Consider the following 64,072-nt stretch of genomic DNA (forward strand, 5'->3'; position numbering starts at 1 on the left):
TTTTACTTTGAGTACTATTTAATTGAGCTACTTTTTTATGTATGACTTACTTGTACTTGAGTACAATTTCAATCAAGTAACTGTACTTCTACTTGAGTAGATATATTAGTACTATACACCTCTGCTGACCACTAATCCCTGTGCATATTTTTTTGTGTATTGTTTCTCTGTATTTGCAGAGTTTTGTCATAAAATATTTGAATTTCAATCTTTCTGCTTGTTTTGAAATAAAAGTTATATTTAAAACAGTTAACACTTATAGAGTATAATAAGTCCAAAGCTGTAGAATCATCAGACGGTTCCTCCTCATCATCATCATCATCATCTGCTAGTGTTCTTCCACAGAAATCAAACATGTCTTCATGCTGACTCAGATGTTGTTGTCGTTTTTCTCTTTGAGATTCTTCAGGAGAAACACCACTAATTCACTGAGAAACAGCTGCACGGTATGTGTGGTGTACTGCTTCTACTGGTGCCTGAGTCAAGTGATGACCCACTTCCTGTCCGGTTACTAAAAACGGTAAAATTAGCATTAAAAAAGGAAACTTGTCGTCCTGAATATAATTTAAGTGACTATTAGACAAATAGTGTGACAATAATTTTCTGAGACATATTTAGTCAATTCTATGTACCCTTTTATTTGCGAAAAGTACACTTAACCTCAAAAACTAGAATAAATCGGAAGTTTCAGCTATTACAACATTTTTTAAATTTCCTTGTTCCCCCAAAACACAAAGTAGTCCACTTCAAAATTCTAAATAACATTTATCCATCAAAGGATTTGATTATTACAATATTTAAACTGGATGTGGACAATTGCTACTTATGCAAAACACATTTAAGAAACAACAAAACATTTATTTTAGTGTGAAATAGTTAAATCTATATTAAAATCTCCATATATTTTGCTGTTTCATAATCATATAAAGATTGATTTCTGGTCATTTCAAAATATTATATTTCTTAAAAATAAAAAACATCAATTTTTGATTGATAATTTAATTATAATAAAACATTATATACACAAATGCAGATTTGTCATGGTCTGCTTTAAAACCGGAGATGTTATTGTTTCAAAGATTCTTATATAAAATTTAAAATGTCCATGCAAGAAAATTATATAATTTGATGCTTAGGTTAAATATATTTTAAAAACAACAACAACATTGTACAATGTTCTTATTTCCTTTTGTGTGCTTTTTCTCATGTTTCGGTTGCTGAAATGTATTTGGTGGTGTATTTAGTTCATGTTTGTAAATGCTGTCCATTGATGTATAACTGAAGAATATTGTTGCATGTTATCTTGCTTGTTAATTAATAATAATAATAATAATAATAATAATAATAATAATAATAATAATAATAATAATAATAATAAATACTTTATGTTTTGTGTTCCGGTTCATCGGGCGTTACTTGTGACAAACTTCCGGTTTGGTGTTGTCGCTCTCAACACGTCATAAAACGGCGCCCCTTGCGATCACCAAATGTGAAGGGTTACACACTTTGACGCTACACCGACGTGTGTTTGAGTTCCAGTTTTGTGAACTTTAAATTCCATGGATTTGTCCTGATGCATTTCTCATTATTTTTCTTTAGCAATGACTTCTCCAACAGGAGTTGGATAAAAACGACTTAAACCATCAACTAAACCAACCATTCCGAGTTAAAAACAAGGACTTCTTCAAGCTGCGGCCTCGTGAGGAACACACCGACACAGAAGGTGTGTTTTTAATGTTTTCTTCGTTCTTCTGAGGAATTAAAGACATAAGTTGTCGGGGTTTTTTGTGCTCTAGAGATGTCGAGACTGGATACTTTGATCCACCTGTTAAAGGAACAGATCGATTCTTCAGCTGAAGACTCGTTTTTAACAAAAACTAAAGAAGAAAAGAAGGAAAAGTGTGAGTTCGAAGCTTCCAAACACAGACTGCGACTCCTCGATGCTGCGTTCAGCCCGAAAGTTCGTCTTCACAGGCTCGGTTTGTGCACTTTACTCCTTTTTACACTGTGATTATGTTTTTTAGAGGGTTAATAATAACCAGTGGCGTGTACAAATCCGTTTTACTGGGGTGGCCACGGACCAGTAAGGAAAATGCAAAACATAGATATAGTTTTTTCTCAAAGCAAACAATGTATAACAGAAGCAGACATTGTGAAAGAAAGAAAAAAAATACAAACAAAACAACAAAAATACTCAAATAATCTCCAAAATACACATGAAAATACAAAAAGGCCCAAGAAACAAAAAATGACAAGAAAAATACACAAAATGACAAAAAAAAAAAGGAAGCTGGATTACCTCTTATCGTGCTAACTTCCTGGATTTAATCAGTGTGTGCTGTCCATCGAAGCTCGCTAATGTCTTACTGAGCTAAATCACCATGGCAACTTAGGCTGAACGACTAACCTGGTAGGGAACAGGTTTTGATCTGAGCGAGTGTTGAAGCCCCGCCTCCTGACCAATCAGTTCTCTTATAAAACGACCTGCCCATCGTTAGAAGATACTGGTTGCTGCAGATCTGACAGCTGCGTTTAGGAAAGAAAGATTATTAATGGATAAATGCAATCATTTCATTTACCATTTAGGAAAGATATAGATTTATATCTGATGGACTGATCTACAGTCAGCTGCAGGATGCATGAATGGGTGAAGTTATTCATTCATTCATACGCTATAGTGAGGCTGACAGCATCAGCAGGAACATACTACAGTGAAACAATGTGCTCTCATCCCAGTGTGTGTAATAAATAGAGATCTACCTGAATAGAAACATGTGTGTGTTGTAATAAAGTTTAACTGATCAGATCGCTGTCTATCATCCAATGGATTAATATCATAAATAATCTCAGTGTCAGCAACTTCCTGCCTGTGTTTTTTCATTCCTGCCTTTTCTGGTAACAACAGTGTTGTTTTTGGTCTGAATTATGGATTTTAATTATTCATAATTTTAAACTTAAGCTCAACACCTAACCTGGTCGGGACCGTTATAAAGTGGATCTGATCTGAGCGAGTATAAAAGCTCCGCCTCCTAACCGATCCCTCTTGGTGTGCGCTGCACTAAGAGTGTTGCTCTTCGCTGTCATCACGATTTTGAATCCATTATATTTGTTCAAAATCATAGGCTGTCCCTCCATTTTGAAAAATGTTGCTCTGCCAGGTTTCTCCGTTGTAGTGATTGGTCAGACGCTGCAATCTCCACCCCTTTTATGGGAGAGTGCATGTAGCCAGGCTGAAATCACTTGGCTTAAATTAGCGTGTTGTTATCAAACTTTGTAGGACAGCTTCTCTCTGACAGGGAATGTTTGGTGTGGTGAACCCGCTAATGGAGATAAATCCAGGGTATAATTATCCAGCCATGTAGCATACGCTTAAATGACAACAAAAACACAACTAAAATACACAAAATGACTACAAAATTACACAGAGTGCCAAGAAAAACTGACAGCATAACAAAAGTACATTAAAACAACAGGAAAAACTATAAAATAACAAGCTCTTTATTTCCTGTATTAATGCTCTGGTCATTCTTCTAATGCTGACATGAATGTTGACCTGATACAATCACGTTTGTGGCCCCGCTGTGATATACATTCCCATTCTACCCATACGTGTATGCTTTACATCAGTAAAATGTGAAAATGTCGATTCATATACTTATGCTTGTTTTCTTCTGTTTTTCCCCAGATGTGAAACAGCTGTTGGCCACTAACGGGCTCCGTGGATGGAGGAGTAGAGTTGGGCCGACTGACCCAGAGCGTCTCCACGAAAAGGAGCGACAGAAGGAACTCGGTGAGAGAAACCAGCGTTGTGCGCAGACGACTAAGCATAAGAGTAAGAAAAAGGGACTAGAGAAGCCAAACCTGGACGAGCGTCCCAAAGAAAAGAGTGAACAAGCAGCAGCTGATAACACAGACGGAACGGGAACAGACTCGTCCGACATGGAATGTAGCGACGACGGCAGCTGGTGGGGACATTCTTCTGATTCTGAAGATGACACTGAGGTTATTGACGGTAACCGGGAACTGAAAAGCACGACCACATCGAGTAAACACACTGGCAAAAAGAAAAAAAACTTCGTTTGCATCGTTTGTGGCAAAAAATTCCGGAACAAGTCGAATCTGAGGACACACAAGACGATCCACAAAGGAGAGAAACTCTTCGGTTGTGACATTTGTGGTAAAAGCTTTACTCGGAAGCACAGCCAAGATGCGCACATGAGAATCCACGAAGAAGAGAAACCATTTGGATGCAGCGTCCCGAATAAAGGTCTCAATTGCAAGAAGAGCTCGTAGAAACGCACTTTGACGTTTGGAGCAAAGACGATCTGAAAACCACACGATGAGAAAAACCTTTCAGCTGTGACGTTTGTTGGAAATGTTTAACTCTCAGGGAACATTTGCAGAAACACATTATGATTACTTATGAATGACATGTTATTGTTTCCTTGAATTATGAAAGAGAAACTTGGAAACTTTGGATATAAACCTGGTGGTGAATTTTGTGAAGACGAACGTGATGCAGTTTTTGCTTTTTTTGTACATATTTAGTGTGGTGAAAGTGAAATAAAGTGCTGTTCGGATTATGTTGAACTCCATTGTCTATTTGTGTTTGACTTCATTTGTTCATTTAATTTCAACATTAAAAGTGCAAGGTGGGAGCAAAGCTCAAAGGACTTCATTAGAGTTCCACTTCTTTCACTAAAAAGAAAGTGTTTCAAAATAAGAGCTTACAAAGACAAAATACACAATTAAACTTTTCTATATGAGGAAAAATAATATCCAAAGTATGTAAAAATTATCAAAAGACAATGAAATAATTGGAAATTAAAAAAGAAACAAAATTAAAATCTATATACATATTACTCCTGGATTGTAATCAAAGCAAAGTGAAAGAGGGCATGAAGTAATTAGGTGTAATGTAAGAAGACTGTTAAATGGGTAAAAAAAAAAAAAAACTTGAGATCAAATGAGTAAAATCCACTGCACTCAATGAAGACTTTATTCAAACGATTCTTTGGTCAGTTTTTAGGATTAATTACCTTTATTTGAGAAAGAAAAGCTGCCGAGTTCAAACCAGAAAAGGTTGTTAGAAATTCTGTGTAACTAAAAAAAAAAGGCTCAAACCTTTTTGTTTTACCAAATGTTTTTTTTTTTTTTTTTTTAAATCAAACTGGGTTTTTTACCCCCACAATTTTCCCTTTTTTTGTTTTGTTGACTGGATTATAAAACATATTCACCATTTGACCGTGTTTGGTTTTTTGTTTTTTGTTTTTTTGCTGTGTAAAAAAACAATGAAACACTCTTAACAGGTTCTAGTTTAGTTCATTTCAAAAGTAAATAAAAATAATCACAACTGAAAACTAAATTTGACTTAAAGATTTAAATGCAGATTTCACCACAATCCAAACAAAGAAATATAAAACAAGATTTTAGTGCAGTATTTTTTTTTTTTTTTTTTTGAGTATTAAAAACAGGACCACTAAATTTTCAGTCAAACTAACTCATTGTAAAAGATCCATAACAAGCACGGGCAACTGAGTTTTCTGCGTCCGTCACTCCTGAGTGAAAATCACGTCAAAAACACAGTAAAGGACAACAAAAACAGACCAAATGAATGAAACACATAAATGAGGGCAAAAACATACCCAAATGATAGAAAGATATATACAATTTTTATTTTTTTCCCCTGTATTTATAATCAGACTTGTATTTATCATTATTATTTTATGTATTATTATTTTTAGTATTATATAACTCAACAACACTGAATTTAAGTTTCATTTTCAGAAAGAGAAAATGTTTCCCAAACTATAACCTTACACTGCCCTCTAGTGTTAGAAAATTGATATGACGCATTCAGTTAGAAAAACAAATCTTAAATCAAATTAAAAGAACATTTAATAAAAGCACCGTATAGACATTTTAATAAAAATCTTCAGAAGCTAAAAAGTTTCTAAGCGTCAATAAATGTTTATTACAATCCTTGATTTTCATTCTTTATGGTTCTGGTGCGTAGTTACAAAAAATACATTATTTTAAAGTATATATTGTAATATTTCAGAATCAGAATCACTTTAATAATCCCAGGGGGAAATTATTTTTGTTACAGCTCCAGGTATACAAACAATACAATTTCTATGTAATTCAAGTAATGCAATAATCATAATAGCAATAATATAAAACATTTGATAATCACTCAAAAAAAAGTTTCTTTTAAAATATTTACTAGTCTCATGAAAGAAAGTGATTTTCTATCAATCAATCAAAAATAATTATAAAAATCATCTAATTATTTTTCTTATGTCTGGAATTATCACTCATTTAAAATATTATTTCCCCAAAACTATTTAATTTATTGTTTTTTTTAAATCATGGATAAAAAGATTTGGGATGTTGTAAAATTGAATATTTTCAGTAATTACTTTTAATGAAAATTTTTTTCATTTTTATGGATTCACACTTGTTCATTATTTTTCACACAAATTCACAGATTATTTACCATTAAATTATTTAATGTTGCAATCCCAACGTTCTTGTGCACGTCATAAGAAATTACTTCCAGTCAAATAATTTATTACAACAAATACCATCATGTCCCGATTACCACTTTGTTAAAAATGTTTCATAAACCACACAACCAAAGGGTTTCCATCCTTTGTGTATTTTTAGAATTCATGTGAAATAAAAGAAGAAAAAAAAATGTAAACAAATATTTTCACTCCTGTACACCTTCTTGCTCATTTCCTAATTCCAGCAAGTTAATTTTGTCTTTTTTAAAAAGGTGATATGTTAAGATTTCATCTATTCAGGTAAATTTGAGATGTTTCAACTGCCAGTCTTCCACAGAGGCATCTAGTTCTGTCTGGGCAGCAATCTTTCCCTAGATGCCTCTGAGGAAGACTGATAGTTGGCTGTCGAAACATGTTAGGACTCAGGAGATCAAATTTCCTGGGAAAAAAAAGAACATATTCAGGGTTCTCACCGGGATTTTTCACAGCATAAGGGGTTTGTGTGACTGGCAAGGAAAACGTTTAATTTATACTAAAGTTATGTGTTTTCTTATCTATGTTCCAGCCTTACTTTAAAGCTGAAAGTAATTTGTTGAATTGGTGAAGGTGATGATGAATGTAATTATAGTTACTCATGCTTGGTATAGGTCCTCCACTAATAAATACTAACACACACTGTAGAGACAAGAAATAACATGTCATTCAAAAGACTGATTCCAAGACGCGCCTTTCAAATTTCAATGAAAACACACACACACACACACAGAGCTCAGTCTTTATAATGGTTGGTGATTATGGGTAATAAAGCACAGGATGCACACAGTAGAGTTTTAATCGGGCCGAAAAAAGACCAGAGCCCGAACCCGTCTGACCCAAATGAAGCCGATGTCTCTTTAAGCCCGAACACGTTTGATCCATGCGGTACTCACATCGGTGCGCGTGATTACGGTTACCAAGGGCAGGATGCAGACAGGCACCGTCGGGGGCAGCTAAGTAGCTCAAGGGGTTCTCAGGTGAAGACGGGAGCATCCAAGCAAATCGCGGCTGATGTGTTTCTCGGTTAATCAGAATAAAAAGAGAGTTTAAACAATCCATGTGCGCCTGGAAGTCCCTTTTGTGTCCAAGTGTGCAACAATTATTACAAAGGTACCGATTAAAAAAGGAAAAAACTACAGAAAATCACTCCATAGGGGATAAAAATGACAACATCGGGAGCCCCTACGCTCAACAGCGCTGGCGAGAACCCTGACATTATTGCTTATTTACTCTTTTCATAATTTGTTTTCACTGAACCCCATTCGCTAACAACCAAAGGGGTTCTCTCATGCGTGAGAATTATGAATTCTCATGTGACCTTGTACGTTTATTTTCTGTTTAAACCGTTGACCACAAATGTTACAGCTAAAGGGTTTCTCTCCCGTGTGGACGTTCATGTGTCTGCTCAGGTTGCTCCTGTGACTGAAATGTTTCCCACAGATGTGACAGCGCAGGGGTTTCTCTCCAGTGTGAACTCTCATGTGCCCCTCTAGAGTTGTCTTTTGAGCAAAACTCTGACCACAGATGTCACAACCAAACGGTTTCTCTCTCGTGTGAACTCTTGTGTGCGTTTTCAGGTGTTCCTTGCGTTTGAAATCTTTCCTACAAATGTTGCAATGAAAGGGTTTCTCTTCCGTGTGGACGTTCATGTGGGTTTTCAGGTAGGTCTTTCGAGTAAACCGCTCGCTACAGACGTCACAGCAGAATGGTTTCTCCCCCGTGTGGACGCTCATGTGCGTCTTCAGACTAATCTTGTTCATGAAACATTTCCTACAAACATCGCAATTGTAAGGTTTTTCTCCCGTGTGGGTTCTCACGTGCATCTTCAGATTCAATTTGTATTTGAAACGTTTACCGCACACGTGGCAACCGTAGGGTTTCTCTCCCGTGTGAACACTGACGTGCTCCTTCAGACTCATCTTCCGCGTGAAACCTTGTTCGCAGACATCACAACTAAAAGGTTTCTCTCCCGTGTGGATCCTGGAGTGACTCTTCAGGTTGGACTTGCAGTTAAAGGATTTTCCACACACGTCACAGCCAAAGGGTTTCTCTCCCGTATGCACCCGCATGTGGGTCTTCAAGTTCCACTTTCGAGCTAAGTTTTTTCCACAGACATCACAACTGAAAGGAAGCTTATCGATGTGGACTGTAGTCATTCCATCTGTTTGAAGATTGTCTTTAATTGTATCTTTCGCGTCAAACTCAGATTCCAGCCTAATATCATCATCATCATAGTCACCATGGTTACTATATTTCGCCTCAGAAGATTCTGCAATTATCTCAATACATTTCGGATCCACGTTCCGTTCAGCTTTCGATTCTTCACCGTTTTCTCCAATAGTTGAAAGTTCTTCTTCGTCGTTTCCTTCACTTTGTCTCAATGGCTGATAAAAGTGAAACTCCTCGTCTTCATCTTCACTCTTTACAATCACAGCAATGACGTCCGTCTCCTGCTGCTTCTGAACAAGTTCCTCCTTTATTTGGACGTCTGCAGAAATCACAAAAAAAAAAAAAACATTACAGAACCAAAAAATATTGGATTCAAGGGATGCGTTCGAAGAGTCCCTCCTATCTCCGAGTCCTAATATTCAAATTTCCTTAACCCCCAGGGTTGACGTCACAGCATTAAGGAAAGGTGGTAGGATAGTTCCTAAAGGAGTTAGGGAAAGGTCAACACGTTGTTTTGACAAACAGACACACTTCCACTAAGTGACGTAATAATATGACGGTGGCGAAGGTTAGTGACGTCTACCATGGTGAAAAAACTACACATTTCCTAAAAAGGATTAAAAGCACATTTAAAACCCTTTCCCCTGTGCCTCTAACCGCTGATATAATCTCAAATATCACAAGGTTTGAATGTAAATCAAAGGAAAAGTGGCTCACACTCACCTTCCACTCACAAATCATCATTAATCCAAAATGAGTAAGATTTTATGAAATTGTTACATTTATGCAGGATATAGGCCTCCAAAACGTTGTAGACACACACATGTGCGACCACACAAAGCATTCCTAGGTGGATTAAATATGTTGAATTAGAACATAATGTGGCTAAAATTGCTCTGTTTGATAATATGACTAACATGTAATAATATATGGGTTTTAGATCATTTAAAGTTGTTCATGGCCTATTATTGCATAGGTAACTTACATGATATCCGTCCCTTTTCTGTCTTTGTGACTTTCCGTGAACGCTCTGATGAGCGCGTCTGCAAGGAATTGTGGGACAGCATTATGTGGTCTCCTTTGGTAAAGGATCAATCAGTGTTTCCTAGGCTAAAGGAGGTTATAAAGGAAGCACTGACTGAACCTCCTTTCCTTAGTTTTTAGAGAACTGGAATGCTCCTTATCATGGACGCCACTTAAACACTTCTGGGGGTTAAAGAAAAGTGGATAGGAAAGGAGATAGGAGGTACTATTCAGACGCACCCAAACATTTATTTAACCCTCCCATTATCCTTGGGGTCAATTTGACCCCATTCACTGTTTATCAGTCAAAAAATAATACTTGACTTTGGGTTTTTTGCTTCATATTTCATTACATTTCTTAATTTGAATGGTACAATTGATTAAGCATAAAATTAAAATGATGATATTATTTCAATGTGCTGCATGCATTGGTGAGCCTCTGGGGTCAATTTGACTCCAAGCTGTTTTTGCTGTGTAAAACCTGTCTGTCTGTGTGTGACCTTACGTTCCCACACCTGCAATTGCAGAGTTGATACTTTTGAACTATTCAAGATAAATCAATTCTAATTTAAAACTTTTGCCTGATGGTGGCGCTAGAGCACAGGTAAAGGTTTCATTCATATTTATATACAAATGCATTTATTTAACAAATAAACAAAGTGCCTGACACAAAGACTTGGTCAACAATTTTCTGAAAATAATTTTTGTGGAGGCAAATATCCCTGGGATCAGACTGACCCCAAGAGTATAATGTGTTAGAAATATTTGAAGATAATAGGAGGGTTAAAGTAATTATGTGCAGCTTTAACAAAAGTGTACTGTGAATTATTATTCATCAATGTAAAATGTTAGTTACAGATCACAGATATATAATATAATATTAACAATGTGATGGAAAAACTACTGCATTCCGATCATGTGAAATAGTAATTATGCCTGTAATTGTGATGTTGCTTTGTGATTGACCACCCCTGTACTATGATTTTAATAAAAACAAATTACATTTCAAAATTTAAAAAAATAAACTGGTATCCAAGTGTTTCCGGGTGATGGAATGCAGCAGTGTTTAATCTGTAAATCATCAGGTCCCGGAGCAAACGCCGGGTGTAGTTCCTGCACTTTTTATTTGTCAAACTAGCAAAAAAAAAAGAAGCTCTTTTTTTTTAGCTATTTTCTACCATCTTCAGTGCTGACAAAGAAACAATTTTTGCACAAAATCACCCTTGTAGCGTGGGGGCGTGGCTACATTCAGTTTTGTGTTTACAATGACATTTCCAGTAATTTCAACAACAAAAAAAAGGCAGCTGTCCAAATATAATACTTCAAAAGTTAGTTAAACGCCTAAAAGTGAACAAGTTTTTAAGGAGGTGCTAGATCCAATCAAATAAGTGCCGGTCAAAATCTGGTGCAGGATCCTGCTCCGGCAAGATCCGGCCCAATTTTTTGTGCGTTTTCTCCCATTTTTGTACATTTACTCTGAGGGCCGCACAAATTTGGAACGAGAGCCGCATGTGGCTCCCGGGCCGCCAGTTGCACATGACTGAATCAAGAATGTCACAACGGTGGAACGCATTTACCGTAATGGATTAAGTCATTTATGGTGCAGTTTAGGGAACCTTCGTGGCACACTTCATTTTAGCCATTAATAATTTTATAATTAATTAATAAAAAACACAAACCTAATAACTTGTGCAGCTTGTCTTCCGCTGAGGAGTCTGTTTGCTGTCTAGTGGCTTCCGGTGTCGACATGTTGTTTTTTGTGCACTAAAACCCGCTTGTTTCAGTGTTTAAACTAAAGGCACAACGTTAGAAAGATGATCCTTGTTGAGCTAAAGAGGCTAAAAGCTAAGCTAAAGGCTCTGGGAACGGATGCGCTCGAGATGACCTTTGTTGTAATTTGCGCTATATAAATAAAGTTGAATTGGATGATGTTATAGTTTATTTAGTGAACGAGTTATTCAATGTCTGACTTCCGTTTCCTCCGTACCAGTAGCCCCGCGTTGCATTTATGGAGAAAAAAATGTTCTTTTTCTCAGTCAGTAAATGTTGTCAGTCGTGTTTTCACTGAATTTGCCCCAAATAGTTACATATTAGTTTATTTATATATATATATATATATATATATATATATATATATATATATATATATATATATATATATATATATATATATATATATTAAACAGTGTATTTAGAGTTTGTTTTTTGTAAGAGTTGTGGTTGAAAATTGTGGGAATAAGAGCATTTAAAATGTTCAGTTGTAATCCTAAATAATGTGTTGTTCATAAATTACCATTTATTTATTTATTTTTGTATAGTTAAGTATTTGGATTTTGTAGTTGTGGTTGTTTTCAGTTGGATTTATGTTGGAATATCTAATTTTTTAAAAAATATTTATAGGATATATTAGTGCTGTTAATAGATTAAAACATTTTGTGATAATTCATTATGCTCTGTGATTAATTAATCTATTTTTTTTTTAATTTCTCCTAAAAATTGCTGAAAAACGCCCTCAACTTGAGGTTTTTTCATTTAAATTACATTATTGTGGCAAATCAAAACATTGTAACAAAGTGACTTTATAAAGTCATTTATTGTTTTTAACAAACCTGAACTATTTACATTCCTCTGTATGTGAGACTAGACCCAAGGGCTGCTAACACCTTTAGTTTAGACCATCAATTCGATTCAATTCAATTCAACTTAATTTACTGTACATAGTGTAAATTACAACAAAAGTCATCTGAAGCACTATCAAAATATTAAATTCATAAGAAAAAAGAAAAAATTGCAGATATTGGGGAAATAGTGATCTGTACTTTAGTCAAATCTACAAATAATAAAAACAAATACAAATGAAATAAAACATTTGTACAACACATGTAGTGCTATAAATTAGCACATGATAAACAGTATAATATATAAGAAGACTTTTATGACTAATACACTAAACTTGCTTTTTCTCTCCATCAGATAATATATAATAAATAAAACAGACCCATAATCACAGTGCTGTAAATTACTGTAGCACATCAAAAATAACATTGTTCATCACAAAATTAAGTACTGTACTAACATCAATTAATCACTTCTAGCATTAGTAGGCCCACACCATTTATACAGGGACTTTGTTCATTTGTCACTCACTGACATTCCTTTTGGCTCTGAACCCTGTCATCTTGTCCAGTGTGGATTGTATGGGCGACGTCCGGAGCACCGCTGTCTGTGCTAGCTGCTACATAGTTAGCATTGAAGTGGAAAACCTCTGCTGATTCATAAACTCTTTCTTGCACAATTTGCACACAACTGAGCTTTAGTTTTCCATCTGGTGTGCTTTAACTAAAATTAACACACACAAAGACTTCTCCTTAAGTCCTACCATTGTAACGGTGCATCAGTATTATGAGTATACTGGCAACACGGGCAATGAGAAAGGTTCCGTGCTGTTTGGGGTGCGAAAAAGAGATTTATTTTTTTGTGCGTTATTTTCTTCTGTAATTAATTAATTGCAATTAACTCATTAAACTGACAGCCTATATATATATATATATATAGACTACAAATACATTTAACCAATTCTTCTCTGTTCCTGCAAATGTGTCACCAAATATTCCAGTTATTCTTATTAGAAGATCTGAAAAATATCTTACAGAGAAACAAAATCTTGTCGTTTTTTAAAGATGTCCGACAGGAACATTTTGGGAAACATTTGAAATAAACAGCGAAGGATCCCTTTGAAATTAAATGTAAAAAAAAAAGTACTCTTTGTTCAGTTTTTGTGTTTTATTTAAGAACCTCTCTGTCAACCAATACTGCAAAACATTTTTGAAACTCACAACAGCATACCTGTCAAGTTTTGGATTTGAAAATAAGGGAAATTTTCTGGTGCCCACTACCAGCCGTCCCACCCCCAACCAAGCTCCAGTATCCCTTATAGTTTAAGATAGATGTACAAGAAATCTAAAATACCCACTTGTCAACCACCTACTAAATACAATTATGTGATTAAAATCTGGTAGGTCGACCTTTATTACCATTAAAATGCTGTGAACATTCCTACTAGGGCTGGTGATATGGACCAAAACTCATAGCTCAATATATTTTCTCAAAATGGTGATATATGATATAAATCTCAATAATTTTAGCAAATAAAGTCTGACCAGAAAAACAATTCTGGGATAAATTTGTTGATGCAAAATGCCAAACAGGGACATTTATTAACAAACAGCTGATAAATATGTAACACTCATTAATCATCTAACTGAGCTTTACATGTTGTTCTGAGAAGTAAAAGCAGCAACTCCTAAAACTAGTATTTTGTTTCATATGATATATGAAATATTAGTTTTCTATATCACCAAAATAGAAAACTCGATACATCTTGAATCTCAATATATCGCCCAGCCCTAATTCCTAAATTATAAAACAGACTAAATAAAAACAAATGTGTATATGAAGCACGTGTTTATTTAATATACTTACAGTTTATATACAAGTCAACACGTTGCACATTTACTGTTAATTTCACATTGCTTGTCTTTAAGTTAGACATTAACATTTTATTTTCATTATATATTTTCTGATAATTTCTCATGCTCACTCATGGTTCTCTGGTATTCACTAATGACTTATTAGACACATTTATTACAGACTTTACATTCTTTAACACTTTTATAAAGCAGTGTATATTTGTGGAGCTTGTGATTGGCTGATTTTTCATGATGACTTACGCTAAAATCTCAGTTATTAATCTAACAGAACGTGTAACTGTGTCACATCCTGGTGGTCTTTAGGAAGATGAACTCTGTGTCACATTTTACAACATATTTACACCAGTTCTTTGTTTTTTTCGCCGGAACATCTTCATTCATCATCTCTCTTCTGAGTTGTTTCCGGGTTTGTTGCCGCTGTCGACACTAAGGCTAGTAACAGCGTTCAGTTTAGTAAGGCACCTTTTAATTATTACATTAAAATACGGGAAGATGGCAAGAAAGAGGGGTAAAATACGGGAGTTTCCCGGCCAAAACGCGAAACTTGACAGGTATGCACAATAGCATCTAAAATCAATTAGTTTGAACATTTTAAATCACTTTTATTCACTGTGGACTTTCATGTGGCTTTCCAAACTCCTTTTTTCTTTATAACTCTTCCCACAAACTCCACAAGAAAAGGGCTTCTCTCCCGTGTGCACTCTCAAGTGTGTCTTTAAATTTGACTTCAGATTAAATCTTTGCTCACATACTCCACAACCAAATGGTTTCTCTCCTGTGTGTACGCTCATGTGAGCCTTCAGATGTGTCTTGCCGTTGTAACCTTTACCACAAATATGGCAATTGAATAGTTTCTCCCCTGTGTGGACTCTGGTGTGAATGCTCAGGTGTGCCTTACGGTTAAAATGTTTACTGCAAACGTCACAGCTGAATGGTTTCTCTCCCGTGTGAACCGTCATGTGTCTCTTCAGCTGAGTATTGCGGTTGAAATATTTCCCACATATCTCACAACAAAAAGATTTCTCCCCCGTGTGGATGCTAATGTGTGTGTTCAGATTAGCCTTGCTGTTAAAACTCTTCCCACACACGTCACATTCATAAGGTTTATCTCCGGTGTGGACTCTCATGTGATATGCGAGGCTTCCTTTTTGTGTGTATCGTTGACCACAAACGTCGCAACAAAAAGGTTTTTCACTTGTGTGGACTCTGGTGTGTGTCTTCAGATTTGACTTGAGCGTAAAACTTTGCTCGCAAACGTGGCAACTAAACGGTTTCTCACCCGTGTGGACCTTCGAGTGCGAGTTGAGGTGCGTCTTGTGATAAAAACGTTTGCCACACACGTCACAGCCGAAGGGTTTCTCGCCTGTGTGGATTCTTGCGTGGATTTCCAAGCTTGCCTTTTGGGTAAAACTTTTCCCGCAAACGTCACAACCAAACGGTTTCTCCCCAGTGTGAACTCTCATGTGCATCTTAATCGCTGATTTGAGGGTGAAATATTGCCCGCAAACATTGCACGGAAAGCGTTTATCGCTCGCGCTGACGTTTTGTGAAACTTCATCTGTTTGTCTTTGCATGATTTCAGCGCAGGACAGAAAATCCTCGTCTTCATCTTCACTCTTCACAACGTGAGCAATTAATTCCGTCTCCTGCGGCTCACGGAGATGGTGTTCATCCTGACTTTCCCAGAGTTTCTCTTTAATGTTGAGATGCTGCTGCGGAGTTTTCTGATCACAGAAAACATCAACACTGACTGAAGCCTGTTGCATGTCTGTGAAAAGAGCACACAGTCAATCACACGGGAAAAAAGAAAGCAAAATTCACATTTACATATGATAACTGATACCGATATATACACAGACCCCCCCCCACCCCCCGCCCCCTTCATCTGAAAAATATCCACTGTTAGCCAGGAAGTTTTATTATCATTATTTGTGCCATAGTATATAGTCATCTTAAAGATGTAAATTCTGAGATAAAATGGTATGAAAGTGACCAAAAATGGTGGAAAAGGTGGTGAAATGGGGTTTTAAAAACCACAGAGATTGGCTAAAAGATTAGAGTGGGCGAAAATGGACAGAAAAAGTGGTAAAAAACTTTCAAAGTGTCAATATTGGCTGAAAACTGTCAAAAACGGGAACAATTAGTTTAAAATGGCAAATAATAAGCATGGCATATTGTGAATGTGGTTAAATTGGCCAAAATAAGCATGAATAATGGTGAAAAGAGGTTAAAAGTGACAATAATGTAGTTGTTTTCCAACATTGGGGTCACCTGAGATGTTTTGTAATTGATAGAACTACTGTATATGCAACATTAGGTGTGAAAAGTGGTGGAAAGGGTTTATAAGTGCAGAAAATGTCTTGAAAGTGGCAAAAATGTGCAGAAAAGGTATTGAAATTTGATGTAGAAATGGGAGTAATGTAGCAAAAATGCATTAAAAGGAGTCAAAATATGAAAAGAAAAAGTGATGGAAATAGGTTAAAATATGGCACGTTTGGTGTAGTTGCAGTAAAAGGGTGAAAATCAGCAAAAATGGCCTCAAATTTTTCAGAAAATAGTCTGAGTTTCTTGAAGTCATCTGACGACCACCTCCCAGTGTCTCACAACCCCAAATATTGTCCTGACCCTAAGGTTGAGAACCAATTCCCTACATAATACATCTCTCCGTTTTAATCACTGATTTGAACATGAAATATTGACCACAGACATTGAACATTGAAGAATTATTTTTACCTTCCAAACAGAAGTCAGAACCCTGTTCTGAACTGAGTTTGAATTTCACACTAGTTTTACATCTAGTCGTGCGTGTTTTCCTTGTTTCCCAGTTATTATCATCAGTTTCAGCTTCATCTTGGGAAACAGATTCCGAGTTCTGTCCTTCTGTTTTTGGTAAACATTTACAGTCTTCATCAGTTTGTCCCGTTCCACTGCAGGATGGGAAATCCTCGTCTTCATCTTCACTCTTCACAACAAGAGCAATGATGTCCACCTCACGGGGCTCATAGAGACAGTTTTCCTTCAAACTTTCCCAGAGTTCTATTTGTTCCTCTTTAATGTTGAGATGCTGCTGCACATCTGCGGAAAACGCCAATGAATCAAAATGCAAAATGAACACCTGTTAAAAACATTGAGAAAAAGCTTTTATGTAGAGGAAATATTTAGAAAACACTCCACTTATTAAAGGCAACAAATAAAAGCAAATTAAATAGATCAAAGAGAGATATACGAGTACAAACATAAAGTTAAAATGAAGCATTGTTTAAACCAGTGCCCTGTTTTTCTAAAGTAATTAGTTCAGATTCTGGATCACGGATTGGAAGAAATCGTGAAAATGGGTTTGTTGACCCGAAGCAGGCCAGTTTGGTTAGCTACGTTTTTTTTTTTTTTTTTTTGAAAAGCAAGTGGAGGCAGACATGTTAGCAAGTGTTCAAAAATGGTCCAAAAGTAGAAAAAACATGGCACAAAGAGTGTAGAAAGACTAAAACAGGCCAAAAGCAGTTAACTGAGGCCCAGAAATGGGCAAATAAAGAGCAACCAGGTGGTATTTCATGGCTTTAAAAAGCAAACAATCGTGAAAAAATTATTGCGCAAAAGTTAGCTTATTTACATGAAAAGTGGCCCAAAAAAAATTCAAGAAAGGATAAAAACTGTATAAAAGTGTCAAAATAAACTTGCAAAAATGAAAAAAAAAAATAGTATTTATATATATATATATATATATATATATATATATATATATTAAAAAAGCTAAAGTCTGATAAAAAGTGTGATAACTTTTTGAAAAGGTTAAAAACATTTGGCTTTTTAAGGTTTTCTGTGGGAATAATGATTAAAACGAATGACGTATGTAATAATATGCCTTGAACAACTTTAAATAAATAATCTAAAACACATTATATGTAAGACATATTATCAGATTATAACTGACATAAAACCATACCTGTCAAGTATCCCGTTTTGGCCGGGAAACTCCTATATTTTACCCCTCTTTCCCGCCACCTTCCCGTATTAGTATTTTCCCGTAAATATCCCGTATTTTATTGTAATAATAATTCAAAGATCCCTCACTAAACTGAACGGCGTCACTAGCCTCGCGAGAACTTCCACCTGAAATGGTCTGAGTGGCAGAGATTAGTGCTGACATCAGCAACAAACCCAGAAACAACTCAGAAAAGATATGAATGAATGAATGAATGAATGAATGAATGAATGAATGAATGAATGAATGAATGAAGAACTCAGCTGATCAGTGCGGCTTCACTTATTGGACTGTTTAGTGTCCATCGTGTGCACTTCCTTCAAATGTGTGTATTGAATTAAAATAATAGCTTAATAAAATTAATGACGTACCTTCAAAGTGAGAACTCATAATGTCCTTTTCACTCTGAAATCTCGCTTGTCCCATCGGTAAAAAGTTACTTTTCCTAGGTTTTGTTTTGGGTTTTTTTTTGTTGTTTTTTACTGGCAGGAATGGGCTTTTATTGAATACACTGCACACTTTTGCTTAATAAATCAAATTAAATAAAAATGTTATCTTCTTCTTCTTCTCTTCACTCTTAGCTCAGCTTTGTTTCTGACGCCTCTAGTGGTTAAATGTGGAAGTTGGAAATACATAGAAAAGTGCAAACCTTTACATGCAGCGTCTTGTGCTTTAAATCGTTTTTCCTCCGCTGTAAACGCAGACGGTTCTTCCTCATCATCATCATCATCATCATCATCTGCTGTTCTTCCTCCACGCAGATCAAACATGTCTTCATCTGACGAGCCTGTTTGCTGACTCAGCGTTTCCACTGTGGACATTTGGTTGTCACTAAAAACCGACTTCAAATTATTATTTTTTTGAAGACTCCGTAAAAACACAGAGAAAAGTAGATCCACTGAATCACCGATAAACCACCGGAAGACAACGTGCCATGTTTCGGTTCAACTGGTGCTCGTGTTATACGCTGACTTCCTGCGCTGATTTTTTAATTTTTTTTCATAATAAAACCGATTTGAAGAGAAGACACTTGAAAAAAAAAAAAAAAAAAAATGAAGACAAAATAACAGCACAACAAAAACAGGAGGAAAATAAATTAACATTATTACTAAACTAAAATGTATACGAGAATGGCTTTTATAGACATGAGACAATTAACTTGAGTTACATTTTTTGCCAAAGTAAATAAATTATAGCAAAGGGGAAACAAATAACAGCAAAAATACAGACAAAAACAAAATGTAAACACAGTCTAAAACAATCATATTAACATAAGAAAAATTATATTGACACAAATAAGAACATCAATAAGAAATTAAATGTGTGTATAAAAATGCTGAAAATATTATATATATAAGTATTATCCGTTTATATATAAACTGATTAAAAAAGACACTTTAGAAAAAAAATATGAAGACAAAATAACAATACAACAAAAACAAGAATAAATTAACTATTTAGTTGAACTAAAATGTATATGAGAATGGCTTTTATAATCCATGAGAGAATTAATTTTTGTTACAGTTTCTCCCAAAGTAAATACATTATAGCAAAGGTGAAAGAAGAAACAACAAAATACATACAAAAATCAATTGTAAACATAGTCTAAAACAATAATTATATTAACATAAGAACAATTATGTTATCATTAAATTAAGAACATCATTCAGAAATTGCATATGTGTATACAAATGGCTAAAAATATAAGTAAACACATTTAAATCAGTATAATCTACAGTCTACAATGTGCAACCCAAAGGATATTGGGGATGTCTTGCTCTAGGGATCAAGGGGTGTATGTTGATTGCAAGTAATAACATTTGTAAATTATGTGAAATTATATCAGAAAAAGTAAAGGAAACTTGTTTTAAAACAAATGACATTTTTAAGACAAAGGTTTAACACAGACAGAAATACCTGGGTTCAGTGAGACTGATGTTGAACTTTTCAGTTATTTTTTAGGACTGATTTCAAAGTTGGACAAAAGACAAAACTACCACATTTTGATATTTTAATATATTGGTGCGTTAACAAAACATGTAACTGTAGAAATACATTGGACAAACATATTAATACAACATTGTAGGTTTTAAAAAGGAAAACTTTGTTTTCATATTTTTTTAAATGAGTTGTGTAACTTTAAAGTGATAGCGACCCATCACATGAATACACTTTATATGGTCACTCTAAAGCTGAAGAATAATACCTTGTTATTAATTCATGCCAGAAAAATAATTTATATCAACTTTAAGCCTCAAACATGCACAATAATTTAATGTGGGTGTTACCATTTTGAAGATTTCAGCCAATCAGCAGAAAACACAGAAAACAGGCCTTTAATGTTTTTTTCTTTTTTTTAATGCTAAACTACTTAACTATTTTTAATATATTTTGCATTAAGTTTGTTTTATATTAAGTTGTCTCGGTCTTGTAACAGTACTACCGGTATTTACTGGGTCTATTGTAAGTATGTAAAAAAAAACAACAACACTGCAACTTCAACAAGTATTTTGGTTTCTGGCAAAGAGTCAATGAAATATATCCAAGTTGTTTATAAATAGCTGAATACTAAGTGTAAGTCCACCCTAAAACCACATTTTTCTGCTGAATGCGTATGTGCTTAGATGTGAAGTAATGTAGTTTATTTATCCTAGTCCCACTCTTAACATTTTAGTCCAAGTATTTAAATTTAGCGTTTTAAGTTTTGCTATTGGCTGAGATTAGATCAGTGACGTCTGTTGGCCCCGCCCCTCCTATAAAAGATGGGAGGAGTTACTAGATTTTCTCCTCCCACAGCACTCAGTGAGCATTGATTGACAGCTCCATGGAACTGTCCAGCTCTGTTGGGGTGGGGCTGCTGTGACTGGGCGTGTCTTAACTACTCCAGAAGCCACACCCATAATCAAGGCATTCAAAAAAAAAAAAAAATGTCCTCCCTAGTGGCAGGTCAGCAAAAACCTGGGGGTGTGCTTACATTTTAACAGCTTATTCCAACAAGTTTCCAAACAAAGTAGAAGAGTTTTTAAAAATCTAAATAAAATGATCAAAGGGAGGTGTCAAAAGTACTGATATATTCTACTCAAGTAGAAGTAATGGTACTTGATTGAAATTGTATTCAAACACAAGTAAGTCATACATAAAATACTCATGTACAAGTAAAAATTAGCTCAATTAAATAGTCCTCAAAGTAAAAGCTACTAGTTACCTTCACCCCAACATTTATTTTTGGTAATAAATTTTGCCACGGTTCCCTTACATACAGTAAACATCTCATGTAAAGGAAGAGACCAAATCTTACACAATTGGAACTGAATTTATTTTCTACTAAGGCATGTGTATAAAATAAAAAGTTTGTCAAAATGTACAACTATTTTTAAATTAAAAAACACCAATTAATTCAATTTAAAAAAAAAATTTTCTCATGCTCTTGAGTAAAGATACATTTATTAACTCTAAAACTGAGAAAATGACCTTCATTCAATGCTGTTTGGTGCCATGCATTACGTTTAATCTGATTGGTCGACTACGATGTGATGCGTTTGATTGTTGTCTGGTCATTTATATTTTTGTAGTATCACAATGTCTGTTAATCATTTTAAAACAAAAAATAAGCTGAGGTCTGCTTCTGCTGCAACTGTTCGCATACATGTGAGTGAGACTGAGCACAGGGGGGAGGGGCGAGGGGGGGTAAAGGCGGAGCCATCAGGGAGTTTAGATTTTTTGAATAATATAATAGTTTTTGTAAATTTAGTAACTTTGACGGGGAACTCAACCAGAAGTCATTAAGGGGTTCAATCGTTTGCGAGAACATTCCTTAAACTTTCCTTAACTTTGTGGCATTTCACGTGGTTACAGAAACTGGATTTATGTTTGAACTTCACACCACACACGTCACAGCAGTACGGTTTCTCTCCTGTGTGGACTGTCATGTGCGCCTTCAGATTTGCCTTTTTCGAAAAGGTCTTACCACACAAGTCACAACCAAAGGGTTTCTCTCCCGTGTGCACTCTAACATGGGCCTTCAGATGTGCCTGGCATTTAAAGTTTTTACTACAAACAACGCAACTCAAGGCTTTCTCCCGCGCGTCGACCAATATGTTTGGCGCATCAGCAGAAACATCGCAGCCAAAGAATTTCTCCTGTTTCTCTTTTATGTGGCTTCTCGTGTGCTCCTTCAGGTCGGCCTTGTATCTGAACTGTTGACTGCAGACGTCACAACCGAATGGTTTCTCTCCAGTGTGAAGAAACGCGTGGGTCTTTAGGTACGAGCTGCGACTGAAACCCCGCCCACAAATGTCACAACCAAACGGTTTCTCTCCTGTGTGGATTCTCAGGTGGCTCCGAAGATGCGCCTTGCATTTAAAACTCTTCCCACAGACGTCGCAGACGAAGGGTTTCTCTCCCGTGTGGATCCTCACGTGGTCCTTTAGATATTCCTTGATTCTAAATCTTTTACCGCAAACGTCACAGCTGAAGGCTTTCTCTCCGGTGTGGACCAAAATGTGAGTTTTCAGGTGGAATTTGCGGCTGAAGTTCTTCCTACAAACATCACAACTGAACGTTTTTTTGTATGAGGTTATTAAAATGTGTGAATCTTTATTTTTAATTACTTTATAACTGTTCTCTTGTCCACCCAGAGAGGAAGAAAAAACATTTTCTAATTCATCGTTCACACTTTCAGAGGTTAACTGATTCCCAGATATTTTAGTAGCAGCATTCGTTCGTTTCTTCCTCTTCTTACGAATCTCTTTGGCTGCAGATTTAGATTGTAGCCGAGGTATCTGCCACTCATCATCATCATCATCATCATCATCATCATCATCACTGACATCAGTCTCAGAGGAGTCGGTTTCCTTCTCATCAAAATCTGGTGCTAAAATATGGTTAAGTTTCCTTTCAGTTTCTTCTTCTTCTTCTTCTTCTTTTTCTTCTTCACTATGTCTTCCATCAGTTTCCCCTTTTAACAGATCAGCTGAAGGTTCTTCTTCGATGGTTTTCTCGCTCTGTCTCCTGTTCTTTTCTTCTTCTTCTTTTTCTTCTTCTTCTTCTTCTTCTTCTTCTTCAGTCTTGACAATAACAGCCATGATATTTTCCTCCCGTGGATCATAAAGCTGGTTTCTATCTGGATTTTCCCAGAGTTCTTCCTGTTCTTTCTTGATGCGGACACATTTTTGGTTCTTTAACTTCAGACTGGAGCTCCTTTCAGAGAGAACGCCGTCAGATGCTGGCAGCTGCTGAACATCTGCAGGCAGAAGAAGAAGAAGAAGAGCACATGTGTTGGTGGGAAAGTCACAGTTATCACTTCAGTTTCCTGTAAATGATGGACAATTTAAATCCATTTTAAAACATGTAAACAAACATTAACAGTCAGATTCTAAAACAAAACAAAACAATAATTCGATTAGGTTTGAATTTTTAACCATGAAATAGATATTTATTGAAGTGAAGATCAGGGCCTTTGATTTTCTGTTAGTAATAACATCAAAGTAAAAAAAAATATATATATATATATATATATATATATATATATATATATATATATATATATATATATATATTTAAAAAGAACATTTGAAGCTTGAAATGGGAGGCCCAAAGAGCTCTATGCTTTTCATTTAAAATATTTTGTTTCAGATATCAGGGTGGCATCTACAGCGTCTGATCTTATGAGTGTTTGTCTTTCAGTTGAAGATTTTGAGTCTCGGGATGAAAATATTTACAAAGGGTTCGTTTTCACGTGGATACCATCACATCCTGTCTGGGATTGATCGTTCTGTTTCTTTGTAATTTTGTGTGTTTTTCTTGTAATTTTTGTGTTTTTGATATTATTTTTGGAGTCATTTTTAGTTTTGTTGTTGTTGTTTTGTGTATTTTACTGTAATTTTTAAATGCATTTGTAGTCAGTTTGTGTTATTGTTAGGAATGCTGACATGGTAATATTTAACAACTCATTGGCCAATAACCGATATTGCTATTTTTTGTATTTGTTAATTTTTCTCTTTTTTGTATGTATTTTATGTTGTTTTGTGTGTTTTTGTTGTCGTTTTGTGTTTTTAGTGTCATTTTTTAAGTCATTTAATGTTTTTGGAGTAATTTTGTGTGTATTCTTCTTGTTATTTTTAGGGCCTATGTTACGAAGCAAGATTACTTGTTATCACACTAACTTCCAGGAATAAATCAGTGTGTGCTGGACTACTAAGGAGCTATATCACCATGGTAACTTAGGCTGAATGACTAGCCTGGTCAGGAGCAGGTTTTGCTCTGGCTAGGATTTTAGCGAGTGTAAAGTCCCGCCTCCTGACCAATCAGTTCTCTTAGAAAGCGAGCTGTCCAATAAAAGGTGATGTGTGAACACGTGACTGTGTGGATCTGAACTGACAGCTGACAGGAGAGAAAATAGTTAGACATTGATGCAATCCTTACATTTACCAATGACTTCCTTTAGGGAAGAAATAGATTCATATCTGATAGACTGATCTACAGTCACTGATGAAGCCTGTGCCTTCATATGCACAGACGGGTCATTCATTCATTCATAGTTATAGTGAGGCTGACCGCAGCAGCAGGAACATACTACAGACTGTGAAACAATGTGCTCACATCCCAGTGTGTGTAATAAACAGATCTACTTGACTAGAAAAATGTGTGTGCTGTAATAAAGTGAACCTGAGTGAATCTAATGAAAAACGAATGAACAAATGATACACGGATTCAATCCATTGTCAAACCTGATCAAACTGTAAAGACACAAACTGCAGTGACCGAAAGTCGAAGGTCCAAACCTGCGGAAGGGTTGTGGTGATGTTTGTACTTGAAGGCATCATCAGACGGTTCATCATCATCATCATCATCTGCTGTTGTTCTTCCACACTGATCAAACATGTCTCCATCTGTGGACATGTTGCTGCTGTTCGTCACTAAAAGATGCTTCTTTGCATTGTTCTTCTTTTCAACTCTGATAGAAATCCATGAGTTCACAGAATCCACCGGAAGAAGAAGAAAAAGAAGGTCTCGCTTTACGGCTCAGTTGGTGACCGTGCAACCCAGTGACTTACTTCCGCGTCTAAAATCAATCTTTCTCTCAAGTCTCAGAATAACCTTTACAACCATATCTTATTCTTCTTTGCGTTTGTATTTCATATTATTATTTTTATATTTACATGTATTCATATTATTTACACTTTTCTCCCCTCCGAAGGAGACACACTTGGTGTCCCGGTTCAATTAGTAACCGTGTTATCTGGTTACCTAATTTAGCAATATTGACCGCGGATATTTGAATAATACAATTTAGGCTTATCAATTAACCACAGTATTTTTTTTAAATAAATGTAACAATGTTTTCTTTTTTTGTTTTTGTTTTTGTCGTTCTTCTTCTATGACTCAATTAATGGTTTGTATCAACAACTCGTTACCGCCACCCACCGGACAAAGATGATACTAACATCCAAAAACAACTGCTGCATAGGCTGTAATATCACCATTGTATCATTGTAGCGGTTGTTAGAGCTACTATCTTTACCAGGGAGCAATTATTTATTTCTGGTTATTGTTTTCCAGAATTGTATTGGGCTTTATTTACCGGCGGTTAGTTCATACTGCGAGGAAACTCAGTTGCATGTTTATTATTTATTTATTTATTTATTACTTAAAATGTTGGACCATTTAGATGTAGCCATATGTACATAACAGAAGCTATGCACAATAATAAAATCATATTCATAAACGTGTAAAATAGGATCTACTACTAAAAATACACAAAAATAACAGAGAATAATAATAATTAGAAAAAAAACAACAAAAAAAAAAACAACAACAACAACAAAAGATACAACTAAACGTGCAGAACAATTGTTTTTGCAGTGATGTGAGTATCACTCTGTGGCACAATGGCCACCCTGTTCAGGAAAGTAGGTATAGATGACAAGATGATGATACACAGTGAACTTTTTGGTTTATTGAATTGTGGTTTAAGATATATATTACCAAAAAAAAACTAACTAACATATTCAAATATTCTATTAGTGCTGGGCAATACACCGAGATTCAAGATATATCAAGTTTTCTATGATGAAATAGAAAATTACAATATCGCCTATATTACATTTTTTTTTTAGCGTTTTGATTTGTACAGTCACAGAGTACAAATCACGCCATACAATTATTTAATATTGATTGATTGATTGATTGATTGATTATACTTTATTGATCCCCGAGGGGAAATCCGTAGAAAACAGTCAAACAGTGTCCTTCTTTACAATTTTTTCATATTTCTGAGAGATAAATTTTATATGTAACTTATTTTGAATTAAAGTACTCATTTTAGGAGTTGTTGCTTTCTCTGCTTCTCAGAAAAGCATAAAAAGTTCAGTTAGATGGATTTTTGAGTGCATCCTAACCTTCATCTAAACAAGCCACACTACAGAACTCACTCACATGTGCTGTCTCACATGGCATTTTCATCGAGAATTGAAGAAAAAAAAAAAAAAGAAAATAAAAATAAAAATATATATATATATATATATATATATATATATATATATATATATATATATATATATATATATACACACATACAGTAAATACCACAACCACAACCTAAATCATATAATCACATAACATAAAGTAATTTACCAATAAGTAAAAAAATAACAACAAAAAACAAACCTACAACATACACATTTTCCTGCTGTAGACTCAGGCCTGTTGTCCAAAGTTTTAAACAGTGATTTAAAGTTTGTAGTTTACAGCAGTAAAATCAGGACAAAGTCACAGGTTCTCCTTTATTTCCTCCTCAGTATTAAACAGTTCACATGCAGAAGACCAAAACATTTTACAATAGAAACCAGTTGGCTGTACCTGATGATAAATGACCAGTTTACAACATAATTCATACAAAAGTACACATAATAATTCACAAAACTTTCACATATTGGATATACATACATCAATGCATTAAACACAGGTAAACAATTCCTTTAACATCACCGACATTTCCAAGGATGTGAAAAATAATGAAGAGACGGACTTAAAAAAGAAAAAAATGTTCTTATAGTAAAATAAACAACATTTACTTATGATGCAAAAATGTGGGTTTATGGTTAAAAATGTGTTTTTGCATGCATGATTTCTATATTTGACAAATATTAGGAAAAATATTTTATTCTCACCATCGTACACACACATCACAACCAAACATTGTCTGTGGTGTGTATTCTGCTATGTTTCCAAAGGCTAGAATTGCGAGAAAAGGTTTTTCCACATATACCACAACCAAACGGTTTCTCTCCAGTGTGGATTCTCATGTGCTCCTTAAGCCTTGGCGCCTGAGTAAACGTGTGACCACAGATGCTACAACTGTATGGCTTCTCTCCCGTGTGGACTCTCAGGTGGAGTGACAGATGAGGCCTTTGTGAGAACGTTTTACCACATGTGCCACAACCATAGGGTTTCTCCCCAGTGTGGAGCCTCATGTGGCGATCTAGATAGGATTTTTGCACAAATAATTTCCCACAAACCTCACAGTTAAAGGGTTTCTCTAACGTGTGTGTGATCAAATGTTTGGTTAAATACCTTTTCCGTGCGAAGCTTTTCAGACACATGTCACATTGGAACGGTCTCTCCTCAGAATGCACACTCATGTGTTTGGTTAGACGTTCCTTCAAGGCAAACCTTTGCTCACACACAACACAGGAGAACGGTTTCTCCTCCCTGTGGTTTATCATGTGCTTCGTCAGCTTATTCTTAGAACAAAAGTGCTGCCCGCATTCATCGCAGCCAAACGGTTTCTCATCCGAGTGCAGTAATTTGTGTGTCTTTACGTCTGACTTATGGCTAAAGCGTTTCCCGCACACATCACAGGCAAACGGTTTCTCTCCGGTGTGACTGTTCATGTGAGTTTTCAGACTTTTCCTTTGGATAAACGATTCCCCACATAAATCACAGCTGAAGTTTCTCTCTCCCGTGTGTATCTTCGTGTGCATCTCCAAGCCCGACTTACGACTAAACTGTTTACAACAAAACGCACACGTGTGCGTTTTCTCTCCGTGTGTTTGGACGTGCTCTTTTGTTTCATACTCGGTACGAAACCATTTGCCACAAATGTCACAACTAAATGGTTTCTCTCCTGCGTGGAGGCTCATGTGCGTCAGCAGATTCTCCTTTTGTTCAAAACTCAAACCGCAAACATGGCAGCCGAAGGACTTTTCCGCCGCGTGAAGTTTCACGTGAGCCGTGAGGTGGACCTTCCGGAAAAAACGCTTGCCACAAAAGTGGCAACCAAAAGGTTTCTCTCTGGTGTGCGCTCTGGTGTGTCTCAGCAGGTTGGACTTGCTGATGAAGCGTTGACCGCAGACGCCACAGCCGAAAGGTTTCTCTCCTGTGTGGACTCTCATGTGCAGCTGCACCCGCGCCTTCCTCATAAAGCTCTTCCCACAGATGTTGCACCTGAACGGCTTCTCCCCCGTGTGGATCAATCTGTGTCTTTTTACGTCGGACAGGCGGGTAAAGTGTTTACCGCAAATGTCACAGCTTAAAAGTTTATTATTTCCCGCGGGGGAAACTTCACTGTTGTCTCCGCCACTTTCTGTGTTCATGGCTTGAGCCAAGCTGCAGATTGGATGCTCCTTTATAGTCACCTCTTCCTCTTCACTTTTAACAACAACAGCGATGATGTCCGTGTGCCACTGCGCACCTAGCTGCCCTCCCTCCTCATCGTCAAAGGTTGGAAGTGAAGATTCAGAGGAAGATGCTTCCATCATCAAAGGATGCTGAAGGCACGCAGGCACAGCTAAAGAAAATGTCAATCATGGGAAAAATAAAAATAAATTGTTATTTAGGGTTTATAAAGAATACTAACAAGACACAAGGGATTTTACAGCTCATTTTGTATTACAATACTTGTTTTAGGAGTCGCTGCTTTCACTATTTCTCAGAACAGCATGAAAAGCTCAATTAAATGGATTTTTGATTGCATCCTGAATCAGATCTAAACAAACCACATTGGCATTTTGCATGAGCAAATTTAACCTAAAATTGTCTTTCTGGTAAGACTGTATTGAGTTAAAAATATTGAGATTCATATGGTATATTGCCATTTTGAGAAAATATACGAAATGTGAACCTTTCAGTATTGACTAGTTTTTTGTTTGTTTGTTTTTGCCTTGTCTACACATGCTGTTGAAAGTCAACACTATATATGTAGTGCAACCTTTTTGCGACCGCAATGCATGTTTTATTATTGCAATTAAATAAATTGATTTATCATTAATATTAAAGGAAATTAACATTATGATATTAAATTAAATTATATATATATATAAATACATTTTATCATTTTAAAAAGTGGGTGTTGCTATATATTGTGAAAAGTTGCTGTTTATTTTAGCATCCGCAACTTTACAATCGGCACCCCAGATTTACTTCCAATGTTGACACGTAGAAGGGGCGTGGCCAGATGAAAAACATCTGGCTGCGTTTCTGTATTTATGCACAAAATGTTCAAATAAATAACCAAGACCATTTATGTCCAACCAGGAAGAGCCAAGGTTAAAAATGTACAAACCTGTAGACATGTTGTGGTGATGTTTGTGTTTGAAGGCAGCATCAGACGGTTCATCATCATCATCATCATCTGCTGCTGTTGTTCTGCTACACAGATCAAACGTGTCGTCACAGTGACTCAGCGTTTCTTCTGTGGACATGTTGATGTTTGTTTGTTACGAAAAGATGATCTCTGTGATTCGCCTGGAAATCCCCGAAAAGAAAATACTCCGACTCACCAACAGCAACCGGAAGTAATCAGCTCTGGTGTTCCGGTTCAACTCGTGACAGTGTTATCTGGTGCCGGACTCGTTTTGTTTAAAAAAAAAAAAATAACAAAAATAACAAAAACATCATATGTATATTTAAAAAAACAACGAAAAACTGCGTTGACTAAAGTCTGTGAGAATATTTACGGTTTTCATTTCTTTTTTGCTCGTTTTGGAACAAAGACTCGCTACTGCCCCCTTTCAAGCCGGAAGTTCAATCAGGATAAGCACAGATTTTTTTATTTTTTTTTTATTGAACAAGTACGAATACTTTGGAGCCGCAGACATGACGTGGTGAGAAAAAGAAAAAAAAAAAAAAGAAAGAAATACTAAATTGTGGCCACAAGTTAGTAATTCATGGCCGCGAAATAGTATTTTGTGGCCACAAATATATATATATATATATATATATATATATATATATATATATATATATATATTTATTTTTTTTACCATGTCATACCTGGGGCTCCGTACAAATACAAACAAAAGGCACCTTTCGCATTTCTACAGATTATAGACAAAGATAAAAGACAAAACAACTAAACAAAAAATGTGCTTAAATAATATTAAACAAAATAAATAAATGAAATGCAAAAAGGGCCACCATAAGAAGTACTGTTACTTGATTGAAATTGTACACAAGCACAAGTAAGTCCTACATAAAACACTCAAATACAAGTAAAAAGTAAACTAAATAGTACTCACGGTAACAGTTACTAGTTACTTTCACCCTCCATGTTTATTGTTGGTAACAAATCTTGCCACTGTTCCCTTACATACAGTAAACATCTTACTTATAAACTTAAAAGACCAACTCTTGCACAATTAGAAATGTATTTATTTTCCACAAAGGCATCCGTATAAAATAAAAGGTTTGTCAGAATGTACAATTAGATTTCTTAAATTAAACAACACCAATGAATTCAATTCAAATTAATACAAAATAACCGTCATTAAGCATTGTTTTGGTGCCGTGCATTATGTTTAATCTGATTGGTCGGCTATATTGTGATGCATTTGATTGTTGTCTGGTCATTTAATTTTTTGTAGTTTCACAATGGAAAAGTACCAGCTACGTTGCTCTTACGCAGCAGTTACGCATCCATTGGAAATTGGGGGTTACATTCCATGCCGGTGTAAATTAAAAACCAAATTATGTCACAATCATGACATTCTTCAAAAAATATTACTATATCTTGTGACTAGAGTTGGAAGATATGGAGCAAAACTCTTTTTTTTTGTCAAAATGGCGATATACAATACACTGTAAATCTTTATCATTTTAATTCAAATAAAGTCTGACCAGAAAGACGATCCTGGGTTAAATTTCCTGGAGCAAAATTCCACACAGGCACATTTATCAACAAACAGCTGCACAATATGTGACAGACACTTCAGTCCTTTTCTCCTCTAAGGGACAGCATGTGTGAGTGAGTTCTGTAGTGTGCCTTGTTTAGTCGTAGATATGGGTAAGGACGCACTCAGAAATCCATCTAACTGTGATTTTTATGCTGTTCTGAGAAGTAGTGTAGTGATGGCAAAGACTCCTAAAACCAGTATTTTAAATCAAATTAAGCTATAAAATATATATATATCGATATGGCAATATTGTAATTTTCTATACCACCAAAATAGAACACTTGATATATCTTGGATATTGATATCTTGCCCAGCTCTATTTGTGACATTTTAATATCATATTTTATTGCACAATATATCATCCCACCCTTGCTATGTAATGCACTATTACTAATAAACTTACATATTTGTTGCAGTTAAAAATACATCAAAAAAGTTTGGCTTACTTTCATATTCACTCTTTGTAGTAAAAGCATCAAAGCTTGATCAAAAGATTTGCTCTTCAGCGTGAACTCTGCTGTGTTTCTTCAGATTATGCTTATGAGCAAATGTTTTTCCACATTTCTCACAACTGAACGGTTTCTCTCCCGTGTGGCATCTCATGTGTTGATCTAAATTGGATTTCTGCGAGAAACACTTCTTACAGATATCACAACCATACGGTTTCTCTCCGGTGTGACATCTCACATGAGCGCTCAGATAATGTTTCTGAGTGAAACATTTTCCACAGATCTCACAACCAAAGGGTTTCTCTCCCATGTGGTGTTTAATGTGTTGATCTAAATTTGATTTTTGTGAGAAATACTTTTTACAGATATCACAACCATATGGTTTCTCCCCAGTGTGGTGTCTCATGTGTCGATCTAAAATCGACTTCTGTGAGAAATACTTGCTGCAGACATCACAACCATACGGTTTCTCTCCAGTGTGGCTTCTCATGTGAGCGTTTAGATGTTGTTTCTTAAAAAAATATTTTCCACACATATCGCATCCGAACAGTTTCTCTCCGTTGTGGGATCTCATGTGATCATTTAGATATTGTTTCAAAAAGAATTGTTTCCCACAGACATCACAGTCAAAGAGTTTCTCTCCCGTATGGAAGATCATGTGTTTCGTTAGATATCTCTTCCGTGCAAACGTCTGCAGACAGACGTCACATTTAAAAGGTTTCTCTCCCGAGTGTGTGCTCATGTGTTCATTTAGACGTCCCCTGAAGGCAAATGTTTGCTTGCAAACATCACAGCTGAAAGGTTTTTCCCGCCTGTGGCTTTTCGTGTGGGTAACGAGGCGGGGCTCCGAACAAAAATGTCTACCGCACTCATCACAGGCGAACGTTTTCTCTCCCGTGTGAGTCGGTTTGTGTGTCATTAAGTCGTACTTTCGACCAAAGCGTTCACCGCAAAAGTCACAGCTGAACGGTTTCTCCCCCGTGTGGACTCTCATGTGATCGTCGGCGTGCGATTTTTGGAAGAAACGTTTTTTACAGACATCGCAGCCAAAGGGTTTTTCTCCTGTATGGATCAGCTTGTGTCGCTTTGCGTCGTACTTTCGGCTAAAGCGTTTCCCACAAACATCGCATCCATATGATTCCCCTCGAGTGTCGACTGCAGTATGTCTTTTCAGGTCTTTTTTATGACTAATTGCAGCTTGTTCTTCACTTTTAACTCCATCAGTTTCTGATTTGGTCCCGTCAGTTAAACTGTAGGTGGAAGGTTCTTCCTTGATGCTGATTGGACGCTCCTCCTTTATGTCGACCTCAGTTTGTAGTTCAGAGATCTGAGGCTTCTCCTCTTCTTTTTCCTCTTCTTCATCTTCACTTTTAACAATCACAGCGATGATCTCTGTCTCCTGCTGCTCCCTCAGCTGCTCTACCTCCTGATTTTCCCACATTGGCTCCTGTTTCACCTGCTGCACGTGTGAAGACGTCCCTTCAGAGGAAGGTCCATCGTTCTCCAACACCTGCTGAACACCTTCAGGCAACACTGAGGGAAAAGGTGAAAATGGGAAAAGTATTGATTAAGACAGTGTTTGTCAAATGGGGGTACGCAATGGCACTACAGAGAGAGACAGAGAGAGAGAGAGGAAAATTTACAAATGAAAACATTGATGGTCTATTTTTAGTTATAAATGATAATCATACTAAATTTAACCAGGAACAACAACAATGACAACAAAAACACACAAAAAATAAGAGAAAAATGAATAATAAAAAGAACAGACAAACAACAACAAAAACACACAAAATGAGATACAAATACACAGGATCACTCCAAAATACACAAAAAAAACAGATAAACATACAAAACAACATAAGAAACCATAAGAATAACTTAAATAATACCAACAACACGCAAAAATTACAACTAAAACATACAAAATAAGAGAAAAATATACTCAATAATAAAACACACCAAATGATGTGTGTGTGGGCAGGAGTGATTGTGTGTGTGTTATTTCAGTTTAATCAAAGTGTCTTTAATAGTATTAGTAGTATTAGTAATATGGCTCTGACAGATTGATTAAAATTATCCTGTTGTGTTTACTATTAAATAAACACTGAATGATTACATACAAGTTACTATATTACAAAAATATGAACAAAGTCATAAAAACACCCAAAGATCAGCAGTTTGATGATAAATTAACCTGAGTTATTATAAAAGTATCGGATCGGGATCGGCGATACTGACTGGATTTACTTGGAATCTGATCGATGCAAACTTTTGCAGATCACCGTCAAGTTACATTGTGTCAAATATGTCACTTCCTTTCTGGCGCTTTCAAAGTAAAAGTCCACTATTGTTAAACAGAAAGTAATCTATCACATTAAACTACTACTAGCTCACCTAATAAAACACAATAAAGGCTATATCTGTAATAAAAATCAATTTAAAAAAACAGTTAAGACAACATTTACACCATTTTTGGTTACTTACAAAGCTCTATCTTATCTTAAGTGATAGGTGGAGTAAAACAAGCAAGGTACTTTATGTTCTGCATCAAACAAATAGTATTTAGGTTACATTAAAGAGGACAAACCCAATCTGTGCAGCAGGCCTTTGGGCTTGAAGGCATCATCACACGGTTCTTCCTCATCATCATCATCATCATCTGCTGTTGTTCTTCCACAGAAATTAAACATGTCTTCATCTGACGAGTTGTTTAAAAACATACATAGTCCAAGTTTCTCTTCCTCTACACCAGGTTAAAGCTGTGATAAACACTGAACATGGATTTATTTCAGCCTCTAATGATTCACTGAGAGCAGAAATACGTTTTTAAAAAAGACCTTCAGCGTTTCTTCTTCGCCTACATTTAACTGGTAGTTGGTAAATAGCTTCAACCTCATTACCGCCACCTGTTGACCGCAGTTATGGCGTCCTTTAATGCTTTTTTGGGTTTTCGAGTAATTCTGTGCATTCGTTTATTGCCTATTGTGTATTTTATCCCATGTTATGTGTTCTGGGCTTTCTGAGTTGTTTCTGGGTATTTTAATTGTCCGATTTGATGATTTTTTTTTTTTTTCAAACCAATTTCTTTAGTCATTTTGTGTAATTTTGGAGTCATTTTGTGTTTATGTTCTAGTCACTTTTTTCGTCCTTTGTTGTATCTACATTTAACTTAACTAATTTTTTTTTTCGTTTTGGGATTTTAGAGTAATATTTTATAATTCAATTATGATTACAGTGACCAGCAAATTTTTCAATTATAATTAAATTACAATTATTTTTCCTCTGAAAGTCAATTGAGTTGTAATTAAACATGGGTAATTATAAATGTAATTGTATCTGAAAATTGTAATTGAACCGAACCCGGGGTAACAGAATTGTAGGCTGTAACACCAAAGTTATTTATGTATTTCTGTATATTCTGTTGTATTTTTTTTTCTTCGTATATTCTCCATATTGTGAATTTTTATTTTATTTCAACCCTGTTTGCTGCTTTTCTTTCTTGTAGTTACTTCTTCTCCACACCAGGTTAAAGCTCCTATAAACACTGAACATGTATTTATTTCAGACTCTAATGATTCACTGAGAACAGAAATACGTTTAAAAAAGGACCTCCAGCGTTTCTTCTTCGTCTACATTTAAAAGGCAGATAATAAACAGCTCTGAGCCTCATTACCGCCACCTACCGACCTACAGGAAAACTCTCTTTGGATTTAATTTACCTAACTTTTTATTTAACGTTCTCTCGTGTTACGTCTGTTATGTATATTATTATTTTGATGAATATAATTATTATGACTAATGTAATTATAATAACCCCATACAATATTAACGGTGTTAATATTCCATATATTAATAATGTATTTAAGAATAATTCCATATAATTTAAATTGTAATTAGTAATCCCATTTAATACCTCAAAATTTCAGAATAATTGATAATAATGGGATTAATAATTCAATGTAATAATACATTATAATATTAATAAGTAAAATTATTGTTACAATTATTGATAATAATAATCCCATATAAGTAAAATTAATATTCCAATTATTGATAGTAAAAATAACCCTATATAATAAGTTTAAATGATAATAATGTAATTAATAATTCCGTATAATTCAAATTAGTATTACTAATCCCATGTCATAGTAATCCAATTATTATTATTATTATTATTATTATTATTATTATTAAGTCTATATAATAATAAAAATAAAAATATTAATAATCCAATTATTATTAATAATACATTTGACACTCCAGTTTTAAATGCTCACTGTAATAAAACTAAGGACACTGGAGAATATGTATTAATACCTTTATTACAAACAAAAACAAAATCAATACAAAGAGACAAATTGTTACCAAATGAAAAAATATAAATCACAGATACGAATCAACTGAAAATAACAAAATAAAAAAGAAACATCAAACAAAAAGAGTAACATAGGCCTAATAGAAAAAAATAAACATTATTCACAAATTTGCGCAACACTTCAACTATGACTAGATTTAATGTACAACCACAGACAAAGGAAACATTTCATAATCTCTAAAATACTCCGAAGACAAACTGTATCCTCATTAAATCTGCAACTCAAGTCTGTAAACGTATTATATAACCAAAGCCATTACAAAACCACTGCTTAATGTGTGAACTCTTGTATTTGTGGAGAATCCGTTTCCAAACCTTTAACCGCTCACATCACAACCGTTGGGTTTCCCTCCTCTGTGGATTCCTTTGTGTCTATCTCGATCCGCTTTGCGTCGAAAACCTTTGCCACAGATGTTGCAGACGAAAGATTTCTCTCCACTGTGGATTCTCACGTGCGCGCTTAGATTTGGCTGATGTGTGAAACGTTGACCACAAATATCACAACTATACGGTTTTTCTCCTGTGTGAACTCTTATGTGGGCCTCGAGATACGACTTGCGAGTAAAAGGTTTACTGCAAATGTCACAACTGTATGGTTTCTCTCCTGTGTGTACTCTCGTGTGCAATTTCAGAGTTTGTGAGTCCTTAAAACATTTTCTACAGATGTCACATCCGAAGGGTTTCTCTCCCGTGTGGCCTCTCTTGTGGGCCTTAAAATATGACTTACTACTAAACCTTTTACTGCACATGTCACAGCTGTAAGGTTTCTCTCCGGTGTGCACTCTGGTGTGCACTTTCAGGGTTTGTGGGTCCTTAAAACATTTACTGCAGACGTCACACTTGAAGGGTTTCTCTGCTTTGTGGACTCGTACGTGGCTGTTCAGATTCGTTTTGTGACTGAAACTTTTCCCACACATGTCACAGACAAAGGGTTTCTCCCCAGTGTGGATTCTCATGTGTGACTTTAGATTTGGTATTTTGGTAAAACATCGACCACACACATTACAACTGTATGGTTTCTCCTGGGTGTGAAGCACTTTGGAATGATTCTCGTCATCCAAACATGATAGGGAATCTCCTGATTTAGGTGTTGGTTTTGTTTTCTTTTTCCCATCATTAGATCTACTATCACCTACTTTATGGGACCGAGACCTCTTCCTCTTTTCATTTTCAGAGTCAGATACTGTCAGAGGTACCTGCCAATCATCATCATCATCATCATCATCTCCAGTTTGAGAAGAGTCTGTTTTCTCTCCATCAGTGTGTGGTTTTGCTGCTTGTTCTTCACTGTTGTCCTCTGGTGTTTTTCCTCTGATCAGATGAGCTAAGGTGCAGGTTGCAGGTTCTCCTTTCATGTTCTCGCTTTGTTTCCACCGTAGCTCAGAACACTGAAGCTTCTCCTCGTCTTCTTCGCTCTTCACGATAACAGCGATGATATCGGACTCCGGCTGCCCACAAAGCTGCTCTCCTTCTACGTTTACCCAGAATTCCCTCTGTTCTTGCTTTTTGTGAAGGAGACGCTTTGTGTTTCCAAAGCCAGAACCTGATTCACAGACAACACGACAACATTAATTTAAACTTGTCAAACCGTATAAGCTGTATTTTTGTTAATTATAAAGTAGAAGGGGTGTAAGAATACAATCAATTTAAAAAAATAAAAAAATTAAATAAAAGATTGAGATGTAATAGTGCACCTAACTCCTTTCAATTTAAATACATAGAGATCATGTTTTGTAGAAGAAAAAAAATACAGATTATTTTTCTTTTATTCAAAATATCAATATTTTATTTAAACTAATATTTCTTTTTCTTATAACCTTCTTACAAATCATTCGAACTGTTTGAACTCATAAATTAAAATAAACTGCACATTTCTTCCTTTTTAAACAAAAATATATATTTTTAAAAACATATAAAATAAAAAATGCACGGACGGGAAGAGTGTCTAGTTGAAACGGTTTCAGGCATAAAGAGACATGGGCATCACTCGGGTCGTGTTATGTTGGGCTCGGGCTGCTGCTTTGTTCATTAGCTGGATTAAAGCTCTTCTCCCGCCGCTGCTTTTGGTTCAGCACAGAGTCTGCGACTGAACCAAGACCATAACATCTAAACAAGCGTCACTAAAACGGTCCCAGCACCCCCTCTTTTTTAAGCAGAGTATTGAAGCACATACTAAGCTGAATATATTGTAATTGCATCATTTTTCAGCTAAATTAGGATACTGTATATCCTTATATCCCTAAAAAGTAGTGTCTTCCACCTTTGTTTTTAATCTTATTTGTTGGAGATAAACTTCTTACAGAATTTTCCCATTGCAGGATTATTAAAGTAAAACATAATCTAATCTAATCAAATCATTAAGTGAAATAATTACCCTGTCCATCCACTTGCTCCATGTGACGCTCCAACGTGTCTGTCTGGTCCAGCTGTCTGTCCACAGGGTTCCCACGCTCCGTCTGTCCGTCTATGGATGCAGGAGACTCCTCCTCCTCCACATCTGTGACATGAGTTTCCTTCTTTTGGTCCGCTGAGTTCCTCTCAGCGTTTCCTGTTCCTTCCTGTGGATGACGAGCTGTGAGCTGCAGTGTAATGACCTGATTATCGTCTGTAGATTCCTGCGTCCAACCTGTGCAGTTACACAAGGCGTCAAATCTCAACCACGTTTGTGTTCCCTTAACATCACAAGAACATCTAGGCCCTGAACTATGAAGATGGATTTCTTCTTATCACGCTAACTGTACTTCGACCCTGGTTAACGCCTTATAGGCCTAAATCACCATGGTAACTTAGGCTGAACACCTAACCTGGTTGGGACCAGGTTATGAAGTGGATCAGATCTGAGATACTAAAGTACTAAAGTCGCCATCTTGGACCGGTGCTGGTGGAGGCAGCGGTGCATGGACATTACAATAGAAAGAGGTACTTTTCAATCTCTAAGTAAAATTATTTGTTGAATTTTTAACTGATTTCAAAACTATTTAATCTTTTAAAAACATCACACATGTAGCTATGATACAAGGAACTTGGATATATTTAAAATTCTGGTTTCACCACTCAACACTTAAGCTCCACACCCTCTCTGCCTCTGGCTCACAACCTGGGGGGGTCATAGGTTGAGAGGGAAAACGTCAACAAGCTTGGTCGGTCTGTTGATATTTCCAACCTAATAGCGTTTGTAATTTTAGTCCAGGGATCTTTAGTGTTTTAATAGTGTTTATATTATTCGTATTAAATATATTCGGACTTGAGGAGGGGACCAGGGTTTTACCCTGATACCACTTCCTGCCCAATCCGAGCTCTTTTTAAAACTTGTAAAAAATCACAAAAAAGGACAATAAAACTACACAAAAGACAACAAAAGTACCCCCAAATTACTCTAGACATACACAAGACGTCTATAAAGACATACGAAACTACAGAAAAACAACTCATCAAAATGACCCAAAAAATACACAACGACACAGACAAGAACAGAACAAATATAAAACTACACAAAACGAGTAATACAAATACACAAATAGACAAAAACGGACACAAAGCCTTTGTTGTTTCCTGTGTTAATGCTCTGATGACCGTTGGTCATGTGACTCTGAGATCAGATACGATTACATGTTTAGCATTACCTTCACAGAGACACTGATAAAACGAGGATATTTTCTGCAGGTAGTCTTTGGCAGACGCGCTGAGTCTGCAGCGAGGGGTGAGGATGTCACACTTTGTTTGTCCTTTCTTTATCTCTTTCCCCAGAAGCAGCATCGGTTTGCAACCAATGGCATGAAATTTTTCAAGCTGCAATGACAGAATTCTGGATTACTGGATGAACAAAAACTACCAAATTACATTGATTATTGACAGAAATAAAGTTGAAATCACAGCTCGAAAGTTGTTTTTTTTCTCCACCATCAACAATAAGTTTGTTGTTAAATGATCATGTGACTGTGCATTGTGGGATTGGAGTCCTATAGAACAGTGGTTCTCAACCTTTTCAGCCCGCGACCCACAAGATAAAGGTTCCAGAGAGCGGGGACCCCCACTGTAGCTGAAGGTGGTTGAACACAGACATGAACATTGAAGAACAGTCATGTGGAAACAGGACCATCTATAAGGGGGAATAAAGGGGAGAGATTTTTGGGGTCCATCCATAAAGTCAGTAAAATGATGGTCCATTGTTCTATGAATCTGTGATAACCACATTTATTTATTCATATGAATAATGTCCACTGTTATCTAGGAAGTTTAATATTATTAGTCATCTTAAAGATGTAAGTCCTTGTTTTAATCAGAAATGTAGAAAAATTGGTGAAATGGGATTTTGAAAACCACAGAAATTGGTTAAAAATGGCAAATTACAGTGCCCACAAAACAAACAAAAAAAGTGATAAAAAGGTTTAAAGTGTCAATATTGGCTGAAATTTTTCAGAAATTGGGGAGGAGTGGGGTACTATAATTTAAAAAGTAGGAACAATTAGTTTAAACTGGCAAATAATGGGCACGACAAATCGTGAATGTGGTTAAATTGGCCCAAAAAAAAAGAAGCATGAAATATGATGAAAAGAGGTTAAATTTGACAATAATGTGTCAACATATGCGACATTATGTGGGAAAAGTCAGATTTCAGAAGCTACTATTCAGTTTAGACTTTTTTGTTCATGCAACAGGTTTGATTATTCAAAAACAATTTTATGTTAACTTGAAATGCTTTTTATTTTTTTTAATTTGGTTCAGCCGTTGCAATAAAACATTTCATCCAAAGGAGGAAAAAACAAATGTAATTTATGTGACATGTTTTCATTACAAATAAAAGCATGCAAATAGTAACTTTTTTCAAATCTGTCGTCTTCTTTGGTTACATTACTGTCCCGGGTTTGATTGTTTAAAATGTGGTCTCCCTAACCTAATCCACTTCCGTATTGAAGTGAATATACAAACCATAATAATGGCTTCATCTTCGATTAATGCCACGTTGTGTTTCTTCTTCCGGTCGCACAGTAGCTTCTTTTTGAGCCGATGCTTCACAGGTTGATCCTTTTTACAGCGACAACAGACCTTCTGAGCACAAAATAAAACTCCCTGGCAAAAGAAACAGGTCTTCTTTGTAGACATGTCCGTGTTCGTTCCTTTAAATAAAAAAACTCAAAACAAAACTGATTCACCGGAAGAAGAAACAGGGCTGGTGTTGTGGTTCAACAGGTGACCGTGTTAATTTAGGACCAGTTTGAGTGTTAAAAACTCGTGATAACAGCAAATAAATGGCGCGTTTGTTCTCTTAAATGTCGTTATAAAGCAAATATTAACATTTACAGGCTGAAAATAAGTTTTTTCCTTCGATTCTTTGTAGATTTGCTGATCGGATTGAGATGCCCTTAAAGGACATTACCGCCACCTGCCGGACAGGAATATAAACTACAAAAATAACCAACATTTACTTGAAAAAAAATGAAATGTGAATTGTAATGATTCCTTTTTGAGTCAGGCAATTTTTATTGCTCTCAACGATAATTTAACAAAAATGTAAAGCAAAATCTTTACTGTTGATCCACTTGATGCACAACTATCTAATATACAACAGTTAACAATTTAAAGAATTCGGACTTATTCAGATATCTAAGAAAAAATTCAGCATTAACTCTCAGATTTCTAAAAAAAAAAGAAAAAAAAAAATAGTATGAAATGTAATTTCTACTTTTCATACTTTGCTAAAGAAAACAGTAGTTAGATATTAGGTAATAAATTGGAGTTTCTTGTATTGTTGTTTTCTGAAGTCGTTGTGTATGTTTTCTGTGTACATTTACAGTTTTTGTGTTTAATTAGTCATTTTTTGTTTTTAAAATAAATTTATTATTTATTTTTAACACCCCAGCTCCAACAAACAAAAAACGCAATCAATCTGTGAACAACTTGAACTTTAATCAAACCAACAATGACAATGATGGTGTTTATCAGAAAAAGCTCAGTCAGATGAAAAACATTACATTTACACGCACTAATACCTTGAATTAAATGAGCTACATTTTTATTATACATGTAAAATCTTGAATAAAAATATATCTTCACTTGGGAATTTCACTTTTTTTTTGGCACTTTCTGACCCAGTTTGAGACAATCGTTATTATATTATCCACATTAAATCTCTATTAGGATTACAAATGTATCCTTAATTTACTTATTTTTCAACTTATTATTCATAACTTATAGAGTGACAATGTGACAGTAACAAAACACGATGTTGCAGATATATAGAATCAAATTGATACAAAACACAAGCAATCACTTCAACAAAAAAATTTTTTTTTAAATGCTGGTTTATTAAACTTCAAAATTTCAACTTTACTTTTTAAATCATGAATAATGTCAGCAAGACAAGAACATCTCAAAAGAAGACAAAAATAATATGCTGGAATTAATTAAGAACATGCAAAACTATAGACCTCCAGAAAATAAAAACACATTTTTAAAAGTGACTCATTCTGGTTAAAAAGAATGTATTTTTGTACGATCAGATTTTAAGATCGAGACAAATAAGAATAAAAATAGTAAATGGTTGTTTTTAATCCTGTGTGTACTTTAGGGCAGAGGTGAAAGTAACAAATTACAAATATATTACTGTAATTGGGTTGCTTTCATTTGAGTAGATTTCTAAATCAGTCATTTTACTTGTACTTAAATACGTTTTAATAGAAGTAATTTGTTACATTTCTACATCCAACCGTTACTGAGTAAATTATTATATTTTGTTTTAAAATGATCAACAGATATTGTGAAACTTCAAAAAATTAAATGACCAGACAACAATCAAATGCATCACATCAGTCGACCAATCAGATTTAACGTAATGCACGGCACCAAAACAGCATTGAATGAAGGTCATTTTCTCAGTTTTAAAGTTTATAAGTGTACCTATACTTAAAGCCTAAGAATTATTTTATTTTGAATTGAATTAATTGGTTTTTTTAAAGAATTGTACGTTTTGACCAACCTGTTATTTTATACTGATGCCTTAGTGGAAAATAAATTAAGTTCCAATTGTGCAAAATTTGGTCTCTTCATTTTTAAGTTTATATGTTTACTGTATGTAAGGGAACTGTGGACAGATTTATTACCAAAAATAAATGTGGGGGATGAAAGTAACCAGTACCTTTCACTTTGAGTACTATTTAATTGAGCCAGTTTTTACTTTTACTTGAGTATTTTATGCATGACTTACTTGTACTTGAGTACAATTTCAGTCAAGTAACAGTACTTCTACTTGAGTATGGTACGTCAGTACTTTTTACACCTCTGCTTCAGGGTGTCTCATCTTCATCAAACGTTTCAGTAAAAATATCTTCTAGTAATCCGTGGACTCTGGCATGTTTTCTCAGTTCTATTAACTGCTTGAACTTTTTCCCACAGATCTCACAGCCGAACACTTTGTCCCCTTTGTGGACTCTCCTGTGTTTCTGGAGACAAGCATTTCGTTTGAAGCCTTCACCACAAATATCACAGCTAAACGGTTTATCTGCTGAGTGCACCCTCATGTGACTTCTCAGTCGGCTGTTACTACTGAAGCTATTCCCACACTCGCAGCAAATAAAGGGTTTCTCTCCCGTGTGGATGTTCATGTGAGCCGTCAAACTGGATTTCTGAGTAAACTTCTGACCACAGACGTCACAAGCGAAAGGTTTCTCCCCCGTGTGGACGATCATGTGTACTTTCAGAGTTGTCTTTTTGTTAAACTTTTGACCACAAACATCACAACCATATGGTTTCTCCCCTGTGTGGATTCTCATGTGCCACTTCAGATTCGTCTTCTGACAAAAACGTTTATTGCACATGTCACAACCAAAGGGTTTCCCCGTGTGAACCACCATGTGACGCTTCAGATACGCCTTACAGCTGAAACACTTTCTACAAACGTCACACTGGAACGGTTTCTCTCTCTTGTGGATGTTCAGGTGCACGCTCAGACGCCCCTTTGCAGCAAAATGTTGCCCACAAAGCGGACATCCAAATGGTTTCTCCCCCGTGTGGCTGCTCATGTGAGTCTTCAGATGTGTTCGCCGACTAAAGGTTTTACTACACACGTCACATCCAAAGGGTTTCTCTCCCGTGTGGATTCTCATGTGTCTCCTCAAATCTGTCCTGCTGCGAAATCCTTTCCTGCAGACGTCACAACCGAAGGGTTTCTCTCCCGTGTGGATCAACATGTGGCTTTTGAGGTCGTCGTTGCGGCTGCATTTCTTGCCACAAACGTCACAACTGAAGGGTTTCTCTCCTGAGTGGACAATCATGTGACGCTTCAAGTACTCCTGGCAGCTAAACTTCTTTCCACAAACATTACAACCGAACGGTTTCTCTCTAGTGTGAATGTCAGTAATATTATTCTCAGCGCCCAAACTCACTGATGTGTTTTCCTTTATAAAGTTAATGTCGATGACGTCACTTTCAGATTCAGACTCTGACAAAAGTTCTCGCCAATCGTCACTGTTGTCAGTGTCAGAGCCGTCTGTTTCCTCTCCATCAGGTTCTACTTTCATGAGTTTAGCTGAGCTGCAGGTTGCAGGTTCTCCTTTGATGTTCTCCTCACTTTGTCTCCAGTGTAGCAGAGAACACTGAGCTTCCTCCTCTTCTTCATCTTCACTCTTCACAGTAACAGCCGTGATGTCCGTCTCCTGCTTTTCCTCCAGACTTCCCCACAGTTCTTCCTCTTCCTTCTTGATGTGGAGCTGCAGTCCATATTTACAGGAAACACCATCAGGAACATCTGCAGAAATTGTTAATATACATAAATCTGTGATAACATTTGTTTATTTATTTATCTGAATATCATAATATCCAATGTTCTTATTATTTGCGCTAAAGTATATAGTCATCTTAAAGATGGAAATCTTGTGCTTTAATCAGACATAAAATGGGTTAAAAGTGACCAAAAATGGTGGTAAATGTGGTGAAATGGGATTTTAAAAACCACAGAAATTGGTTAAAAGCTACAAATTAGAGTGGCCACAAAACGGACAGAAAAAGTGGTTTAAAAAAAAAAAAAAAAGTTGTTCAAAGTGTCAATATTGGCTTAAAAGTAGGAACAATTAGTTTAAACTGGCAAATAATGGGCATGACAAACCTTGAATATGGTTAAATTAGAAAAAAAAAAAAAAAAAAAAAAAAAAAAAAAGAAAAAAAAAGCCTGAAATATGGTCAACAGAGGTTAAAATTGACAATAATGGGTCAACATATGCAACGTTAGCTGGGAAAAGTGGTGAAAGGGTTTAAAGGGGCCAAAATGTCTTGAAAGTGGGGAAAATGTGCAGAAAAATTTTGATGGAGAAATGTCAGAAATTGGAGCAATGTAGCAAAAACGCATTAAAAGGAGCAAAAATATGGCAAGAAAAAGTGATGAAAATAAATTAAAATATGGCATGTTTGGTGTAGTTGCAGAAAAGGGTAAAAAAAAATAAAAATAAGCAGAAATGGGGGTACGTTAAACGTATCTGTAGACTGCCACTCTATGGATACACAGCGACCCTCTTTGGCCAGTTTAGGTCACGTGATAGGTGCACCACGTGACTTGAAGTTCCGTGTCGCTCATATTTATTTTTAGCTACCCCGCTAACCCTTTTATTTTAGCCCTAACCCTAAAATGTTTATTTTTGTCTGAAATGTATTTTTAAAGGTGTAATTTGCCTTACTCAATATGTTAAAATGAAAAAAAGGCAAATGTGGGATTCGAACCCACGTTAGTGGTGAGTTCAGCGCCTCGACCACTCGACTATCCTGGCACATTGGTTAATGTTATAACCATAATTATAAAATACTTCTCATTCTTTATTAACCACTCTGATCATTATTCTTTGTTGAAGACAGTTTTGTGGCTGTGAATCTAATCTAAACCTCTGTCTCCATCTACTGGACAAATGTTGTAACTTCACTAACTTGTACTTTCCTGTCCAATAACAAGAGCTGTGAGCAAAACTGTCCTCTTAAATTGTGGATTGAATCTGTGATTTGGAGGAAAAACTTCAGTGTTTTACTGAATCCTGAATGTTTATTATTATTAATATTATTGGTGCCATTTGAGTTTTTGTCAGATGATCTGTGACTTCTGAGCAATAAAGCCGAGTAATAAGTAAATAAATAATTAAAAAGTGAAGGTACAAACCTGTGTAGGTGTTGTGGTGATGTTGGTGCACGAAGGCATCATCAGACGGTTCCTCCTCCTCTTCATCGTCATCATCATCATCAGCTGTTGTTCTTCCACAGAATTCAAACATGTCTCCATGCTGACTCAGCGTTTCCTCTGTAGACATGTTGATGTTTGTTTGTCACTAAAAAGCTGCTGGTCTCTCAGATTCTTCTGATTCACCCAGAAAGGAAGTAAAACATAGGAGCCGCGTTAAGTCTCGGTTAGTGACCGTGTTACCTGGTGACAAAGTACCGACTGCGCGCTTGATCTTTGTTGTAAGAAAAACGTTCAGTTATAAACAAGGTTTCCTTTTTAAAAAAAAAAAATAAATACAAAGAAATGACACATCGCTTCGTTAACGAGGAAACAACAGATAAACCTCCAAAGCGGAAGTACTTCTTCTTTGTTTGTTTTTTAAATTGTAACTCATTACCGCCACCTAACGGTCTGTGGTGTAAAAAATAAACAAGATAAAGTAAAAACACTTTAAAAAATAATTTCTATCATTTTTGGCATTGTTTTATACGTTGTTTTTTTTTTTGTTTGTTTTTGTTTTGTATATTAAAAGATCATCAAACTTTTCAATGGTTCAAGTCACTTTATTGTGTAAATGAAAAACTGCACCTTTATAATCATGACACATAAGGGAGGTCGAGCACAAACAAGCGAAATGCTGACACTGTTGGCATTACACATGGGCAACTGGAGGCCCAGGGGCCACATGTGGCCCTTGGTCTAATTTTGTGCGGCCTCCAAAATAAATCCCTCAAAATTGTATTTCAAAAAGTTGGAAGGAATATAAAAGCCCGACATAATACACAAAATAACTCCCTAAACATAGAAATTGACAGCAAAAAGCAAAAGATGATGAAAAGACAAAATGACAACAAAGAACACAAAAAACAACATTAGAGAATAGCTCCACAGACACACAAACTGTCAACAAAAATGACTAGAAAATACACATAATTACAAGAATGTATTGGTCATTATTCTAAATGGCAACGTGAATGTTAATCATGTGACCCTCGATCAGGTTCAATGGCATTTTCCTGGCCCCTGCTGTGATAGTTGCCCATCCCTGCTCTAATACATACAAAAATACGTCACTCAACTAAACAAACACAAAAGTAGTAATTGGTGACTTTTCTTTAAAGAAAACTGTTTTAGAATCTACTCCAGGTGGTAATTTTGTGCAGCTCTCAAAGTACACAAACAAAATGACAGAAAAACACACAAACATAAACAAAAAATGAAAATAAGAGTCATTACACAGATTAATTCATAGCACAAAAAACAAAAAAATAATGCAGAATTACAGAAAAATATACAAAGTGATAACAAAAACTTACACAAAATTATAGAAGTATACAAAAGTCTCCCAAAAAATGTATAAAAATCACAATATCACACAAAAAACAACTTTAAAAACACATTTAAAAAAAAAAAAATTACTCAAAACAACAAAAAACACACAAACCCTTTGTTGTTTTTGGGATTAATGCTCAGATTAGTCATTAATCGAAATGCTGACATGAATGTTGGTGATAATGTGACCTTTGTATCAAGTTTTGGCGTCGTTTTATTGTCGTGTTTTTATTATCATTTTGCCTTTTTGTTAACGATATATTACATATATTTTTCCATTATTAACTGATTTTTTTATTACTTAGTGTTTTTATAGTATTTTTTTAGTAATTTTCTGGATTTTTGTTGTCTGTGAATTTTTCTGTCATTTTGTGCTATTTTGTGTCAGATCATCGCTTTCTCTGAAACCTTCAGCAGGGACGACACAGACAAATTGTGGATTCTCATGTGATGCGTTAGATGTGGTTTAAGCGTAAAATGTTGACCACAAATATTACAGATATTTCCTCTCGTGTGCTGTGTCACACGATTCTTCACATTTGCGTTGCAACGGAGCTGATTCCCACGGATGTCACTGCCGAAGAGTCTCTCCTTTGTGTGGACCGACATGTGACGTTTCTTCTGCCCGCTGAAGGTAAATCTTTTACCGCAAACATCACAACTGTAGGGTTTCTCTCCCGTGTGAATTCTCACGTGGACCTTCAGATCGTATCTTTTGCAAAATCGTTTCCCGCACACGTCACAACCAAAGGGTTTCTCTCCCGTGTGGATTCTAACGTGCGCGGAATGACTCGTCTTACGAGTAAATCGTTTCCCACATATGTCACAACCAAAGCGTTTCTCTCTGATCTGTGATTTTCTTTTGGTGTTGTTCTCAGATGTTTTAAAGCTCTCACACCTCATGTCCATGTGTTCACTCTGAGCTTCAGACAAAGGTTCCCTCCAATCATCACTGTCTTCAGTATCAGATGATTCTGTTTCCTCTCCGTCAGGTTCTACTTTCATGAGTTTAGCTGAGCAGCAGGTTGCAGGTTCTCCTTTGATGTTCTCCTCACTTTGTCTCCAGTGTAGCAGAGAACACTGAGCTTCTTCCTCCTCTTCTTCATCTTCACTCTTCACAGTAACAGCCATGATGTCCGTCTCCTGCTTTTCCTCCAGACTTTCCCACGATTCCTCCTCTTCCTTCTTGATATGGAGCTGCAGTCCATGTTTACAGGAAACACCATCAGGAACATCTGCAGAAATTGTTAATATACATGAATCTGTGATAACAGTTATTTATTCATCTGAATAAAATCCACTGTTATCCAGGAAGTTCATTATTATTTAGGCCAAATTATAGAGTCATCTTAAAGATGTAAATCCTTGTTTTATTCAGAAATAAAATGGGTTAAAAGTGACCAAAAATGGTGGAAAAGGTGGTGAAATGGAATTTTGAAAACACAAGAAATTGGTTAAAAGTTGCAAATTAGAGTGGGCAAAAACGGACAGAAAAAGTGGTAAAAAATGTTCTTAATTTTGTGTATTTTCTTTGTCATTTTCTAAAATGTTCTGTTACCTTAATTGTGTATGTTTTAGTATGTCTTTTGTGATGTCATTTTATATATTTTGCTGTTCTTGTTTTTTGGGTATGTTTGTATATTTTTCTGTAATTCAGTGTTTCAGTTTTTTGTGTGTATGTGTGTTATGAATTAATTAGTGTCATTTAGCTTTCTTCCGTGTAATGACTTATTTTTGTGTATTGTTGTTGCCATTTTTTGTAATTTTTCTGTATTTTTATTTAATGCGCATTTGTTGTTATTTTGTGGAGTTTTGCTGTTTTTGTGCATTTTTCTTTTCCATTTTCCAAAGTGACTCAAGCAATTGAAAGGTTTGATGATATTTTAATAAAGTGTTTCAACCTTTTCATCCTACGACCCCCAAAATAAAGGTTCCAGAGAGTGGGGATAATGTAATTTAAAAAGTATGCACAATTAATTTAAACTGGTAAATAAAAGGGATGACAAATCATGAATATGGTTAAATTCTATTGGTAGCAATAAGCAGGAAATATGATTAGAAGAGGTTAAAAGTGGTGGAAAGGGATTATAAGCACTGAAAATGTCTTGAAAGCAGAAAAAGCATTGAAATGAAAGGGAGAAAAGGCTGAAACGAGAGTAATGTAGCAAAAATGTATTAAAAAAGAGCAAAAATATGAAAAGAAAAAGTGATGAAAATAAGTTAAAATACGGAAAGTTTAGTGTAGTTGCAGAAAATTGGTAATACGATAAACACAAATTGTCTGTAAATCTAATCTAATCCTCTGTCTCCATCTACTGGACAAATGTTGTAACTTCACTAACTTGTACTTTCCTGTTCAATAAAAAGAGCTGTGAGCAAAACTGTCCAATAATATCCAGCTTCAGCCATTGTGGATAAAATATATGATCTGAAGGAAAAACTTCAGTGTTTTCCTGAATACTTGTGTTTATTATTATTATTAGTGCCATTTGAGTTTTAATTAGATACCTGTGACTTGTGAGCAATAAAACCAATGACCACAAAACAATTAATAAGTGAAGGTGCAAACCATAGACTGTGAAAAAGAAGTGCAAACCTGTGTCGGTGTAGTGGTGATGTTTGTATTCAAAAGCATCATCTTCATCAGCTGTTGTTCTTCCACAGAAATCAAACTTGTCTCCATGCTGACTCAGCGTTTCCTCTGTAGACATGTTGATGTTTGTTTGTCACTAAAAAGCTGCTGATCTCTCAGATTCTTCTGATTCACCCAGAAAGGAAGTAATAAATAGGAGCCGCGTTAAGTCTCAGCTGGTGACCGTGTTACCTGGTGACAAAGTACTGACCACGCGCTTTATCATTTTTGTAAGAAAAACGTTCAGATCTAAATAAAACGTCCTTTTTAATTTCACGTTTTTTTTTTTTTTTTTTAACACAGGAAACAACAGATAAACATCCAAAGCGGAAGTACTTCTTCCTTGTTTTTAAAATTGTAACTCATCACCGCCACCTAACGGTCAGAGTGATGAGTCAAATAAAAACGCTTGAAAAATCATAGCTCTCGTTTTTGACTTATTGTGTATATTAAAACAGGGGTTCTCAACCTTGGGGTCGCGATACACTGGGAGAGGGTCGCCAGATGTCTTCAAGAGAAACTAAGAATATTTTTTGAACAATTTGAGCCCATTTTTCTGCAACTACACTAAACTTGCCACATTTTAACCTATTTTCATCACTTTTTATTTCCATATTTTTGCTCCTTTTAATGCATTTTTGCTACATTATTCCCATTTCTGCTACTTCTCCATCAAATTTCAATACTTTTTCTGCACATTTTTCTACTATCAAGACATTTTCGGCCCTTATAAACCCTTTCCACCACTTTTCACACCTCATTGTCACTTTTAACCTGTTTTCACCATATTTTATGCTTATTTTTTTTGCCAATTTAATTGTTCCTAATTTTTAAATGACATGACTCATGACACAGAAAGAAGATAAATTACACAGACTAATTCATAACACACAAAAAACACTGAATTACAGAAAAATATACAAAAAATACATAACTAATAGATATTAACAACAAAATATACACAAAACATTCTTAAAGTTTCTCAAAGGCATCTGGCAACCCCAAGGTTGAGAACCCCTCACGTGTGATCTCAGCATGTGCTCGTCTTGGTGCATTAATGCACCAAAATTGATGACAATAGTTAACTCCATTAAATGTATTAAGCATTTTTGGTACAATTTCATGAAGTTTAATACCCTGTGGGGAAAAACAATATGGAAATGCATAAGACGAAAAAATGAGGAATGAGGAATGAGGGAAAATTCAAAATGGCAAATATTTAACATACAATTAATTTGTTCAAGAAAAAAAAAACTTCATTACATTTTCAAACAATTATCTGCAATTTGAACCAAAAGAATAAATATAATGTCTTGTAAAAAAAACAAAAAAAAAAAACAAGTAAGGTTGAACCAATTCCTCACACGAACCAACATTAACTAACTTTTCATCATCACAGTACGACTGTGTATTAGGGCCACATTAAAATAAATAAAAATCGGGGCACTACAAGATTAAAGTTGTAATATTTCGAGAATAAAGTAGGAATTTTAAGAGATTAAAGTCATAATATATTGAAAATAAAGTTGAAATTTTATGAGAAAAAAATCTAATTATTTCAAGGACAAAGTCAGAAATTTACAATATTAAAGTCGCAATATTTTGAGAATAAAGTCGTAATTTTATGAGATTAAAACCGTGATATTTTGAAAATCGAGTCATAATATTATGGGAATAAAGCCGTATTTAAAAAAAAAAACTTGCAATGCCACAGCACTCAGAATTCCCTGTTGAAGTGAACGCAACTTTATATTTTAAAGTGGCCCTAATACGCCATTGTACTACAGTGATAGGAAACAAATCGTTATTAATAAACTGTAGTTGCAGTTTTAAATTATGACAACAACCAAAAAACAGCAGATCAAAATACAACAGGACAGATTGGCTTGTTTTGTTTTTATGTCTCTTCCAGGTAAACGTGTGGAGCTCTGTGGACTCGTGCACAAGCTTTCAAAGGGTTTTGTCGCCGGCGTGAACTCTGCTGTGTTTCTTTAGATGATGATTATGAGAGAATGTTTTTCCACATTTCTCACATCCAAACGGTTTCTCTCCAGTGTGGTGTCTCATGTGTCGATCTAAGTTGGATTTCTGCGCAAATGACTTCTTACAGATGTCGCAGCCGTACGGTTTCTCTCCGGTGTGGCATCGCATGTGTTGATCCAAATTCGCTTTCAGAGAGAAAGACTTTTTACAGACGTGGCAGTCGAACGGTTTCTCTCCGGTGTGGAGCCTCATGTGAGAGTCTAGCTGGGTTTTACGAAGAAAAAGCTTTTTACAGACATCACATTCGAAGGTTTTCTCCCCAGTGTGACACTTCATGTGACGATCCAAATGCGATTTACGAAAGAAACTGGTTTTACAGACGTCACAGCCAAACGGTTTCTCGCCAGTGTGGCTTCTCATGTGATTATCTAAATGTGACTTCCGGAGGAAATGCTTTTCACAGATATCACAAGAAAGGGGTTTCTCTCCGAGGTGAATCACTCTGTGATACGTAACGTCAGACTGTCTGTAAAAGTCCTTTCCGCATATATCGCAACTGAAAGGTTTTGTTCCGGCGTGAATCCGTTTGTGTTTCTGTACGTCTGCCTTTCGCCTGAATTTTTTACCGCAAACATCACAGCCGAAGGGTTTCTCTCCTTTGTGTATTAATCTGTGCGTGTTCAGGTCCTGCTTCGTACGCAAGTATTCACCACAGACATCACAAGTGAAATATCTCTCCCGGGGATGGCGGATCATGTGACGATCTAAACATGATTTCCTCACAAAGTCCTTTTTACAGATGTCACAGCCGAACGGTCTTTCCCCTGTGTGAATTGATTTGTGAGTCTTTAGGTCTGACTTTTGGGTGAAATGTTTACCACAAACATCACAGCCGAAGGGTTTCTCCCCCGAGTGAATTAATTTGTGTTTTTTTACATTTGACTTTCGACTAAAGTGCTTTCCACAGACGTCACATCTAAAAGGTTTCTCTACTGAGCATCTTTTCCAATATTCATTACAAGCAAACTCTTCCTCTTCTTCTTCTGCTTCTTCACTGTTGTCTCCACCAATCGCTGTTTTGATCAAGTCAGTCGAGCCGCAGGTTGGAGGTTCTTCCTTGATGCTGATTGGACGCTCCTCCTTTACATCATCCTCAGTTTGTAGCTCAGAGATCTGAGGCTTCTCCTCTTCTTCTTCACTCTTGACAATCACAGCAATGATATCAGTCTCCTGCTCACTAAGCTGCTCTCCATTCTGATTTTCCCACATCGGCTCTTGTTTCACCTGCTCCACCAGTGGAAACGTCCCCTCAGAAAAAGCTCCGTCATTCTCCAACACCTGCTGAACACCTTCAGGCCACACTGAGGGAAAAGAGGCAAATAGAAATCCATGATTAAACCATCACGGAATTGTAGGGCTGGGCGATGTGGTTTAAAAATACAATCTCAGATTTTCTGTGCTTTGCTTCCAATGTAAATCTTCTTAACTTTCTTAAAATGATCTGTTGTTACAAACATGATCAAACAGAACAAGTGCACTTTAATTTAAATACTTTTGAAATGGCTTTCTGAAAAAAAAAAAACACAACAATAGAAAAGCCCTGCCATACCATTATTTATTCTTAAATGATAAAAAAAAAAATACTTCCAGCATCATGGGTCAATGTATATGAAAAATAGTAATGTTGATGAATAGTTTCAATTAAACATAAACAAACAAATGCATACATATGTGAATAAAGTAATAAATAAACACACTTAAGAAAAAATTATTCAAGCATTACGGCACATCGTGTACGCCAAATATTGATGCTGATGAATAGTTTAAGCTAAACCTAAACAAACAAATGCAAGTACATAAACAAATAAGAAAGATAAATTAGAATAAATATATTAGAATAAATAATAGAACAATAAAAAGAACAGACAATGCATACACAAAAAGTAAATACAAATAAAAAATAATAATAATTCCACCATCACGGCACAATGTGTACCCCAAATAATGATGTTTAGCATTTTAAATTAGAATAAATAATATAACAATAATTGGAATAATAAATAGTAGATGAATGACAAAATGAATAAATAGATGACTGAATAAATAAAGTAAAATATTAAAAAAAATACTTCCTGCATCACAGCACAATGCGTATGCCAAATATTGATGTTTAGTAGTTTAAATTAAAATGAAGAAAAAAAAAAAAAAAAAAAAAAAAAAATACATAGTAGAACAAATAAATATAATAAATGAATACATACATAGCGGATTGCAAAAAATAAATACTTCCACCATCACGGCACAGTGTGTATGCTAAATATTGATGTTTCATAGCTGAAATTACACACACATATATAAATAAAAAGTAGACAGACAGACAGACAGACAGACAGACAGACAGACAGACAGACAGACAGATAGACAGATAGATAGATAGACAGATAGATAGATAGATAGATAGATAGATAGATAGATAGATAGATAGATAGATAGATAGATAGATAGATAGATAGATAGCAAACCTAATCTGTGCAGTAGGACTTTGGGCTTAAAGGCATCATCACACGGATCATCATCTGATATTTTTCTTCCACAGAGATCAAACATGTCTTCATCTGACGAGAATGTTTTAAAACACACAGAGTCCGACTTCCTCTTCCTCCACACCAAGTTACAGCTCAGATAAACTCTGAACAGGGATTTATTTCAGCCTCTAACGATTTAAACAGACCGAACCTCCGCCATGTTTTTTCTTCTTCTACGTTTCACTGACAGCGCTTGTGAGCGACTCTCAGTCCCACTACCGCCCCCTACCTGCACATCAACCAGGACCTTTTAAACAGCTAAAAATACCTTGAAAATTCATAGCGCTATCAAAATATAAAATTCATAATAAGAAAGAATAAACCCAACAAGATCATGAAGTCGTTCTATTCTAAAGGATCATTTTAAACACTCAGTATCCGTCGTTTTCCTGGTCTCGTGAATCAACTAAGATGTCTAAACTTCATGATTCTCCTTGGTATAATAATTATAATTTAAAAAAATTATGGAAATAAAATAGAAAGAGGAAATAACTTGCATTTAAATATCAATAACATTAAAAAAATGTTATTGATAAAAACTGACATTTTTAAACAATATACACAATGCAGTCTATGTTATATTTGTATAAAATTTCAAACAATAAAATGTAAGGAACAACTTTAAAAAATGAATAGTCACATTAGGCCTCCATACATTACATAACAGGAATATTTAGTGATGGTATAAAATTTGAATAGTTATTAGAATCAGGGAGATTGTACGTATTGATTTTATTTTTCCACATTTATGTTGATTAATTTAACGCTCTCTAAATCCTTAACAAAAATGCAGGTGAATGAGTTTGAACACTTTTAAACAGGGTTCATCTCATGTGAGCTTTAGTTGTGTTTCTTCAGACTTCTTTTCATGCAAAAGCTTTTACTACAAGCAGGTCAGAACCAGAGCCTCCAGGAGACTGGGTGCCAAAGTTTAAGGAAACTACTTTTGGTAAATTTGCTTCCTCTGTAAAATTGGTGGGGAAGTGGAATTCCCTCCCTGCTGATATCAGAAGATCTGACAATGTTCCACCATTTAAAAAATTTTTTTTAACTTTGGTTAAAATCGTCACAACATTGTAACTCGGGATGTCCGGATCTGATAATGGTCGGATATTTGCCAGAAAATGAATATCAGATTCAAAATTTCCAATTATTTTTTTATTTTATTTTATTCAATTGTAGAATACTGTAGATATTATGTTGAAGGTTAAAAATTATGTAACCAATTGGTTAAAAATAAATGGGTCAGTTTTTTCTCATACCTACTGTTGCTGAATATTATTATTATTATTTATAATAATAATAATAATAATAATAATAATAATAATAATAATAATAATAATAATAATAAAAGGTACATTTACTTTTTTTCTTTTAATTTCAAGCAAACCCACGTGGATGTATTTTTGTAAAAATTTTGAATAAAATTCTCGTCAGCTGTAGTTTATCATCTGTCACCATTCACCAGTCAATGACATATTTTTCTTTGTGATAAGTTATGAAAGAAAAACATAAATAAATTGATTCCATTCATTTGATTTCTAAGGATTAATTTACCTTTCCTGTCCAATTTTTTTTTTAAGCTAAGGTCCATGTGCACATCAATACATTTTATTAAAATTGAGCCAAATTGTTAGGAAAACACTAATAAATGGATTAAATTCTATACAGACACACGATAGAGCTGAGTGGGTGTGCAGACAGGTATAAACTTAATCAAATAAATATAGATATACCTTGTTTTACAATAAAATAAATAAATAAATAGAAAAAGAAAAGAAAAGAAAAGAAGAAACATCTTTTTGTCCTTTTGTACAGCTCTATATATTTTTGGATATTTTTCTTGTGATTTCGCTAATTTGTACGTTTTAATGAGTATTTTATTTGTTTGTGTTTTTGCCGTTTCACGTTATAAATGCTTAAAAACTGTTAATAAGTGCTTTTTAAGCATTAATTAACTGTTTATTACAGTACATTTATAGTTGGTTCTGCTCAGCGTTTCCTGTCTGATCCGGAACTGAAGGCGGCAGTAATTCACCAATGTAGACGTTAACCGCCGATAAACACGGCGTAGAAGAAGATTATAAAGATTTTCCTTTTTCAGTGGTTTTATTTTCTGGAATTTACAAGTGTTTATCATCTTCATCTCTGCGGGAAGTGGATTTCTAACCTGGTGTGGAGGAAGTGAAACTCAGACTGTGTGTTTTCTTCAAACATTCTCGTCAGATGAAGACATGTTTGATCTTTGTGGAAGAAGAAGAACAGATGATGATGAGGAGGAAGAAGAAGAGGAACCGTGTGATGATGCCTTTAAGCCCAAAGTCGTGCTGCACAGACTAGGTTAGTCCTCTTTAATGTAACCTTTATTCACCGCTGTCCTGGTTACATTCACTCATATTTAAACTAATAAACGCATGAAGCTACGGCGCTCTGTACGATACTTCCACGCCCAAGAAGCGTTAGTTTGCGCATGCGCATTTTTTTAAACGACTACAATGATGACAAAGTTTTTGTCGTTCAACATTGAAACAGGAATACTATTGCTAACAAAGAAAGATCATATGATCAAGACCCCCTGTGTGTGTGTCAATAACACCTTGTCCTTTTTACAAAAAAAAAAATATATATATATATATTTTTTTTTTTTTTTTTTTTGAACAGTAGTTTTTGTGTCCTCCAAACTGCAAAAATGCACAACATGACAGAAAAAAATATACACAAATGGAGAAGAAAATACACAAAATTACTCGAGACAAACAATAATAACTCCAAAAAACAAAACAAAACAAACAAAAATAACAGAAACAACAGTAAACATCACAGTTATTATTACACTACAAGCCTTAAGTCTTTGTTTAGACCTGGATTGGCTCAACACTTTTTTTTTTTTTTTTTTTTTATTAAAGAGGAAATTTTAAGCTTTTTATTTCACGTCTGTATTTTTCAGTAGGTGTTGATTTGATGGCAAAGACATCTACAGAAAACGAGTTCATTCAATTTGAATATTGTGAGAATGCTCTGAAGATTTTTTTCTTGCAAGAGTTTTTTAAATTTATTAATTTGGTCTCCCACTTTTAGTCTGATGTTACCAAGCAGGGTAAAACGTTTACCTTTAGAGTATGTAGCAGAATCCTGCTTTTTGTAATTTTTATACTTATTGAATAATTCCAATTTATTTTTTTCCCCCAAACAAATGTTGGCCACCCACTGGTGTCCCCTGGTGGGAGGCTAAGGGTTGGCTCACATCCTTTATTTATACCTTTGCTGTTACTCAGGGAGTACAATGCCATGAATCAGACGATACGATACGATTTGCATGTCATTATATAATATACCGTCACAATAAACAATATGATATACATTGCTATTCATTTTAATTCAATTCAACTTTATTTATATAGCGCAATATACAACAAAGTCATCTCAAAACGCTGAACAAAACATAAAGTCCATAGTAAGAAAGAAAGAACCCAACAAGATCCACATGAACAAGCGTTTAGCGAGAGTGGGAAGAAAAAACTCTTTTATAGAAAGAAATCTCCAGCGGAATATATAATTATAATTACAAATTTCACCTTTACAAGTAGAAAACAGTATGAAATACAATTCATGTAATTTTTTATAAACTTGCGAGAGCAAGTAAATGGTAATTAACTGTGATTGAAGTACCAATATCAAAAACAAGTGGTATGTTTATCAAACTGTGAAATTCTATTTTTCAGAAAAGTTAAACTTTTGCTTCCACAACAGATTCTGATTATGTTAAGTTCTTAAATTCTTAAAAAAAAAAGAAAGTAACTACATACCTGTACATCTATAAAAGTGCCTAGTATGTTTTTTGAAAATAAAGTAATGCAATCAACTTCCAGCTAAAATGCATTGAGGAGTGAGGTAGTTTAACAAACTAAAAAAAAATTAATAACATTTTTTTTCATTAAAAAACATGATCAAAAAATCAATTTGGACATTTTTTGGATCAATACAATAATTGCGCTGTGAAATATTGTGATATATCTATAATTTTGATTTTAGCTAGCTTTTAATTTTGTGTAAATGTGTTAATTAGGGGTGTACATTGCCATGAATCTGACGATATATGATTCACGATTTGCATGTCACAATACAATATATCTTGATACTAAACAATACAATATACTGTACAGTACATCATGATATATTGTGAAAACAATAATTACAAATTTCACCTTTACAAGTACAAAGTGGTTTTAAATACAATTTATTTATTTTTTTTTTAAACTTGCGAGAACAAGTATGGTAACTAACTGTAATTCAAGTACCAATATAAAAAACAAGTGGTATGTTTGTTTAAATTCTTAAATTTTTTTTAAAAAAAACCCTATATAACTATAAAAGTGCCCAGTATGTTTTATGAAAATAAAGTTCAATTAACTTCCAGCTAAAATGCATTGAGGAGTGATGCAGTTTAATAAGGTCTGATGTGGTTCACTGACACCTAGTGACCAGGCATTTATGTGTGCTGCATGTTACCACAATTAAAAAAAAACAATAATTAAATGTTTTTTTTATTTAAAAAAAACATGATTAAAAGAAATTATTTGGACAGTATTTGGATCAATATGATAATCGCACTGTGAAATATAGCGATTTATCTCTGAATACTTTTTTTCATTACACGCTCAGCTGTTACCTATATTATCAATTTCAGCTAGTTTTTAATTTTGTGTCAGTGTGTTAATGTTTTTTACATTTTCTGCTTTTCCCTCAGTGTTGCCTGAAGGTGTTCAGCAGGTGAAACAGGAGACAATGTGGGACAATCCGAAGCTTTGTGAGCAACAGGAGACCGATATCATCGCTGTGATTGTTATGCCTGAGGAAGAAGAGGAAGAGGAGAAGCCTCAGATCTCTGAGCTACAAACTGAGGATGACATAAAGAAGGAGCGTCCAATCAGCATCAAGGAAGGACCTTCCACCTGTAGTTTACCTGACTTTAACAACAGAGAAACTGAGGAAGACAAAAGTGACAAAGATCTAAAAAGTCCTAAAATGTTTATGTGTGACATTTGTGGGAAACACTTTCAATACAAGTCGAATGTAAAGGCGCATAAATTAATTCACACAGGAGAGAAACCTTTCAGATGTGAGATCTGTGGTAAACAATATAATCAGAAGTCACACTTGAAGAAACATAAATTAGTGCACAGTGGCGAGAAAGCGTTCAGCTGTGACTTCTGTAAAAGGTGTTTCTCTCAGAAATCAAACCTAGAGAAACACGTTAGACTTCACACAGGTGAGAAACCGTTCGGCTGCGACGTCTGTAAAAAAAGATTCTCTCAGAAGTCCAATTTGAATATCCACGTGAAACGGCACTCGGGAGAGAAACCGTATGGCTGTGATACGTGCAAAAAGTTTTTCTCCCAGAAATCCAACCTAGAGAGTCACATGAAGCGCCACACTGGAGAGAAACCGTTTGACTGCAAGATGTGTGAAAAGACTTTTTCGCAGAAATCTCATTTGGAACGCCACGTGAGATGCCACACTGGAGAGAAACTGTACGGTTGTACCAAATGTGAAAAAAGGTTCACTCATAAGTGTACGCTGGACAAACATCACAGAGAACACACTGAGGACAGGAATGACAAGTAGAAGTCCAATCCTTTCAAAGTCCACCAAGCTTGGATTATATTTGGCACAAAGGATGATGGGAATTCATCTTTAGTTTCATTTCTGCCTTCGAAGGTACCGCTCAATCACACGGACCGATGATAGTATTTTTTTTCCCTGTTTGAACACACTGTATCCTAGAAGTGTGTCAATACATGATTAGATTAATCATGATTCGACACGTGACAAATCAGTAACAATTCATACATTTTTAAAAACAATTGTTTTTCATAACAACTAACTGACATAACATGACCGCTCCTTGCAGAACAAAAGTCCTGGATGCCTCCCGGACACCTGAAGGAACAGACCATATATAACAAAACCTTGGCTGCGTCCCATTAGTCCCTCCTATCTCCTTCCCTATCCCCACTCCACGGGGCTAAGGAAATGTGTTAAGAGACTTCTTAAAGGAGTTAGGGAAAGGCCATCACGTTCTTTGACAATCAGACGCACTTCCACTAGGTGAAGTAATAATCCAATGGCGGTGAAGGTTGGTGACGTCTGCCGTCGTGAAAAAACTACACATTTCCAAAAATGAAATTCTAAAAGCTCATATAAAACACTTTCAGCTGTGCCTCTAACCACTGATATAATCTCAAATATCACAAGGTTTTCATGTAAATCAAAGGAAAAGAGGCCACCAGGCTATAAGGAACAAAAGTCAAACTAAAAGAACATCACATTGAGAATGGTTGCTTCCACTCACAAATCAACATGAATCCAAAATAAGTGTGATTTTATGAAATTGTTACATTTATGCAAGATATAGGTCTACATAATGTTGTAGACATACACATGTATAACCGCTCAAAGCATTCCGAGGTGAATGAAATATGTTGAATAAAACATGATGAAGCTAAAAATGTCTCTGATCCCTTTTTCTTGAACAAGAGTGCTCTTTTTTATGTCAGTTATAATGTGATTACATGGCTTATATCATAAGATATGAGTTTTAGATTCTTTAAAGTTGTTCAAGGCATATTATTACATTGGTAACTTACATGATATGCGTCCATTTTCAGTCCTCGTGAGTTTCTGTGAACGCTCGGATGAGCGGGCCACTTTAAATGTTTTCACCACAAAGGAATTGTGGGTCAGCATTATGTGGTTTCCTTTGGTAAAGGATGCATCAGTTTCCTAGGCTAAAGGAGGTGAAAATATGGATTATTATTAATGGTTTCTTTTTTAACATACTATATCTAAATGTCCAATAGCTCCTATTTACTCATAGTAAAATATATTAGGGTCAACTTTCTCACAGCCTATTTCTTTGAACAGTTTTAGAACATCTGATTTCAACTTAATCTAAATCTAACAATAACACAAGCAAGTACCTAAGCGATTAGATGAATCAAATATAAATAACTGGGACACTCAGATTAACACAAAAAAAGACAGTTTGACCAAAATGCACAAAATCTAAATCATTAACAAATAAGAATAATTATATTTTAAATATTAAACTTAATACACATTAAACAACTCATATACATATACCTAATAAATCAAATAAACAGACACAATTGACCCCTAAATGATAAATAATAATTAATTCATCAATTTGAACATAATTTGTGTTGCTTTATATCAGCAGTAAATGTTATCTTTAACTAACTACAATAACTGATTGTTTGATTTGTAAATGTACAAAATCTTCTAAGATATGCTTTGACCTATATAATTTGTGTATGTATTTATCTTTGATGAGCTCATGTTTTACGTATCATAACATAAGACGACGCATGTCTCAGCCAACTGCCAGCCAAGGAGGAGAAATACAAGATACCAACATAGAATAAAAATGCTGAGAAAACTACGCTGGAGGCCCAGGAGTGAGCCAACCCTGACGCCCACAGCTGTGTATTAGATGAGTGTCTGTTCTCCTATTGACTTGATATTGTTGATTCATTTTCTGTTCATCTGCAATCTCAGGCCCTGAACACGAGAGTATCTCAAAACTCTAACAATTGGTGACCCCTGACGAACATGAGACCTTCAGAGATGACAAAGAGGTGCTGGACTCTGGAGGTGGAGCTGCTTCCCTGGACACGGCGCCAGTAAAAAAGCTGAGCAGTACCTGTGGCAAAAAACTGCACAGCTATTAAGCTATAAAGCAAGGAATCTCTCTCTGTCTGTCTGTGGCTCAAATATCTCTGTGGTTCAGGGACCGACAGAGCTGAGACTTTCAACATGGCTGCCTTTTGGTTCAAAGGTGTGTAACGTCAGATTTGTTTGGACTGCAATAGTACTGTTGATGAATTATTTTATAAAATTGTCCACTGCCACCGGAGCAAAGTCACTAGAGTCACGTGCACGCCAGAGCCAATCGCTGCATGCCGTAACCATGTGCGCTAGTCACATTATTTGATATTTGTTTCCAAAACCAAAATGAAAAAATGCAAAACGCCTTGTTCTTGTTGTTCCGCATTAGGTCAAAGGTCAAGGGGGATAAACTCGCCATGGCTGACGGTGTAGGATCCGAGTCTGACAGAGATTTAGAATGTTTTTCCCGTTGTAGCGTTGATTCCTTGAACAATTTTTTGCATGAAGTTAGTATCAGTCTCTGAGGCAGAAAAACCGAGTTAGCTGCTAAAGCTAATGCTGCACACGAGCTAAAAATTCTGTTTTTTTCCTGACTTTTCAAACTGTTTCAACTGATGGCGTTACTCCAGTTCTCTTATCGACCTGTCCATCTTGTGCACTTCCTTCAAGTTTGTAAATTGAATTAAAATAATAACTTAATAAAAATAATCATGGACCTGGTTAGTGAATGGTGTACCTCGTAAATGTATCTTTTCAAAGTCAGAACTCACACTGTCCTTTTCACACTCGGAAATATCGCTTGTCCCAATAATAATAATAATAATAATGATTAATTTTATTTATGAGCGCTTTTCAAAAACACTTTACAGTTGTTAAAACTACACAAGTCAGAAAAAGAAACCAACAACAATAAATTAATACATAACAATCCAAAGTTGAAAGCTTGGGAGAGGATGTCACGAGACAGAACTGAGGCTCAAGCGCAGACAGCACAACAGGAGGCACAAATACAAGTAACTGATTTATTTCACAAAACAGAATTCAACATAAAACCAACCAGCGCCCTAAGTGGGGTAGTGGAGAACTAAGGAAGTGCTGAGCAAACTGAGGGAGACCTAATACTAAGGTTAAATAAGAACAATCAGGAAACTACTGACGAAACCAAAATTCTAGGCCTAAAGGCATAAACTAAGAAAGGGCAAAAACTAACAAAAGAAAACCTCTGAACCCCGAATGGGCAGGAACACTGAGACGCTCGAGCTGCAGCCAACACAGACGAAAGGAAGGAGCCTGGCACAGGAGTGGGGAGGAACCAGCTGAAGGGTGGAGAGCGCAGAGAGATTCCAGAGATGAAGGAGGCAGAAGGGATCCCAGCGGCGGAGAGGGTCTGAGTGAGCAATGTTTTATGGTTTGGCGTCGGTTTGTGGTCTGCCAGTGTCTTAAGTAGTGGT

At 35.5% G+C, this 64,072-nt stretch overlaps 9 protein-coding genes across 12 annotated transcripts; 2 read left to right on the forward strand and 7 right to left on the reverse strand.

Moving 5' to 3' along the window:
* Positions 1-1,438: 1,438 nt before the first annotated feature.
* On the forward strand, positions 1,439-4,583 carry LOC114463105 (zinc finger protein 649-like). Of its 3 annotated transcripts, none has more exons than XM_028446368.1 (3): positions 1,439-1,723; positions 1,797-1,979; positions 3,686-4,583. In XM_028446368.1, exons 2-3 carry the CDS (start codon positions 1,799-1,801, stop codon positions 4,291-4,293), a joined length of 789 nt encoding a protein of 262 aa, XP_028302169.1. In that variant the 5' UTR covers positions 1,439-1,723; positions 1,797-1,798; the 3' UTR covers positions 4,294-4,583. The 3 variants fall into 3 exon arrangements, with proteins under 3 accessions (XP_028302169.1, XP_028302168.1, XP_028302171.1); XM_028446370.1 differs by having other exon boundaries at positions 1,501-1,522; positions 1,600-1,979; XM_028446367.1 differs by having other exon boundaries at positions 1,439-1,979.
* A 2,572-nt stretch (positions 4,584-7,155) lies between these two features.
* LOC114462908 (zinc finger protein 665-like) lies at positions 7,156-19,143 on the reverse strand. The gene is made up of 4 exons (XM_028446008.1): positions 18,856-19,143; positions 16,961-17,302; positions 14,838-15,995; positions 7,156-9,033 (listed from the first exon to the last, which is right to left on the reverse strand). Exons 1-4 carry the CDS (start codon positions 19,025-19,027, stop codon positions 7,832-7,834), a joined length of 2,874 nt encoding a protein of 957 aa, XP_028301809.1. The 5' UTR covers positions 19,028-19,143; the 3' UTR covers positions 7,156-7,831.
* Positions 19,144-21,715: 2,572 nt separating this feature from the next.
* Positions 21,716-25,215, reverse strand: LOC114463071 (zinc finger protein OZF-like). 2 transcript variants are annotated; one of them, XM_028446325.1, is made up of 2 exons: positions 24,989-25,215; positions 21,716-23,448 (listed from the first exon to the last, which is right to left on the reverse strand). In XM_028446325.1, the coding sequence occupies exons 1-2, from the start codon at positions 25,104-25,106 to the stop codon at positions 21,998-22,000; spliced, it is 1,569 nt and encodes a 522-aa protein (XP_028302126.1). In that variant the 5' UTR covers positions 25,107-25,215; the 3' UTR covers positions 21,716-21,997. The 2 variants fall into 2 exon arrangements, with proteins under 2 accessions (XP_028302126.1, XP_028302128.1); XM_028446327.1 differs by having other exon boundaries at positions 24,935-25,044.
* A 1,760-nt stretch (positions 25,216-26,975) lies between these two features.
* Positions 26,976-29,993, reverse strand: LOC114463062 (gastrula zinc finger protein XlCGF57.1-like). Its single transcript, XM_028446313.1, has 2 exons — positions 29,770-29,993; positions 26,976-28,995 (listed from the first exon to the last, which is right to left on the reverse strand). Exons 1-2 carry the CDS (start codon positions 29,906-29,908, stop codon positions 27,392-27,394), a joined length of 1,743 nt encoding a protein of 580 aa, XP_028302114.1. The 5' UTR covers positions 29,909-29,993; the 3' UTR covers positions 26,976-27,391.
* A 606-nt stretch (positions 29,994-30,599) lies between these two features.
* Positions 30,600-34,680, reverse strand: LOC114463068 (gastrula zinc finger protein XlCGF57.1-like). Its single transcript, XM_028446321.1, has 2 exons — positions 34,418-34,680; positions 30,600-33,360 (listed from the first exon to the last, which is right to left on the reverse strand). The coding sequence occupies exons 1-2, from the start codon at positions 34,548-34,550 to the stop codon at positions 31,865-31,867; spliced, it is 1,629 nt and encodes a 542-aa protein (XP_028302122.1). The 5' UTR covers positions 34,551-34,680; the 3' UTR covers positions 30,600-31,864.
* A 1,451-nt stretch (positions 34,681-36,131) lies between these two features.
* LOC114462909 (zinc finger protein 62-like) lies at positions 36,132-46,684 on the reverse strand. Its single transcript, XM_028446009.1, has 6 exons — positions 46,341-46,684; positions 43,494-44,948; positions 41,135-41,337; positions 39,829-39,994; positions 38,580-38,831; positions 36,132-37,748 (listed from the first exon to the last, which is right to left on the reverse strand). Exons 1-6 carry the CDS (start codon positions 46,486-46,488, stop codon positions 36,523-36,525), a joined length of 3,450 nt encoding a protein of 1,149 aa, XP_028301810.1. The 5' UTR covers positions 46,489-46,684; the 3' UTR covers positions 36,132-36,522.
* A 1,362-nt stretch (positions 46,685-48,046) lies between these two features.
* On the reverse strand, positions 48,047-50,669 carry LOC114463097 (zinc finger protein 41-like). Its single transcript, XM_028446358.1, has 2 exons — positions 50,329-50,669; positions 48,047-48,967 (listed from the first exon to the last, which is right to left on the reverse strand). Exons 1-2 carry the CDS (start codon positions 50,441-50,443, stop codon positions 48,117-48,119), a joined length of 966 nt encoding a protein of 321 aa, XP_028302159.1. The 5' UTR covers positions 50,444-50,669; the 3' UTR covers positions 48,047-48,116.
* Positions 50,670-51,812: 1,143 nt separating this feature from the next.
* Positions 51,813-55,103, reverse strand: LOC114463073 (zinc finger protein OZF-like). Its single transcript, XM_028446329.1, has 2 exons — positions 54,870-55,103; positions 51,813-53,708 (listed from the first exon to the last, which is right to left on the reverse strand). The coding sequence occupies exons 1-2, from the start codon at positions 54,952-54,954 to the stop codon at positions 52,315-52,317; spliced, it is 1,479 nt and encodes a 492-aa protein (XP_028302130.1). The 5' UTR covers positions 54,955-55,103; the 3' UTR covers positions 51,813-52,314.
* A 4,716-nt stretch (positions 55,104-59,819) lies between these two features.
* Positions 59,820-61,278, forward strand: LOC114463110 (gastrula zinc finger protein XlCGF49.1-like). Its single transcript, XM_028446377.1, has one exon. The coding sequence runs from the start codon at positions 59,958-59,960 to the stop codon at positions 60,555-60,557; it is 600 nt and encodes a 199-aa protein (XP_028302178.1). The 5' UTR covers positions 59,820-59,957; the 3' UTR covers positions 60,558-61,278.
* The last annotated feature ends 2,794 nt before the right edge of the window (positions 61,279-64,072 follow it).

Source organism: Gouania willdenowi, chromosome 5 (genome assembly GCF_900634775.1).
Source record: "Gouania willdenowi chromosome 5, fGouWil2.1, whole genome shotgun sequence".
Classification (NCBI taxonomy): domain Eukaryota; kingdom Metazoa; phylum Chordata; class Actinopteri; order Blenniiformes; family Gobiesocidae; genus Gouania; species Gouania willdenowi.

Coding starts and splice junctions, on each gene's coding strand:
- LOC114462909 (XM_028446009.1), bottom strand. CDS start 46,488: ATGTCTACAGAGGAAACGCTGAGTCAGCATGGAGACATGTTTGAATTC. Junction 39,995..41,134: donor AAGATGAAGCCATTATTATG/GTTTGTATATTC, acceptor CTGTCATTGCAG/CTTGAAAAATTTCATGCCAT. Junction 38,832..39,828: donor TTATCAGTGTCTCTGTGAAG/GTAATGCTAAAC, acceptor GTAACTGCACAG/GTTGGACGCAGGAATCTACA.
- LOC114463071 (XM_028446325.1), bottom strand. CDS start 25,106: ATGTCCACAGATGGAGACATGTTTGATCAGTGTGGAAGAACAACAGCA. Junction 23,449..24,988: donor TCACCACAACCCTTCCGCAG/GTTTGGACCTTC, acceptor TTCTGCCTGCAG/ATGTTCAGCAGCTGCCAGCA.
- LOC114463097 (XM_028446358.1), bottom strand. CDS start 50,443: ATGTCTACAGAGGAAACGCTGAGTCAGCATGGAGACAAGTTTGATTTC. Junction 48,968..50,328: donor TCACCACTACACCGACACAG/GTTTGCACTTCT, acceptor CAATTTCTGCAG/ATGTTCCTGATGGTGTTTCC.
- LOC114462908 (XM_028446008.1), bottom strand. CDS start 19,027: ATGTCCACAGTGGAAACGCTGAGTCAGCAAACAGGCTCGTCAGATGAA. Junction 15,996..16,960: donor TTCTGACTTCTGTTTGGAAG/GTAAAAATAATT, acceptor CTCTTTTCACAG/ACATGCAACAGGCTTCAGTC. Junction 9,034..14,837: donor AAGCCACATGAAAGTCCACA/GTGAATAAAAGT, acceptor TGATTTCTGCAG/ACGTCCAAATAAAGGAGGAA.
- LOC114463110 (XM_028446377.1), top strand. CDS start 59,958: ATGTTTATGTGTGACATTTGTGGGAAACACTTTCAATACAAGTCGAAT.
- LOC114463062 (XM_028446313.1), bottom strand. CDS start 29,908: ATGTCCACAGAAGAAACGCTGAGTCACTGTGACGACACGTTTGATCTG. Junction 28,996..29,769: donor TCACCACAACATGTCTACAG/GTTTGTACATTT, acceptor CATTTTCTTTAG/CTGTGCCTGCGTGCCTTCAG.
- LOC114463068 (XM_028446321.1), bottom strand. CDS start 34,550: ATGTTTTTAAACAACTCGTCAGATGAAGACATGTTTAATTTCTGTGGA. Junction 33,361..34,417: donor AGGCCTGCTGCACAGATTGG/GTTTGTCCTCTT, acceptor CTTTTCCCTCAG/TGTTGCCTGAAGGTGTTCAG.
- LOC114463105 (XM_028446367.1), top strand. CDS start 1,799: ATGTCGAGACTGGATACTTTGATCCACCTGTTAAAGGAACAGATCGAT. Junction 1,980..3,685: donor AGTTCGTCTTCACAGGCTCG/GTTTGTGCACTT, acceptor GTTTTTCCCCAG/ATGTGAAACAGCTGTTGGCC.
- LOC114463073 (XM_028446329.1), bottom strand. CDS start 54,954: ATGTTTGATCTCTGTGGAAGAAAAATATCAGATGATGATCCGTGTGAT. Junction 53,709..54,869: donor AGTCCTACTGCACAGATTAG/GTTTGCTATCTA, acceptor CTTTTCCCTCAG/TGTGGCCTGAAGGTGTTCAG.